Source organism: Papaver somniferum, chromosome 10, assembly GCF_003573695.1.
Source record: "Papaver somniferum cultivar HN1 chromosome 10, ASM357369v1, whole genome shotgun sequence".
In the NCBI taxonomy this organism is placed as follows: Eukaryota; Viridiplantae; Streptophyta; class Magnoliopsida; order Ranunculales; family Papaveraceae; genus Papaver; species Papaver somniferum.
The window spans coordinates 30,872,718-30,944,806 of record NC_039367.1 but is presented as its reverse complement, the minus strand read 5'-3'; the positions used below and the strand labels follow the sequence as shown (position 1 = coordinate 30,944,806).

General features: G+C 35.3%; 1 long non-coding RNA gene across 1 annotated transcript; it reads left to right on the top strand.

Annotated features, from left to right (window-relative positions):
- The first annotated feature begins 43,550 nt into the window (after window positions 1–43,550).
- Window positions 43,551–45,754, top strand: LOC113316889. The gene is made up of 2 exons (XR_003343059.1): window positions 43,551–43,798; window positions 45,556–45,754. It is a non-coding gene; the product is annotated as an uncharacterized LOC113316889 (long non-coding RNA).
- The last annotated feature ends 26,335 nt before the right edge of the window (window positions 45,755–72,089 follow it).

Genomic DNA, 72,089 nt, shown 5'->3' with positions numbered 1-72,089 from the left:
GATCCTTATGGTCGAGGTAATCCTCCTGCAAGACATCCAATTTGGCAAAATAGAGAGATTATAATTTAGGGTTTTCAACTTTAGCAGATGAAATTGGTTTGTATGATGATTTATAATTGTGTCTCTGTCTCTCTTTCTCTGAATTTTGTCTATCTCTTTTGCTTTATAACCATGCCATGGCTAAGAATTGAATGAATCTACTAAGTGACCTTTGATTTTAGTGTGTTGATTAATTTTGATTACTGCATGATAACCTGTATCTTATATGTTTCAAATTGTATCCACACTTTTCAAATGACCTTTGGATTTAGTGTTTTAGTAACTTGAAGTGCCCTGACTTGAATGTGCACCAGTAGAATTAAGGGATAATTTGTGTTTTTGTATATAATTGAGTGTTTATAGTACAATTCTATTCAGTTGGTCATACTTTGCTGCAATTAAATTAGTAAGCAATTGAATTAGGGTCTCATATAAACAAATTATGTTCAATTTAGCATTTTTACTGGCGGGGTTAATGGTCTTGATATTTGAAAAGTAAGCATTTTAATTTATGTAACCCCTGTAATAAATTGGGACACTCTTTGAATACTCTGAAGATTTTGATAATATATGTATTTGGAGTCATATCTTACTGAAATTATAAAAAGTTCTAGACACAAAATGAATGGCACATAAAGGTATTGAATGCATATATATCCAGTCAGCTCAGTCAGTTGAACATATGAAAATCACAGTCTGTATTATTTTCGTTTATGATATGCCATCATGGGGAGTTGTTTCACATATGTGTCTAGTGCTCGCTGTAGCAGTGTGAAGCTTAAAAAATGAAAACGGTTCTGAAAATCTATGATCTTTTTTTTTCAAGTAATCATTCTTTATTTCTCGACTGTTCTAATGTAAAATCATATAGTGGTTAAGTGTGAGCAATTACCCTTGTAATCTCACCCTATAAGCTTGCTGCAATAGAATGAACTCTGTGTAGGGCTTGTTAAATGTTTCATTGATTTGTTTTATTTTTATTTAATGTTTCAGGATGGATAGTGAAGATAGGGATTTCTGGATAACTGATATAGGTGGCAGATTCAAGGACTTGTTATGATTGTAAAGCTGGTACAAGTGGAGAGGAATTTATGGCTATGCTAAAGAGAAGATTGGTAAGGAAACAAGGTATGGATCCAAAACTTGGATTGTATTTATTTAATGATGCGGATGGGGATGCTGATGATAAGTGTGAATCAGAAGAGGAAGGCCTTGTCTGCACCAACATCTGCATCAAAGAAATCTGCTGATACACCACTATTGACTATTGTCAAACGGAAAAGCAGCTGCTACTACATCATCTTCTTCTTCAGATGGTTCCCTGAAAAAGGGTAAGACAACTACACCATCCTCCTCTACTGCAGCTGATGTTGGTGCTAAAAAGAAGGTGACACATCCATCTACTTGTTATGCGCCTTCTACTGCTTGTTTTAACCGGACATACAATAGCACAATGAATATCTCTATCCAAACCATCAATATTACTGAACCATCATCTAAAAGGGTTAGAAAGCTAATTCAAAATATCAGTAGGTTTAAATGCTTTCACTTAACGACAGTTAACAATGGGTTCTTCTTTTTTATGCTTTTGTTTGTAATGGCGGACACACTATATGTTTGCAGTACTAATGGTGTTTTTAACTATCATTGTTTATGTAAGTGCAAACAGTTTAGCAATTTAAATTATGCAGTGTTGTTTTTTTGTTTTTTTGGGTAAGAATGCAGTGGTTTGTTATCTCGTTCTAATTTCATTTAAAATTTCTAAATTGCTAGCATTATGTCCATTGAAAAATGGAATGTAAATGGCTTGGATATGTGGCCGTCCATTTTTAATCACATGACACGCGTCTCAATCTAACCATTTAGGACACGGTGGGCATTTACGAAAAAGACTGCTCGAGTCAATAAAATACACTCTCACGTGAGAGTCATTTGACTCAAATATCATTGGATAACCGTTGGATCAAAATGCCACGTGGCGTGCACTGGTTAAACCCAATTCTAAAGGTTAGAAATGTAAATCTTACACACGTGAGAGTTACATGTATGGCGAATTTGACCATTTAACTCTCTTTAACGGCTAAACTAACAGATTTGGGAATTTTGATAACATTTTGGGGCATTTTCATCTTTTGCCTAACGTCCAGGGCATTTTCACAACCTTGGGGTCTATTTTGGGGCATTTTGCCACTTAACCCTTGTAGTTATTAGTTACATCCTCCAAATATTTACTGTGAAGATAGATGAAGTTTGTGCGTATCTGTGGGGCCGGGTCCAACATTCCAAATTTCGCAAATCCGAACTTTGGTTTCCTTCTTTCATGCAGAAAGAGACCAAATTTCGGAAATCAATTCATCATTATGCTTTTTTATTTTATTTTGCACAGAGTTTATTTTGCTTGTAAGTGTTTGTAGAAATGCCTAAGTGAGAATAATTTATGGAGTAGAGAATACATTAACAAAAGCAAATTTTAATCTTGAACTAAAAATAAACTAGACTAGAGGCAGCAGCAGCAAAGATGCTTGTGACTGCTTCACTCTCCTCTTCTTCTCTACCTCCCTGATTCATTGCTCCTCGCATTCCTCCAATGTGTCACTTTCATCACCTTCATTGCATGATCCGTATGCGTCTTCACCTTCATCATCATCCCATTCATATTCCTCGACTTCTGCTTTCTCGTAGTTCTCATACAACTTTACAGTTTCACTGTCCTCAAGACGATAATATGACCATCCACCATTGGAGATGAACTCCCTCGGAAAATCTGCTATCTTTTTCACCATGGAATCCCAGTCTAAATCTTGATAAATCTCATAATACTTCACCAGGGTCGGCTTATGATGGAGGCATTATAGGCGGGTGCCTAGAGCCCCAAATTATTGGGGGCCCAAATTTTTTTTTCTCTTATAATGGTCAATTCGTAACACATATAAGTTTTTTTGATAAAACACAAGCTTATAATTCAAGATATAACCAAAAATCATTAAAAAATATTAGGCGGCCTCCGGACGCACAACCGTGTTTCAAGTTACTTAGATATACTAATTTATCTCTTCCTAAAAGAAATTCTAGCTTTATCCCTATATTGGTGATTTTTAAAGAAAAAGCCCCATATTTTTAGTTTTGGTGATTTAAAAAAAAAAAAGCCCGATACTTTTTGTTCGTCTAGGGTACCCCAATTCTATAAGACGGCCCTGTACTTCATCGTCGCAAAGTTTAAGCAGTCTTTTATGAGACCCCGCGCAGCTACGAAATTGAGTTGATGTCCCGAAAAACAAAAGTGAAAACTACAGGGAAACCCATTCTCCCAGATCTTTCCATTGTGAAACCCACGCTCCCAAAACTAAAGGCGCGCATCCATTTTCTGGAAGAAAATTATTCTCAGACCCATAATTTATTAAATTCGGTTGTCGTTCTTTTTCCTTCTTCATCATCTTCAATTCTTTTTAACTCATATAAGGAAATCGAAGAATTTAGACAACGAAGATTCGAGGGAGAGTTTGCTACTATGATTTTGGTTGAATCAAAGAAGAAACTGAGATTGAGGTTTTTTCAATCAGATGGAAGGTTGTGTTCAAGAAGAGGAAAGGGGATCTGTGAGATTTTGAAATCAAAGAAGATGAGAAGAAATTGCTGATTTTGAATTGCGAAAAAATGGGTTGTAGTCTGTGTGTTGATTGGAAAGGAAGAGAAATTTGAAGGTGGGTCTGTGATGTTGAGAAGATTTAAGAACTTGGGTTTGTCTTTGATTCCAAGATGGCAGCAGATGGTCTCGAAATTGTGATGTGAGTTCAACACAGGAAGATGCAGAAATTGGTTGGTCGATTCAGAAGAGATGGAAGTTTTGGCCGATGGAGATAAGGAAGAAAACGAGTTGGTGCCATCGATTTGGGTGAGTAATGGAGGAGGTTAAGACAAGGAATGTGAAGCGGAGAAGAAAATTAAGATGTGTTTTTATCGAATTTGGCTTCACAACAAGGATTGATAGTGAACAGTTTCATAAGTTATATCAGCCAGGGAAGAGAGGCAAGTTGTTGTTGTTGTTAACTTCAGTGAATAAAGTGCATTTTGATGAATGTCCGAGGTTTATGTGAATGTTTAGGACAGTGGGTTTGTCTCTAATCCACATTTTCTAGTAAGAAATTGATTATGGTAGTTTCCAAGATGCATCCATTACCGGCTAAATGCCTGAATGACCGGCCAGTTCTTGTTGCCACCTTTTAACGATAGAGTGGTGAGTCTTTGCACAGGTTTTGGAGAGGATTTAAAGTGGTGTCTGAGTCCGTTTAGAAGATCACCAGTTGATCTGGATTCAAGAACAAGTTGCTTATGAATATATGAGTATTTGGCTCTGGTATTTTACGAGAAAATAAGGAAGACAGGTGGGTCAGTTTGCCATATTTTCTTGACCCTGTAACAAAGGTTTGTTGCCGGTTTCAATGGGTTCATTGGTTGTTTTTCAAGGGGCGGTGGAAAATAGTTGTTGTGGATGCTTTTGTTTTGTTGCTTTTTTCAGAATTGTTATGGTACTTTATAGTTTTAGTCGTTTTTAAGAGGTGTTGGTGTTGTTGGTTGGGAAGCCACATATGTATTTTGTCATATTGGTGTTGATGTTTGGTCATAATGGTTGAATAATTTGTTATGCAGCTACGAAAATGGTTGCATAACCTGTTATGCATCTACAAAAGTTGTTGCATAATGTGTTATGCAACCGTTTTTTGGACTGCATAACAAGTTATGCAGCTAATTTTTTCTTAGTATTGAAACCAACAAAAAATAAGGTTGCATAACTTGTCATGCACCTACAATAATATCTACATAACATGTTTGCTTTCGTGAAAATAGATGCATAACATGTTATGCATCCGAAAATATGACTGCATAATGCATTATGCATCGATAAAATTGTTGCACGATCTTTTATGCATCGAGAAAATAAATGCATAATCTTATATGCATCCGTAAATATGGATGCATATTGCATTATGCATCAATTTGTTTATGTACGCACTAAAATCAACCAAAACAATGCATAACTTTGTTATCCAAATGCATAATTTGTTATGCAGTGGAGAAAATGGTTGCATAATTCGTTATACATCTGCAGAATGTGTTATGCATCTTTTTTGGTGGCTGCATAATGGTTATGTATCAAGTTTTCGAAAATTTTGCCTAAAATGATTATCACCTCTGATTTTTTCGTGAATTTTGTTTTTTGATATTCTTGTTTGTACTCGTTGCATAGCTCTCTTAAAAATATTTCCAACGATATAAAATTTGTAAAATTCCAAGGCGCAGATTTTTAGATATGTTATATCCAAATTGCGTTGCCAATTATACCCCGATGCATAACCTGTCATGCGGATGCATAATCCCTGATGCGTACATTTTTAACAATTTCTTATAATTATGGGTGTCACGGAAATAATTATGGGTGTCACAATATCTAAAATTAATTACGAGATTGACAATAAGAATATTATTTTTTTGGGTCTCCCCCTAATTTTCCCAAAACAAAAGTCATATCTATCACCGCATGTTTAAGCCTCACACTAACAATCTCGATCTTGTTTAGGTACACCACGACGAAAGGTTCATCTACAAGCCCAACCAGGGCATAATAAGTTGGTGCCTTGAAGGGGAGATTTCCTTGAAATTCATTCCTCTTAAGAACCTCAGCAACACCAAATGTATGCCTTCTCCATTATATTTTCCTTTAACTTTGTCGACGAAGTTCTTTAAGTCTTCCCCGTCCCTGGTTTGCTTCTCCGAATCATTATAAGATGTCCTCTGCACCAAGTGGAATTGGATATGCTGCCTCATTTCTGCGCCCACCTTGACGGGGCCATGCAAATGGAAGTGCAGGAGAGGCGGCATCTTCTCGTCTCCAACTCGAAAGAATGTTCTCTGTATGTCTGTGCGCAAGAAATGAAAATGGAAACTGGGAATGGAAGTTGCATAGCTGAACCCGTTTGCATGGACGTCAAGGTTGCCAACAATGGTCTCTCCACCTACCTTGGGAAAGCCCAGTTAAAGTAATAACATTGGCCTTCTTATCCATCTGCAGAGTCGTGTTTTCTGATACCATGTGTCTTGTAGTCTCATAATCATCCAGTCCCCCCGACAATATCCATAATCTCCGGTCATTTCTTCGTTGCAACTGGACACCAAGTCTTGCCTGAATAAGCATGCGGTTTACTTCCTGTTCACGCGTGCGTATCTTCTCCTGCAGTTTCTCCTCGGTACATGGCGTAGACTCTTCTTTGACTTTTTCTCTGGCCATGGTAAGCAAATTAGTTTGAATTGGGCATCTTGGGTATTCCATTGAACAACTATCTGCGTCTGAAACAGAAGAGAAAGACAAGACTTGATAGTAAGACCGCAGGAACTTGGATTAATTTACGATAATAATAACACTCATGATATGACTATTATAAATCTCTCTCTTTTTTTCGGACAGCTGGGGAGGATTAGAAATCCAAGGGGGCTGAAAAAGCCGTGTAGAGTTGAAATTATTTTCCTAGGGTCTTAGGGAGCTACTTATTTTTGTTTTAAGCAAATTGAAAACTTTCATAAACTCGAGGGGTGGTTCTCGCTGCTTGTGATCATCAAATTCTTTATGGATGAGGAAAAAAAACAAAGAACAAGATGGACACCTTTTTGTGCGGAGAATTGGATTTGATCTATACTAGAGCGGCAACAAATATTAGAATTGATCTCCTCCTCCTAGTGTACGGTTAAGTGCAAACTACAAGAAAAGAAAATAAAAGGAAGCCTGTTGTACTAGTAATACTGGTGTTTGGGTGTGACATATTTATGGTAATTCCAGGGTCGGAAATAGGAAATATTAAAATACAGTATAAGCCCGGTCCAATACTGTTACAGATTCCTTCATTACCGGAGGGCAAGGACTTGTTCACCTATGCGCTGCCACGGTGAATCCAGCAGTGGAGAAGATTCCTAGTTTTTTTCTCTTTTTTTTTTCTTTTTTTCTTCTTCTTCTATCGGTAAAGAATTTTGGTGTTGGCGAGTTTCGAAGTCAGGTCGTGGATCAATCCTGAGAATTTTGATATTTTTCGATGTGCGTTCGAGCAATATTTTGGATTTTCAGAAGGGTTTGGTCTTGACTGAAACTCTCAATTTGCTTGAATGAGCAAGTAGGACTTTGCTCATGCGACCAATATTTTAAGAATATTAAAATAATAATATTTTAATATTTGTCGTGAGAAGCCCGGACGGTCGTGGGACCATTTGACTTTTTAGCTTTTTGGAGATTTAAGTAATATTGGATAAATATGGAAACCAAGAATGTGCTCAAACGAGGGACTTACATGAGATGAGAAAAGAAATAATAATAAAATAAGGAATTAAATAGGCGTGTGACTGGCTACGGCATGGCTGGCCGGTCGGTGGACCCGGTCTCGTGACGCTCTTCCCTATTTTTCTTACTATTTTCCATCTTATGTGAAGAAATATAGAGAAACTAGGAGTTTTTATCAAACGAGGAAGTTTGCTCAAACAAAGGAGTTTTCAAAAGATGAGGAAAATAATAAAATAGATTAAAAAAAACGGAGAGGCGTGGGACCGCCCACAGTGACATGGCCGGCCGACCGGAGGGGCCGGTCCCATGCGCCTCTTAATTTTTTTCTTTTTTTACTTTCCTTTCCCATTTGCATAAATCTCAATGCTTCCACGTTCACCCATATTTTTGAGTGCTCGTTTATGCATTTGGCTGCTCGTTCGTGCATTATTGCTAAGTACACTCGTATTATTTTCCGGAGCTTACTCGGTGGTGGACCAAATGCCCGTACGTTGAATATTTATTATTAACCCATGGAATTTTGCTGGGAAAATCCATGAATTGAGGTAATGAAATATTATGATGAAAGTAGAATATTTTTTAGGAATTCAATTGATGAATTTTGTGACTAGAATTAATTAATTGATGGCATTATACTAACATGCAATTTGTCTAGGAGCATTATATTTATTCGAGAGTCGAGGTATGAGCTAGTGGAAGCGTCATACTCATTCTGAATATTTATTTTGTATAGTCAGGGAACATTGCGATATCCTGAAGAAGTTACTGCTCTGTACTAGTGGTTAATCCATTTAGGAGTCGTCCAATCATTCTCGATTCTATATAGAAGTGAATACTTAAGTTTCTCAGTATTGATGAAATATGTGAAATATTGAAAGCACGGCCGAGAGGCTTTGATGATTGTATATTTATAGAGGCAGTACACTCAGTCAGAGATTATCGTGGCATGAGCTTTCATGCTTAAATTCTAAAATATGAACTTCACATACTCGTCTGATTGTTGGATCAGAAATATGCAAAACTATGATTTTACGATTTTAGCCTTCGTCAAAAATCCACCATCAACAACATGATGTCGACATAGTGATTTGAACAAGTGCTAAACTTATATATCTTAATGTTCAAGTATATTACTTTAATAATCAAGGAAGGATCCTGAAATCGAACTTCAAATATATTTTAGATATTCGAAAATATATGCTTACCATATCCCAGAGGTTTGTGTATCTCTAGTTATTATATTAGTAAAGTACATGTATGTATACTAGATAATATTAGTTTTCAATTCGATTTATGAGTTGGAATACAATTTGAAAATGCGGGGGTAACAAAATACTCCACCAACTATTTCTTACGCAACTTGTATGGACTAAACTCAATTACAATTCTGAGATTTACAACTTAATGATTCTCAATTAGGAATTATAAGGAGAGTTTATATCTCTTTCTCTTACAATCAATATGTATTCGGAAAAAAGTTCGTCAACCTTATTATATCGTGATAGTTCTTGGACTATTCGATCAATATCCAAGATCAATCAAGTCGTATCCAAAAATTACGAAAGACGTATCTACGTTGATTGATTTACGTACAACCTGTGATATTTCAATTATAAAGATAAACAATATAATTCGGGGAAAAAAAAACACAAAAACCAGAAATTTTGTTAATGAGGAAACCGCAAATGTAGAAAAATCCCGGGACCTTGTCCAGATTTGAAAACCAAAATGTACTAAGCCGCTACAGAAACTAGCCTACTATCAAAACTTCGGACTTGGAGGTAGTTGAGACTGAATCTACAGTCACAATGATTCAGTTACAGTCGCGCTCCTTATGCATTTTGAATCTTGCAAGACTCTGCGCAATTGATTCCCTTAGATGACGTCCTTTACGGCCTAAGAGTTGCTTCAACTCAATTGAAGACTTTAAACCAATCTGCCTCCCACAAATAAGCCTATATGTGATTTCTGTTTTGATCAAAGATTAAGGTGATATAGGAAATCGATTGCAATAGACAAAGTCTAGCAGACCTCAAAATCTAGTATCTATGACTCCCGAAGAGCAGCCTAGATTATTACTCACCTCACAAATAATTCCTACTCCGAATTCAACAAAGAATCTTTATAAAGGAATATACATGTGAAATCACAAAGTCTGAGTCGAAGAAACATTGATATTTATATCTATCTCGCATGTTGGATCTAAAGGCTCAACAATCAGTAGCAAGATCAGGATACACGAACTATCAGGATAAAGATAGTTGGACCTGGCTTCACGAACCCCTAGGTGAAGTATCTTTAGTCGCTAAACCTAAAAAAATTTAAAGGAGAATACGACTTTAGTTTACATCTAGGACACACAATAATAGTGTCAGGGATTCAAAGATCCCAGTTGCTTGAGGTTCTCCTTATACAGACTTTCAAAACAAAGGTTGCTCTAGATTTAAGCTAAGGTAGCTTTGGAATCAAGCAATCAATATCTACCGTTAAATGAATCATTGTTTTGAGATTGACACAACAAGATATACACTCTGGTTAGGATAGACCATAACTGAACCGTGTACAATGACTTGTTCCTGAAAAGTTAACCGAAACTAGCCAAACTAATAAGCTTAATCATTTTCATATAACACTTTAAGACTATAATCTTGAGTCACAATCATAAGTTAATGTAATCAAATATGTCTAGATGTTTTTTTACAGAGTGTTGTTCAAATGCCGATTATCTCATAGATATAATTCTGATGCATCTGAAAATATTCGACAGGGTAAGTACGTGTACTAACTTATGGTTCGTGACTTATTTTTTCATGGTACGTGTAACGGGTTTGGATAGCCTTAAGACAAAAAAAGAGTACAAGAGTTCACAGAATATTTTCGGTTTGCATACTGGGTATGTGATACAGGTGTATCCGTACTCCTTTAGGAAACTTAGTAAACCTCAAGCTAAGTTGAGGAAAGAATCATATTCTAGGTACGAATCCTTATTTAGGAAGAATTCTTAATTAGGAAATAATATTGTTTTAAGCAATACTCTTAGTTTAGGAAAAAGATTCTTAATAGAAGTCCTTGATCAGCTGAGTACGATGAAAGGCTCTAAATAAGAAGCTTTGGCTTAAGGCTAAAGACGGAGGAAAACCTAGAGAAAGCTTGTAGAACAAATACTTGTGCAAGCTTAGCGAACAGTTTAAGGTTGATGCACTGTTTAAAGAGATTGTGAGCGTAACAAAGAGAGAATTATAATCGTTTTCTTATTCATAATTTAGAGAAGATATATTTCTTCAAATTACTTTCTTATGTCTTTTGTTTTCTAAGTTTCCTTCTATTATTATTATGAATTCCACCTGTATAACAATAACTACCAAGGTATAAAGATCACACGTATCAGTATGTGTAACAACCTGATGTCACGATTCACGGAACTTTTTGGGTTTGTATACCTGGTATGGGTATATGTACCTGAAAAAGCGGGGGTCTAACAACCACACCCAATATTTCATTTAGGAAATCTGTATGGACTAACTCCAATATATTTCCAAGAAAATCAACTAGACAGTCAGGCTCAATCAAGGAAAATACATCCAAGAGTTATGCCTCGATTTCTCAAATCAATCTGCAAACAAACACATAGAAATCTGTGAGCCGGATTAATATGAGAAATAACTTGGATGATACCAAAGACCAATATGCAAGCGTCAATCAATTTATATCAACAACCAAATGTTGGATTATCTGATTGGTTGAACTACACACAACCTGTGAAATTTCAATTATATAAAAATAGAATGCGGAAAAGAAATAACACAGACACCAGAAATTTTGTTAACGAGGAAACCGCAAATGCATAAAAACCCCGGGACCTAGTCCAGATTTGAATACTGTTAGAGCACTGCTCGGTCGAACTCGCAAGCGTTGCTATCTCAAGCTTGTTTGTCAATGTTACTGATCAAAACTATAAGTCTTGATTTCTAGTCTACTTATAGTGATGTCTCGGACTAGGATAGATTGTGTATTTGAGAATTAGACTTCACGGCGTTCATCAATTGAAGACGAAGAACTACTAAGGAGAGCTTGTGGAACTTCATCAACAAAAGGTATGTGGAGAATAAAACTCATCTATCACTTGGAAAGTCTATTTCTACTCTATATCCTATATTCAGACATAATTCGTATTACTATATAGTTTTTGATTATGCACATTTAAGATTTCGAACTGAGTTTAACTCACTTACATATTTCTCGAAATATGTGTTGGTAAGCTTTTGCTTCAACCAAGTTCATCTGAAATTCTTGACGAAAGGCAAAAGATGATCATGTGAAAATCGTCGAGTAACATCTTACATGGTTTATGTGATACAATAATTTGGTGTAGACTTGAAATGTTTCGTTATGATTATTTCAATAACTTGAAAATTGCTTTGATGTTAATAATGTGTGAAAACGGATATTGTCATCCTCTAAGAAAGGTTCAATGATTGAAATAATAGTTTTCGATTATGCACATTTCAGATTTCGAGCTGAGTTTAAATCGCTTACATATTTCTCGAAATATGTATTGGTAAGCTTTCGCTTCAACCAAGTTCATCTGAAATTCCTGACGAAAGTCAAAAGATGATCATGTGAAAATCGCCGAGTAACATCTTACATGGTTTATGTGATACAATCATTTGGTGTAGACTTGGAATGTTTCGTTATGATTATTTCAATAACTTGAAAAATTGCTTTGATGCTAAATTAGTGTGTGAAAACGGCTACTGTCATCCTCTAAGAAAGGTTCAATGATTGAAATAAGAGTTTAGAACACTTGACTAACATTGGATTATAAATATGTTATGCACTCTTGCATATATCTGATCCATGGCCGGGAACCATAGTATGCGTACCTGTTGGTTTGAGAAGTCTGGGAACCTAAGTACACGTACCCGTACACATACTGGCGTAAGGTTCATGTCCGGAAAATTATGCTGGGTTTGGAAGTATGCGTACCCGTTTGCATACTGGCGAAAACAAAACTTGGTCCGGCTACTTAAGTATGCGTACCCGTTTGCATACTTGAGTGGTTAAAGTTCTAAAATCGGTTGTGACATGAACAAATATATTTATATAATAAGGAATGCATTCTTTACAGACCGTGGCTATAATTTTCATGAATTGAATCGAGTGAATCAAACCGGTTTTGCTTCAATCGTGTTCTTGTATACTTCTATGAGAATATAGAAATTGAACAACTCTTTGACTAGTTTCATTTGAGTCATTTGAACTAGTTATGGTTAAGATGAATAAGGTTGATATGAGAGTGTACATATAGCTAACCTCGGTTAACTACTGTTGAGACAACCTAGTGTACACGTTTAGGTACGGTTACTTAAACCTAAATTAAGGTACATTTCATTTGTGTATAACAAGATAAGTTTGAACTAACAGTTGAAAGATATTAGCTTGAATCTAATCATGTTTTCATCTAACGGTGAATATCGAATGCTTTGTTACCAAGGTAACATTGATTGCAAAACCTGATTTGAAAATTATATAAAGGATAACTCTAGCAACTGGGAAACCTAATCCCCACACCTCATGTGTTATACTAGTTGCGACTAGAGTCGATTCTCCTTTAACTTTAGGTTTTTCAAGAAACCCTGTAGGTTAACGACTTGAAGACTTCATTGGGATTGTGAAGATAGACCCAACTATTTTCTTTGTAGTTGTGTGTTCTGATCTTACTTCTACTATCTTGATTGAGTATTATCTTTGCTAATATTTGCTTGAGATTTATCTCCGATAGGTAAGATTAAAAGTAGTCACAGACATCTTCGTCTCATCGTTTGTGATTCCACAATATCTTGTTTGGCTACCAAACAATTAAAATTATTTTGAGGTGATTGATAATACTAGGTTGTTCTTCGGGAATATAAGTCTAGTTTATCAATTGGTTCTTGTGCACCTGGATCTATTAAAAGACAGAACAAAACTCGTAGGTATTTCTACGGGAGATAGATTTATCTATTCCAATAGACTGTTCTGTGTGATATTGATTAGTTGTGGGTGAGATCAGCTAAGGGAATCAAGTGTGTAGAATCCTGGTGGGGTTCAAAGACGTAAGGAGTGCAACTGTACCTTGATCAGTGTGAGATTGATTAGTCCGAAGTTCATTGGTAGTAAGCTAGTTTCTGTAATGTCTTAATAAAGTGTGGTGTTCAAACCTGTACTAGGTCCCGGGGTTTTTCTGCATTTGCGGTTTTCCTCGTTAACAAAAATCTGGTGTCTGTGTTATTTCTTTTCCGCATTATATTTTGTTATATAATTGAAATATCACAGGTTGTTAGATCATTGCTCGGTCGAACTCGCATGCGTTGCTATCTCAAGCATGTTTGTCAATATTAGTGATCAAAACTATATGTCTTGATTTCTAGTTTACTTATGACTAAGTCTCGGTCTAGGATAGCTAAGTGTAGTTGAGCTCCAGACTCCATGGCGATCATCTTATGAAGATGAAGAACTACTCGAGGAACAAGTGGAACTTCATCCGACTAAAAGGTATGTGGAGACTTGAACTTATCTATCACTCAAAAGTCTATTCTATCTCCTACTCTTAAGACAAAATTCGTATAAGTATGATAGTTTTCATACATACACATTTGCTATTTCGAGCCGAGTTTACTCGCCTATATTTTTCTCAAAATATGTGTTGGTAAGATTTTGCTTTAACCATTTTCATCTTTACCCGTGACGAAAGTCATGATGATGTTTCAATCTTGAAAATAGATTTGATGACGATAGTCATGAATAATAATTGTTATAACATTATAGAAGAATGTTTCAATGATTGAAATGTAGGGTTGAGGTTACCATCTATGGATATAAGCATATATATAGTGTGTTCGCACATTAGTGTATAAATCTATGTGCCGGAAACCAAGTGTGTGCATATGTGTGCATGCGGCACTGGTGAAGGAGACAGGTTGAGTACGCGTACCAGCGGAAGTTTTCCAACCGAAAACTTTTGCTGAGTTTGTAGTTTGCAAACTAGTAAACCAGTCACCTAAGGTATGCATACCCGTACGTGTACCCACGGAATTTTTCATACCCGAAAGTTTCTGCTGATTTTGGAAACCAAAACCAACTCAAATTCGGTAGCTAGGGTACGCATACCCGTACGCGCACCCAAGCTGGTTATTTCTCAAATCGGTAGTTCATGAATTTAAAAAAATAATTATAAGGAATGCAATCTTTGCAAACCTTGGGTATATTGTTCATGAATTGATTCAAGTGGATCAATCCGATTTTGTTTCAATTGTGTCTATGAATAAAGACCTAAGCAATTGAACAACTCTTCAACTAGTTCTTATGAGTCATTTGAACTAGTTATGAGAAAGATGAATACGGTTAATATGAAAGATCTCATATGGCTAACCATTGGTTAATTATTTGTGAACCAACTAAGTGTACACGTTTAGGTACGTTTATTCAAACCTAAACGAATACATTTTATTTGTGTGTGACAATCGAAGTTTCAATCTAACGGTTGAAAGATATTAGCTTGGTTGAATCAGGTTTTTCATCTAACGGTGAATATTGAATGCTTTGTTACCAAGGTAACTTAAATTGCAAACCCTGATTTGAAAACTATATAAAGGAGACATCTAGCAACTGGAAAAAATCCCCACACTAGTTGGTTTGCTAGAGTCGGCTCTCCTTTAACCTTAGGTTTCTTCTCGAGACCCTGTAGGTTAACGACTGAAAAACTTCATTGGGATTGTGAAGCCAGACGAAACTACTTCTCTTGTAGTTGAGCGATCTGATCTTGCCAGTTTTTATCGTACGAGTTCAATTGAATAATTCACTTGAGATTATATCTCCGATAGGGCAAGATAAAAAGAAATCATAAACAACTTTGTCTCATCTTTTGTGATTCTGTAATATCTAGTATCGCTACCATACGATTTAGATTATTGTGAGGTGATTGATAATTCTAGGATGTTCTTCGGAAGTATAAGTCAGGGTTATCAATTAGTTCATGTTCACCTTGATTTATCAAAAGACGGAACAAAAACTCATAGGTTTATCTATGGGAGACAGATTTATCTATCATCATAGACTTTTCTGTGTGATACAGATTTTTTTATTAAAGTCTTTGACTTTGGGTCTTAGCAACTCTTAGTTGTGGTTGAGATCAACTAAGAGAATCAAGTGCGTAGTATCCTGCTGGGATCAGATATGTAAGGAGCGCAACTATACCTTGAATGAGTGTGAGATTTATTGGGGTTCAATTACAGTCCAGACCGAAGTTAGTTTGTAGTAGGTTAGTGTCTGTATCGGCTTAATACAGTGTGGTGTTCAATCTGGACTAGGTCCCAGGGTTTTTCTGCATTTGCAGTGTCCTCGTTAACAAAACTTCTGGTGTATGTGTTATTTGTTTTCCTATTATATTTGTTTATATAATTGAAATATCACAGGTTGTGCGCTAAATCAATCAATTGGGAAATCCAACCTTTGTTTGTTGATTGAAATTGATTGATACTTGAACATTGGTCTTTGGTACCGTTCAAGTGATTTCTCTTGTATTCAATTAGACTCGCAGATTTCTATTTGCTTGAGTAAGTATTGAATCGAGAAAGAGAGATATAACTCTTTGATATACTTTTATTAAGATTGAGTCTGACTGTTTAGTTGATTCTCTTAAAAGTTTATTGGAGTTAGTACATACAGATTGCTAAGCGAAATATTGGGTGTGGTTGTTAGACCCCCGCATTTTTAATTGGTATCAGAGCAGGCAAACACATTAAAGACCTGATAAGTCTGTGTTTGTAGTAATCTTACTATATGGACAAGTCTATCTCTGATAACGTACTAGTTCAGAAATTACCAGATGATTTGAAAAACTTGGATTCTCCTGAGAGAACTATCTCATCTAAGTTAATATCTAAACATGTGGAAACTGTTGATAACTGGAAAACACTCCTAGAAGAACTGTTGGATGAACTTTCTGATGAAGGTGATTCAGATATTGATAGAGAGGTTGATGAGGAAGTCTCAGAGTATGTTAAGGTTTTGAATTCATTGGAAAAGAATAAGATGAAAACTTCTCATGTCACACCTCTTCTGACTCCCTCTGTCGAAAAAACAAGCAGTTGAGAAGATGTTATGCAGGTGTTTATGTTTCGAATCGATCCTCAAGGATTCTGAGGAAAACCTACGCATGAAGTCACTTGAATGTGATAATATTTATCAAAAGATTAACTCTCAACAAGTTAGTTTTGATGAAAGATAAAGCGCTTTTCTCGCTCGAGAAAAACGTCTTGAGGCTGATTTAGTTGTTGCTCTTGATAAAATCAAGATATTGGAAGATGACTTGAAAAAGCTCAATACTATTTCAATCAAGTTAACCACTATACTAGGAGAAAGTAAAAATCATCGTGATACACGAGGATTGGTCTATAAGGAAATAGATGCTCCAAGTATTAGCAAAGAGGTAAAATTTGTCAAGGCTAGTGATTCTTCTCAACAAAAGGTTTCTACTGATGGAAAAAGTGAAATACCTTCAGCGGCAGTTAAGGTTCAAAAGAACAAAGTATATCAACCTCCAAAGTCAGCACACATGGATCGAGGTAAGAACATTCCTTGTATTTGCCACTATTGCGGAAATAAAGGTCACCTGGAAAGGAGGTGTAGTTTCCGTATAAGGAATGAGAAACTTCATAATGTTCTCGTTTGGACATCACAAGAAGTTGTGAAACCAAGATCATATGTTAAGACTAATCCCCTTAACGCTACAGGTTGTAATTGTCCAACCTTTAGGAAAAGGAATCAGTGTTATGATAAATTTAGATTTTCCTATAAACGTCATACAAATTCTTTTCACAATCGTAATGGTTATCAAAAGGATAACTTCGTAAAGACTAAGACAAGATCTAATGCTCCCAATTGGATAAAAACTAACTTGCAAAAGAATAGTCAATCCAATTCTCTTGCGAGAAATCTTGACGAGAGTAATAGGAAGAAGGTTCTGGTTGTTCCTAAACACACTCATAAGTGGGTTCCAAAGAAAGTCAATGATGCTTTGAGTGTGAAAAGGAATGATCTCCCAGAAAATTCCATGACTATGGAGAAGGCAGTATCCATGATGTTGGAACTTAAAGAGTTCTTTGGAAAGATGGATTTAGATGTGAAAGGTTCTAAAAGAGATCTCTTTCATGATAATCCAAAAGTCACTTGTGGTGAGCAAGACATTGCTCACTTCAACACAACTTGAGTGTGTTGTTAGTGCATCCTCACCAAGGAATGCCCTGCTATGAATATGGTGAGGGAAGCACGATTATTGGGGAATAGAAATTATGTTTGGTGAGGCTGTAGAATTCGATTGGATTTTTCTAAAGAGGTATGTCTATAAACTTGAGAAATATAGTGTTTTTATTTGCTTAGAGTACTTAGAGTGATCCATGTACCGTGCTTATCGTTCATTTCTACCTAACTTGATCTGTGTTTAAGGTTCTTAAATGTTTAGGTTGAAAATAGTAGTTCGGGATGTTTGGACTTCATGGTACACATAAAAAGTATGCATAACATCATTTAAAATCAAAAAAAAAGGGGTTTAAGTACGCATACCCATTTGCATACTGCTCCAGGATACGAATACTCTTTTGCAAACCCGTATGCATACTTGACGTCGATATTCGGTAAATTTGTTTTGGCCATAACTTCTTCGTCCGAACTCGGAATGACCTCATTATTTTTGCATTCTCTTCCTCTTTGAATTATATTCAAAATGGTGATGAGAAATCCTAAATTCGGATGAGTGATTTTCGTGTTGAGACGAAGTATTGACTAAGGGGGAGTGATACATATCACCATAGTATTGTTGTCGAAGTTATGATATGAGAACTTTGATAAAAATGACACTATATAAAAATGATCGAGAGCATTTGTTTTCTCATTTTTATGGCTACGGAACTTCAACAACTATGATGCTGAATTGAAAATCTATGGAATCATGGGAGTACTTGGAAAAGACGAAGTTTTCGAGTAATGTTGAAGCACTAAGGAGATCAAGCATGTGGACGAGAAGCTACAAAGGTTTATCTATTTTGTAATCCATACGTATTGATAGTTTTGTCACTAAAATTGACAAAGGGGAAGATTGTTAGAGCATTGCTCGGTCGAACTCGCATGCGTTGCTATCTCAAGCATGTTTGTCAATATTAGTGATCAAAACTATATGTCTTGGTTTCTAGTTTACTTATGACTAAGTCTCGGTCTAGGATAGTTAAGTGTAGTTGAGCTCCAGACTCCATGACAATCATCTTATGAAGACGAAGAACTACTCGAGGAACAAGTGGAACTTCATCCGAATAAAAGGTATGTGGAGACTTGAACTTATTTATCACTCAAAAGTCCATTCTATCTCCTACTCTTGAGACAAAAGTCGTATAAGTATGATAGTTTTCATACATACACATTTGCTATTTTGAGCCGAGTTTACTCGCCTATCTTTTTCTCGAAATATGTGTTGGTAAGCTTTTGCTTTAACCATTTTCATTTTACCCGTGACGAAAGTCATGATGACATTTCAATCTTGAAAATAGCTTTGATGACGATAGTCGTGAATAACGATTGTTATAACATTATAGAAGAATATTTCAATGATTGAAATGTAGAGTTGAGATTACCATCTATGGATATAAGCATATATAGTGTGTTCGCACATTAGTGTATAAATCCATGTGCCGGAAACCAAGTGTGTGCATATGTATGCATGCGGTATTTGTGAAGGATACAAGTTGAGTACGCGTACCCGTACGTGTACCAGCGGAAGTTTTCCAACCGAAAATTTCTGCTGAGTTTGTAGTTTGCAAACTAGTAAACCAGTCACCTTAGGTACGCGTACCCACGGAAGTTTTCATACCCGAAAATTTCTGCTGAGTTTAGAAACCAAAACCAACTCAAATCCGGTAGTTAAGGTACCATACCCGTCGGCGTACCTAAGCTGGTTATTTCTCAAATCAGTAGTTCATGAACTTAAAACAATAAATTATAAGGAATGTAATCTTTACAAGTGGACATATTGTTCATGAATTGATTCAAGTGGATCAATCCTATTTTGTTTCAATTATGTCTATGAATAAAGACCTAAGCAATTGAACAACTCTTCTACTAGTTCTTATGAGTCATTTGAACTACTTATGATAAAGATGAATACGGTTAATATGAAAGAGCTCATATGGCTAACCATTAGCTAACTATTTGTGAACCAACTAAGTGTACACGTTTAGGTACGGTTACTCAAACCTAAATGAATACATTTCATTTGTGTGTGACAAGCTAAGTTTCGATCTAACGGTTGAAAGATATTAGCTTGGTTGAATCAGGTTTTTCATCTAACGGTGAATATTGAATGCTTTGTTACCAAGGTAACTTAAATTGCAAACCCCGATTTGAAAACTATATAAAGGAGACATATACCAACTGGAAAAACCAATCCCCACACCTCCTGTGTGATACTAGTTGGTTTACTAGAGTCGGTTCTCCTTTAACCTTAGGTTTCTTCTCGAGACCCGATAGGTTAACGACTGAAAGACTTCACTGGGATTATGAAGCCAAACGAAACTACTTCTCTTGTAGTTGAGCGATCTGATCTTGCCATTTTCTATCGTACGAGTTCAATTGAATAATTGACTTGAGATTATATCTCTGATAGGGAAAGATAAAAAAAAATCACAAACATCTTCGTCTCATTGTTCGTGATTCTGCAATATCTAGTTTCGCTACCATACGATTTAGATTATTGTGAGGTGATTGATAATTCTAGGTTGTTCTTCGGGAATATAAGTCCGGGTTATTAATTAGTCCCCGTTCACCTTGATTTATAAAAAGACGGGAAAAAAACTCATAGGTTTATCTGTGGGAGACATATTTATCTATCATCATAGACTTTTCTGTGTGATGCAGATATTTTATTAAAGTCTCCAACTTTGGGACGTAGCAACTCTTAGTTGTGGGTGAGATCAGCTAAGGGAATCAAGTGCGTAGTATCCTGCTGGGATCAGAGATGTAAGGAGCGCAATTGTACCTTTAATCAGTGTGAGATTGATTGGGTTCAACTATAGTCCAGACCGAAGTTAGTTTGTAGTAGGCTAGTGTCTGTAGCGGCTTAATACAGTATGGTGTTCAATCTGGACTAGGTCTCGGGGTTTTTCTGCATTTGCGATTTCCTCGTTAACAAAACTTCTGGTGTCTGTGTTATTTCTTTTCCGCATTATATTTGTTTATATAATTGAAATATCACAGGTTGTGCGTCAAATCAATCAATTGGGAAATCCAACCTTTGGTTGTTGATTGAAATTGATTGATACTTGAACATTGGTCTTTGGTACCGTTCAAGTGATTTCTCTTGTATTCAATTAGACTCGCAGATTTCTATTTGCTTAAGTATTGGATCGAGAAAGAGAGATATAACTATTTGATATACTTTTATTAAGATTGAGTCTGACTGTCTAGTTGATTCTCTTAAAAGTATATTGGAGTTATTCCATACATATTGCTAAGCGAAATATTGGGTATGGTTGTTAGAACTCGCATTTTCACAGGTTGTGCATTGAATCAATCAATTGGTAAATCCAACCTTTGGTTGTTAATTGAAATTTCTTGATCCTTGAACATTGGTCTTTGGTACCATTCAAGTTATTTCTCTTATATTCAATCGGGCTCCAAATTCCTATTTGCTGATTGCGGATTGAATTGAGAAATTGAGATATAAACTCTTTGATATACTTTTCTCTAGATTTAGTTTGACTGTCTAGTTGATTCTCTTGAAAGTATATTGGAGTTTGTATATTTAGATTGCCGAACAAAATATTGGGTGTGGTTGTTAGACCCCCGCTTTTTCAATTGGTATCAGAGAAGGAAAACACGTTTAAGACCTCATAAGTCTGTGTTTGTAGTGATCTGAATATGGATAGAAGTGTTATCTCTATAAACGTACCACCAGTCTTCGGTGGCTCAAATTACTTATGGTGGAAAATTGCTATGCGTGCCTTTCTTCAAGCGCGTGATTTTCAATCATGGGTTTATGTGGTTAATGGCTATGATCCTCCGGAAGTTACAGAAGGCGATGTAACAGTTCTAAAGAATATTGGTAAATATGATGTTGCCAGGATTCTTGATGCAAAACAAAATTATGACGGATTAAATGCTATCATCCATGCCATTAACCCAGAGCTCCAGCATCATGTGACTACTTGCACAAAGATTGGGATATATTGGAAACCGTATTTGAGGGAAATACCTGAGAAAAGGAAGCTAGGCTTCAAAACCTAAATTCTGATTGGGAAAACCTTCGTATGGCAGATGAAAATTCATTTAATGAGTTTAATGACAAAGTGTCTGAAATTGTTAATGCATCTTTTGCATTGGGTAAGACTATTCCTGAAAAGGACACTGTGATGAAAATTCTCAGATCGTTGCCATCCAGATACGATTCTAAGAAGCATGCCATCGTTGAAGGAAATAACCTTGATACTCTTTCCAGAAATTATATTGCTGGAAAGTTAAAAGTACTTTATCATAATCAGAATATAGTCAAAACATTTGCGTTCAATGTTGTGACTATTACAAGTGAAGCTTCTAACTATCATGGGCTGATGAATGTTATTCTAATCAATCTGATCCTACAGATCACAGATTACACGAAAGATCAAGAATATTATGAACAAAATCAAGGGATCCGAGAGACTTCCTTCTCTCTCTAATGCTTTTGATGATTCGGTACAAGAAGAAGTATCTCAGAGTGTCAATGACATACATTTGGTAGAAGTTCCATCTCTCTCGTCAGGAGTTTCCATTAACTCAAATTCTAATTCAAGATGCGAGTCTGACACTGAGATTTTAGAATTCTTGGATAAAGGTGAAGAAATTCACGAAGAAAATCTTCAACTGGAGATTTTATTGGAGAAACTTGAATCATCACTTCAGGTGAAAACTCTTGAGATCGGTTGTCTTAATGATGAATTCACCAGAACCCTATCTCTGAACTAAAAAGAGATTAATTCTCTCAAGTGTGACCTGCAAAGGTTGTCAGGAAGCTCCGACAAGATTTCAGCGATGTTATTTGGTCAAAAGGCTTTTGGGAACACAAAAGGTTTAGGGTTCAAAAATAAGATTGTGAGCACAATCAACTCATTTGTTCCGGCCAGTTCTGGAACATCTTAAAAGTTATGATAAACAGGAGTCAGCTATACAAAGCAAACACTCTTCTCTGTTCTGCTCGTTTTGTGGAAGTGCAAGTCATGTTCAAAGTTAGTGTTGGAAATTCAAGAAGAATAACAAAAGAATTTTCAACCTTCAAAGTGACATGCAAAGAATGAATCTGACTCCGGAAAACAGCAAACGCCTGAGTACAAGAAGAAGGTGTATAAAAGAATCAGAGTCAGACGAGGTAAGTCTGTTTATTCAACAAACCTTGACATGTCACCTTGTAACACAAGAAGTGAATAATTTGTTCACTCCATTACTATCTAAACTAATGTAATGGATCCTTATTTTTGACTTGAGAATGAGGATCACATCAAGGTTGCTCAAGTCCTGTAAAATATGATGGTTATTTCTCATTATTCTATTTATAACTAAAAGTTATTTTGAGCAAGTGAATATTTTATTGTTAAGATAGATAATGGATCGTGAACTGTGAATACTTTTTCAAAGTTTCTTTAGGGTTAGTTATCCTATAAGTCTATTTATGTTCATTTGTGATCAAAATTGTACTTCACTTTTTCTCTTTGCAAGATACAGTCTCATGGCACCTATAACTAGAGGTATCACAAAAAGGAATGCAGTAGAAGCTGTCAATGTGTATCTATGTGAAGGAATCCAGTCCTCGAGAAAGAAAATAGTGAGGGTTACGATTAATGATTCAGGTTCTTCCTCTAAATGCCTATTGTTTTTTTGTCATTGTGATAATAACTTCAGGGCTATGGTGAAATATTTCATCAGAAAAATAAATGATTTAAAATCCCAAATCGTTTCATCTTTAGAAGAAATATCTCACTATGAAAAAATGTTGTCTCTAACAAAGAACACTTTGCGTGGACTGAAAAGAGAACTTAGTGAGTTAACTGATATTTTTGAAGATTTGGAGGAATTGAATGATCCCGTTATCAATGGGTTTTTCAATAATGAGAAGGAATTCTCAGTATGCTCTGACAAAGCTCTACAATGTCTAGGAAACTTCTTATGAGAATTTATTCTTATGTTTTTAAGAAGGATAACTAGGGTTTGGAATAGCTATTATTGTGAGTACACATATCTATTGTCAACGTTTTCATTTTGCAATGTTTTTAGATTTATTTTTTTAAATTCTCAAGTTTATTTGGAAGATGATTTTTGAAGTATTAATCTTTATGGTTTTTATATATTAAAAAAGCGGGGGTCTAACAACCACACCTAATATTTCGATTAGAAGTATGTATGGACTAACTCCAATATACTTTTAAGAGAATCAACTAGACAATCAGACTCAATATTAATAAAAGTATATCAAAGATTTATATCTCACTTTCTCGATTCAATACTTACTCAAGAAAATAGAAACTGCGAATCTAATTAAATACAAGAGAAACCACTTGAAGGATACCAAAGACCAATTTTCAAGAATCAATCAATTTCAATCAACAACCAAAGGTTGGATTTCCCAATTGATTGATTCAACGCACAACCCGTGATATTTAAATTATATAACAAATATAATGCGGAAAATAAATAACACAGACACTAGAAGTTTTGTTAACGAGGAAACCTCAAATGCAGAAAAACTCCGGGACCTAGTCCAGATTGAACACACACTGTATTAAGCCGCTACAGACACTAGACTACTACAAACTAACTTCGGTCTGGATTGTAGTTGAACCCCAATCAATCTCACATTGATCCAAGGTACAGTTGCGTTCCGTACGTCTCTGATCCCAGAAGGATACTACGCACTTGACTCCCTAAGATGATCTCACCCACAACTAAGAGTTGCTACGACCCAAAGTCGAATACTTTAATAAACAAATCTGTATCACACAGAAAAGTCTACGGTAATAGATAAATCTTTCTTCCACAGAAATACCTACGAGTTTTTGTTCCGTATTTTGCTAAATCAAGGTGAATAGGAACCAATTGATAAACCAGACTTGTATTCCCGAAGAACAGCTCAATATTATCAATTACCTTACAATAATCTAAATCGTATGATGATGAAACTAGATATTGTGGAATCACAAACGATGAGACGAAGATGTTTGTGACTTCTTTTATATCTTGCCTATTGGAGAAATCAATCTCAAGTCAATCTTACGATTGTACTTAGTACGATAGAAACAGCAAGATCAGATCACACAATTACAAGAAAAGTAGTATCGGTCTGGCTTCACGATCCCAATGAAGTTTTCAAGTCGTTAACCTACAGGGTCTCGGCAGAAACCTAAGGTTAGAGGAGTATCGACTCTAGCTAATACAACTAGTATCACATAGGAGGTGTGGGGATTAGGTTTCTCATATGCTAGAGTTCTCCCTTATATAGTCTTTCAAATCAGGTTTGTAATCAATGTTAGCTTAGTAACAAAGCATTCAATATTCACCGTTAGATGAAACCCTGATTAGATTCAAGCTAATATCTTTCAACCGTTAGATCGAAACTTAGCTTGTTACACACAAAATGAAATGCACGTTTATTTAGGTTTGTGTAACCGTACCCAAACATGTACATCAAGTTGGTTCAACAGTATTTAACCAAATGGTTAACCATATGAGCACCTTCATATCAACCATATTCTTCTTTACTATATCTAGTTCAAATGACTCAAATGAACTAGTTAGAGTGTTATTCAATTGCTTAGATCTTATAGAAGTATACAAGAAATAATCGAAGAAAAAACAATTTGATTCACTCGAATCCATTCATGAACTTTATAGCCACGGTTTGCAAACTTGCATTCCTTAGTTTATATAAGTTTAAGTTCACGAATAATCATTTTAGAAAATAACCAACTTAAGTACGTGGACTTAAGTAACCGGAATAAGTTTGTTTTAAATTCACAAACTCCAACAGAAATTCTCGGGAAGAGAACTTCCGACAGTACGCGTATTGGGTACGCGGACTTGGTACACGAAATCTAGTTCCGGTTTTCCAGAGCATCAAAGTACGCACACTTTGGTTCAAGGAATAAGGACTTATACATGTATGAGTTACGATACAATGTTTATATTCAACCATGGTTATATAATCTAAACTCTCATTTCAATCATTGAAACATTCTTAGAGGACGTTATATAGTTGTTGTTCACACACTATTTTTCGTCAAAGCAATTTTCAAGTAATTGAAACTTAATAAGACTTTCGTCACTAGTAAAGATGAACTAGGTCAAAGAGAAAGATTACCAACACATATTTCGAGAAATAGATAAGCGAGATAAACTCGGCTCGAAATAGAAAATGTGTATGATCAAAGTCTATATAGCAAAACGACTTTTGTCTCAAGATAGGAGATAGAGTAGATAGACTTTTGAGTGATAGATAAGTTCAAGTCTCCACATACTTTTTAGTAGATGAAGTTCCACTAGTTCCTTGAGTAGTTCTTCGTCTTTGTATGATGATCGCCATGGAGTCTTGAGCTCAACTACACTTTCTATCCTAGTCCGAGACTTAGCTATAAGTAGACTAGAAATCAAGACTTATAGTTTTGATCACTGACATTGACAAACATGCTTGAGATAGCAATGCATGCGAGTTCGACCGAGCATTGCTCTAACAATATCCCCCTTTGTCAATTTTAGTGACAAAACTATCAATACATATGGAATACAAAATTAGATAAATAAAATTTTGTAGCTTCTCTTCCACATGCCTGATCTTCTTGGTTCTCCAAAATTACTCGAAATCTTCGTCATTTCCAAGTACTCCGATGATCCCAAAGGTTGTCAGTTTAGTATCACCGCTGTTGAAAATCCGTAGTCATAACAATGAGAAAACAAGAATTCTCAATCATTGTTATACAGTGTCATAGTATTATTACACAACATCAAAGTTTAATTGTATCACAACTTTGACAACAATATTATGGTGATATGTATCACTCCCCCTTAGTCAATACTCCATCTCACATGGAAACCACTCCCCCTTACATAATGATCCGAAAACCATATGTATTTGTAGTGTGAACTACACATTAATTCTCCTCCTTTTTGTCAATAAAATTGGAAAAGGTACGAAAACTAGTGGGATCCCAATGAAATTTTCATAGAGACATTTCATGACCAAAAGAAAGCATATATCAACTTTTTAGATTCCATCATATAGCCGAAGCTAAATGCATTCATCAAGGAGTTTATAAAGATACAAGATAACCCCTATAATATTCCACAGCCGCACTCCCCACAAAAATTTGGCGATTAAGCACAAGTTCAATTAAGAATCTCCCCCATAAAATGTCATTCCCGAAAGAACAACAAGAGCGACCTTACTTTCACAAGAAAAGAAGAATTCTTTGGACATAACAAATCACATAAGAATATGAATTTGAATCCAAAAATACTCAATTAAATTAACCACAAGAAGACCCGTGATCAATTTAATCGGAAGTGCTCAACATAAGAGAACTTACGGAGCCTCACAGTATATACATAAAATATGGATCAGGGAAGATCAATACTGTGGAATAAACAAGGATTCATTCTATTCTCCATCACTATTTGCACAATGATATATAATAGACATAATCCTCGCAAACAAAACTTCATCCTATCTTCCATTAATATTCGCATAATGACATATAATAGGCTTAGAACTTTTGTAACGTCAAAAGTCCATTCATTCTTTTATCAATACATGCATATCGACAAACGAAAGACTTCACTTTTTACAAGGTATGGGACAATCATAGTTCACGGACGCAAACACACATATCCCATAACAAATTGCAATGTATAAAACCATAAAGATTAATACTGCAAAAATCATCTTCCAAGCAACTTTTCAGAATTTAAACAAATAAATCTAAAAAACAATAAAGATAAAAAAGTTGGACATAGCTATGTGTAATCACAATAATGGCTATTCCAAACTCTAGTTAATCTTCCTAAAAACACAAGAATAAAATTCTCATAAGAAGATTTACTAGACATTGAGACCTTTGAAGAATTCTTTATCGTCCCCGAACTCCTTGTCGTCAACAAACATTAGGACATAAGGTTCATGAATATAGGAGTTAATATCAATAAACCTTCTTGACTGATGTCGAACCAGGGCCTTCTGAATCTCAAGAGTCTTGATCAAAACATCCTTAATATGTTGAATCTCCTTTTGTGTCTCCTTCAATACTTCAAGAACATCATAAAACTTATGAGAATTTGAAGGAACAACTCTTGGCTTCCTCATATTCCTTCTTTTCCTTTTCAAAGTTGGAGGCAACGAAGATTTCTCTTTTTCCTTCATGATTGATGGCTTGACAATCATATTAACATCTTTTTCATCAGAAGACACAATACTTGGAGTATCCATAAGCGTATGGGTTTGTGAGAGGAAATCACAATTAAACTCAACAAGTAGTCTTAAGATAAAAGAAGTTTCAGGGAAGGAAAAAGGAATGTAGGGTTACACAACCTTTAATAGGTTCGTGCACGCACAATTCTGAACCCTAGAGAGAGTAGAATTGTCGAGAATAACCCTCCTTTATTGATAGACAGGAAATTCCAATTTTGCATCAAAACAAAACTAAGAAAAGAAAAAAAAAAAAGAAAAAAAAACTTTTGCTAAAGCCTGAGAGATGCACAACCTTGTCTCTTTTGATCAAGCACATGAGACAAGATCTAAAAAACAACACAATCAAGTTGTGTTGTGGTGAACAATAATATGTCCACCATGTTCCTCTTGAGAGGAATCTATTGACCTCTGACTATCAAAACGATTGGACCATACCTTCTTCTCTAATGGTCTTGTTTTATCCTTGGAAACTAACATCTTAGACGAAGATAAAATCTTACATACCTCAGCGGTCTTCTGAGCAAGTTTAAGCTTGCTTGCTAATGGATTTGCTCTTCGTTGAAGTTTGTTGACATGTCTCAACTTGTGTTTGTACTTGTAACACTTGACAGTTCATGACCTTTGAGTGAAAAATATGAGCACGTCAACCTTGAATATAACTCAGGCATCTGAGATGTGCAAGCTTCTAGACACATAGTTGAACCTGAAACATTATTCACAGAGTTTCCAATAGAAAGGTCAGTTTCATCTTCCATATTGGTTGAGTTTTCTTCTGAAAGAATATCAAAAGATTGATGTATGTATTGCTACAATTATCAAAATCAATATTTTCACAAAGAAGTGCAACACTTGATTTTTCATCTTCACTAGAATCATAGTTGTCAGACATTTCATCAAGAGTTGCAGCAAGACCTTTGTTCCCAGTGTATTTCTTTCGATTTAGACACTCATTAGCAAAATGACCAAAGCCTTTACACTTAAAGCACTGAGGCATATCCTCGTCATCAGTTTCATCATTATCCCTATTTTTAGGAGGAACACGACTGTGTGGTTTATCTGATGACTTGGATTTATCTCTGGAGAACCGTTTACTTCTCTTCAAAAGAAGATCCCTAAATTGTCTCGTGATCAACGAGACTGACTTGTCAAGATCTTCATCTGATGAATCAGCCTCAAAAAGATCATCTTTAGAGATGCAAACACTTTTACTTTTGTCAAGTAATTTAGTGTTCTTTAGTGCTTTGAAAGCAACATCCTTACTGGACTTGGACGTGTACTCATGATCAAAGATCTTTAGCTTCCCAACCAGAGTATTTCTGGACAGCGTTGAGAGATTATTTCCTTCAATGATGGCATGCTTCTTAGAATCGTATCTAGATGGCAACGATATGAGAATTTTCATCGAAATGTCCTTTTCAGGAATGGTCTTACCCAATGCAAAAGATGCATTAACAATTTCAGACACTTTGTGATTAAACTCATCAAATGTTTCTTCATCTGCCATACAAAGGTTTTTCCAATTAGAATTTAGGTTTTGAAGCCTAGCTTCTTTCTCACTGGTATTTCTTTCAAATACGGTTTCTAAGATATCCCAGGCTTCTTTATACTTAGTGCACGTAGTCACATGGTGCTGAAGATCTGGGGTAATGGCATGTATGATAGCATTTAAGCCATCAGAATTTTGCTTTGCAACAAGGATTTATTCTGGACTATATCTACCAATATCCTTAGGTATAGATACATCGACTTCTGTATTAACCGGATGATCATAGCCATTAAAAACACGTACCCATGTTTGAAAATCACGAGCTTGAAGAAAAGAACGCATAGCAATTTTCCACCATAGGTAGTTTGAGCCATCGAAGACTGGTGGTACGTTTATGGATATAGAATTCATGTCTATAGAGTCAGATCGCTACAAACACAGACTTATAAGGTCTTTAAACGTGTTTGCCTGCTCTGATACCAATTGAAAAAGCGGGGGTCTAACAACCACACCCAATATTTTGATTAGCAATCTGTATGGACTAACTCCAATATACTTTTAAGAGAATCAACTAGACAGTCAGACTCAATCTTAATAAAAGTATATCAAAGAGTTATATCTCACTTTCTTGATTCAATACTTACTCAAGCAAATAGAAATCTGCGAGTCTAATCGAATACAAGAGAAATCACTTGAACGGTACCAAAGACCAATGTTCAAGGATTAATCAATTTCAATCAACAACCAAAGGTTGGATTTCCCAATTGATTGATTCAACTCACAACCTGTGATATTTTAATTATATAACAAAATATAATGCGGAAAAGAAATAACACAGACACCAGAAGTTTTGTTAACGAGGAAACCGCAAATGCAGAAAAACCCCGGGACCTAGTCCATATCGAACACACACTATATTTAGACGCTACAGACACTAGCCTACTACAAACTAACTTCGGTTTGGACTATAGTTGAACCCAAATCAATCTCACACTGAATCAAGGTACAGTTGCGCTCCTCACGTCTCTGATCCCAGCAGGATACTACACGCAAGATTTCCTTAGTTATCTCACCCACAACTAAGAGTTGCTACGACCCAAAGTCGAAGACTTTAATTAAAACAAATCTGTATCACACAGAAAAGTCTACGGTAATAGATAAATCTTTCTCCCACAGAAATGCCTACGAGTTTTTGTTCCGTCTTTTGATAAATCAAGGTGAACAGGAACCAATTGATAAACCAGACTTATATTCCCGAAGAACAACTCAGTTTTATCAATCACTTCACAATAATCTAAATCGTATGATGGCGAAACTAGATATCGTGGAATCACAAATGATGAGACGAAGATGTTTGTGACTTATTTTATATCTTTCCTATCAGAGAAATCAATATAAAGTCAATCTTATGATTGTACTTAATACGATAGAAACAGCAAGATCAGATCACACAACTACAAGAAAAGTAGTATCGGTCTGGCTTCACAATCCCAATGAATTCTTCAAGTCGTTAACCTACAGGGTCTCGGTAGAAACCTAAGGTTAAAGGTGAATCGACTCTATCTAATACAACTAGTATCACACAGGAGGTGTGGGGATTAGGTTTCCCAGTTGCTAGAGTTCTCCCTTATATAGTCTTTCAAATCAGGGTATGCAATCAATGTTAGATTAGTAACAAAGCATTCAATATTCACCGTTAGATGAAAACCTGATTAGATTCAAGCTAATATATTTCAACCGTTATAATCGAAACTTAGCTTGTTACATACAAAATGAAATGCACGTTTATTTAGGTTTGTATAACCGTACCCAAACATGTACATCTAGTTGGTTCAACAGTAGTGAACCAAATGGTTAGCCATATGAGCACCTTCATATCAACCATATTCTTCTTTACCATAGCTAGTTCAAATGACTCAAATGAACTAGTTAGAGAGTTGTTCAATTGATTATATCATATAGAAGTATACAAGACACAAACGAAGCAAAAACGATTTGATTCACTCGAATCGATTCATGAACTTTATAGCCACGGTTTGCAAACTTGCATTCCTTAGTTTATATAAGTTTAAATTCACTAATAATCGTTTTCAGAAAATAACCAACTTAAGTACGCGGACTTAAGTACCCGAAATAAGTTTGTTTTCAAATCACAAACTCCACCAGAAATTCTCGGGAAGAGAACCTCTGATAGTACGCGGACTGGGTATGTGAACTCTACTTCCGGTTTTCCTGAGCAGCAAAGTACGCATACTTTGGTTCAAGGAATAAGGACTTATACATGTATGAGTTTGTTAGAGCATTGCTCGGTTGAACCCACCAAGCGTTGGTATGTCAAGTTTGGTTGTCATATTTTAGGGAACTAAAACTCATTTAAAGTGTCGCTTGATTATTTACTAGAGTCAACTTCGTATAGGTTAGCTTGAAAGTATTTGGATTTGAGACTTACAAGTATTATAAGACTTGAAGATGGTGAAGACGTACGGAGCTACAACAACAATCATCCTTCCTCTTGAGGTTAGTAATATTTGACTTGAACTGTTTCATTCCCTAACGTATCTTTCAAGTCGTGCATATTGAAAACGAAACTGCGAAGCTGTGTATGAAACTCTAGATAGACATAGTATTAAGGAATACGATACGAGGTTTATTACTTAACCATTAAGCTTTGTATATGAGACATCGAAATAATCGTTTAAATGCTATTGTGATTATGTATGGGTGTGAGTGAAGATTTCATCCTAGGAAACAATGTTTACATTCGTTTAAAGGAAGTAAGTTCACAAACTTGTTTGTGGATCGAAAGAGAAATCGCTAGGCTTATTGGTAATGCTATTCATTTGCAAATCTATTTTGAACTACCAATATGCTTGATGTGTATAACTTATCATAAACTTGTTTATGTGGTTGGTAAAACAATTCACGGATGCCTGACTTAAGTTATTGGTATAAATTTGATTAGTAAAACCGATCCTAAGTAATCACTCAGGATGGTATGGTCGATGCCTTGCAAATAGTAACTTTTATTAGTGAAAAGGAAACCGATCCTAGTAAGAGGTGCAAGTAAATTTGCAAGAGGGAAATCGATCCTTATAAGAGGTGCCACACGTTATTAGTGTGAGATGAATCGATCCTATGAACATGTACAACAAGTTCTTAGTAGTGAGGGGAACCGATCCTATGCACATGTGCACCAAATTACATGTAGTTACCATAATATGTGGGGAACCGATCCTAGTACCTAGTCAACCGAATTTTGGTAACTAGTGTGACTATGCAAAGCACTCACAGGAGGTAGAACCGAAACTTGTTTTGGTAGAACCGTGATACCCATGATTGGTGATTTGATAGGATAATCAATCACATGGCTCTTGGAAGTCTTCCAAGATTGTAAGTATGAAAGAGGACTTACAAAGTAAGGATGTCTTTATTCTTTGAACACGGGTTGTAACTCTTATCATTAATTGTTCAAAGATATTCCTTGATAGCTAAGGAGAATCCCAAGATCGAAATCAATTGAGAATCTTTTTATTAAAGGTTTCTTGATTTTATATGGTATTTAATGTCCAGCAATTAAATAACATATCTTTGGAAAATAATAATTAGTAATGTGCATTTACTGATTATAGATTTTTCTAAGTGAATTTCGGTCAATATTTGGACAAAGCATTTCCAGGAATTATTAAAACCGATTCTGTATTTATTGCATATCTTTGAGAATATTCGGTTTTGGAAATTCCTTGGTGTCCAAACTTCCTTGTCTATAAATACTAAAGTTTGCTTCTCTTGCAAACTAATCCTTAGAGCCAACAAAACTACCTTAGTTGTGTTGTTACTGGTGGAGCCTCCTATTGGAGTGGAGAGTACCCTAATTAGGAGAAATCGCTTACGGCCGCTCGGTTTAAAGACTTCTTTGGGATTGAGAAGTTCTATTAGTACCGTTGGTGGGAAACTAGATAATTTTTGTTTATTATTAGTTTCGATTGATTTGATTGACTAATGGTGGTTGAACTTTGATTGCACCTAGTTTTTTTATTCTTGAGAATCTTCTCTTCTGATATAAGATTCACTCAAACTAGATCGATGTTTCGACGGGGATCTTTAGAACTGTTTATAGATCTAAAGAAGTCTCGTGATAATCCAACGTTAAAAGACTCCGTTCTATGTGTGATTGATCACAAGAGATTTAAGTTGATTGTGTGCAGGTGTTTATTGAAGATCAAAGAAGATTTTTGAAGACAAGAAGACTTTTTGGGTTCATAATCTTTGGTGTGCACAATACTTATTTTGGATGGAAAGGGATCCGATTATAATCCGATTTATCCTTGTGATAATCTATTGACTAGATAGTGGTGTAGATCGGCATCAACACACTTCTTTGTGATTAAAAGTGTTGATTGCTTAAGGCTTACAATTACTGTGGTGATTGGTAAGAAAGAGATCTAAGGACCCGACAAAGGTGTCTATGTGATAAACGAGAGAGCCTTTGTCAGACTCATATCACTTGGTTGAAAAGAGTTGTTACCGAACAGCTTTGTTGTTCCTTTAATGTTTGGAATACGAACCAAAGGAATTGTTCCGAGTGCGTGACTTATTGGAAGTTGGAGGCGCAGGGATACTGAGGAAACTAAGTGAACTATAGGGTTAGTTGCTTGATTTCAACTATACAAAGTTGGTTTAGATTTTTTATAGTGTCTTAATTCTGAGAGTATTCAATTTGGACTAGGTCCCGGGGTTTTTCTGCATTTGCGGTTTCCTCGTTAACAAAATCTTGTTGTGTCTTTTACTTTTCTATTTCCGCAATTATAATTGTTTATTATAATTAGAAGTAAAATACACAAACGTTAATTCCTATTTACTTGATAAGTTATCCCTTAGAGTTTGGTTAAGTCCGAATCTAATATCAAGTAAACACACTTTGTTGATTGTATTGTCTCGATCTCGTATCCATAGACGATCAATCGAAGTGTGATACCGATTAGTTATATTGTATCGACTCATCAATCCATAGACAATCACTTTCGGAAGAAAGGACTTATAGGTGGAAAAGTTTTAGATTGAGGTATATTTGGGTACCCTCGTCTTTTCAATTGGTATCAGAGAAGGAAAACATGAAAAGATCTAACAATCTGTGTTTGGTGCGATCCGACCTATAAGAATTGAATCCATGTCTGATTCAGTTAACGTTATGCAAGAGTATGAATACTCAAAAGTTGAAAATGTTCCTATTATGTTGAATCATGATCCAGGGGATTCAACAAGTATGAGAACATCTGAATTCATCTCTGATGAAAAAGAAGATGCTGAAAAAGAGTTGATAAAACTCCTAAAGCATATTAAATCTCTGTATGCCAAAGTTACAATACTAAAGACAGAGTCAGATCTTCTAAAAAATGAGATCAGAGATAAAGATACTCAACTTCATCTCTTAGCCAAAGAGAATATGGATCTCACTTTCAAATTGGAAGCGTTGGGAAAATCTCTTACTGCAGATAAAGAGACTCATTCTATGATCCTGACTAATGATGCTGTTATAATTTCTTCTGATAATGAGGAAACAAAAAATCCTAGCTCGACTTTTATAGATTGTGATAATCTTGTCACAACTGAAACATATCATGATGATGGTAGTCTACCCAACTACATCAAGTCATAAGAGGATGAGAAACCCACTTCTAAACCTACTGATGATCGAACGAAATCTTGTCCAAAGGAAACTTTGAACCGATTCTGTAGAAGTGATCCAAAGGAATATAATTTCAGTCACTTGACAGGAAACTCACCCTTTTTCTAAAGATGGTTGCGAAAGTCTTAAAAGAAGTTTCTTGTCTTAAAAAACTGAAAGATCACTCCTCAGCAGAAAGACAGATTGTATTTAACGCCGAAAAAATCAACTCAAAGGAAAGTTCAAGAGTTGATAATAGTTTCTGGAAAAAGGTTCCTCCTCATCCATATCGAAACAGTTGTTTTGACGAAGAACGATTCCAGAAAAAGGGGGAAGAGAAATTCTCTGCCAAAGTAAACAATCAGGATTTTCCGATAATTGTTTCAAATGATCATGCTGATATGCATATTAAGGAAATCCTTAAAATTAGAAAATCTTATGAAAATCGCATTGGTAGAATTAAGAGATATTTGTGTATCTCTAATGATTCTCATATCAGTACGACTTCTCCGATTGATCATGATTTTATATCAAGAAAGGATCACCTTCTGAGAAGAAAATATATTGGGCAGAAATTCCCAAAAAGAATCATGAACTATGTTCTTGATGATCGATGTAAGCCAGAAAAGTCTTACTCCAATACAACCTAGTTATTTGGAGATTGTGCAATCCCATCCTCCTCTTGTGCACATGATGGGAAAAAGACACATAAAAACAGAGCACGGTATCTGTCTAAGGTGTACCAGAAATATATGTTCACGAGGATTTCAAAAATAGATCTTTTTGGATATTTTCGAATTTCTTTAAAAAACTTCCAGATTGGGAAGATTCGGACAATGGAAACAAAATATTCTCTGGTTATTTTTTGTTTGGTCCGGTCCAAAATCGTGTTTCTTTATAAAGAAATAATTCGTTTATGTATTCTGAAACCATGAGTAAATCCCCTTTAAATAACCGAACATGCCTCCGATAACTCGCAGCATTACAAAAGCTAATAAGGAGGAAGCTCAAAAGATTAAGGATTGTCAAGGAATCAATACAGAAAGAATAAAGAAAATCATACCAATAATCATGTATGATTATGATTCTGATAGCTCTATCGGATCTCAAGATGAGTCTTATATGTTGGCTTACAACCTTCAAAATCCATCAGAAACCAAGTGGATTCGTTCTGATAGCATGATTCAATATATTGAAGATTTTGAAGAACTGAGAACCAATCTCATTATGACTTTCATCACCAAGATTGGCTCAATAATAGAATTGTTGAAACAAGAGGTGTTCTTGATGAACTTAATGCTCTTGTTCAAGATCTTGAGAAGAAGGAAGTGGTTAAAGACAAGTCTCTTGAGACAAGCTTCAAGAGTTTGAGTACTGATGAAACTTCAGTCAATAATAAGAGCTCCACTAAACATCAAGTTGTATGCTGAGACTTAATCCGAAAAGAATAGACTTCATCTTTTGATTGCTTTCAATAATTATAAATTCTATTATGAATAAAATTATAAGTTTATAATTTTTCTTGTGATAGTTTTTGGTTTACATAGCATGTGCTTAAATGCTTGTTATTATTGCTATGTATGATTATGAGATGTTTGATTTCGTTTTATTACCTTGATATTCGATCTCATATTATGTTAACCCTTGTGGTTTGCATGACTTTTTGATTTAGCGGGATTGAGTTCTAGCCCTTGTTGGTAGGCTTTATCAAAGTATCATGAGAGGTTCTGGGAAACAATATGTGAAAAGTCACAATATGTTGAATTTCGGTTTAGCATAAAAGCATATGTGTTTTCAAGGTTCTAACTTTTGCATCGCAAAGTTAAAACCTGTTTTCAACCTTTCTATGGTAAAGGTTGGTCTTTGTTGTTGTTATTTTGTCTTGCGGGAGGATAACAACATCTAACGGGGGAGAGTTCTTTGTGAACTTGCGCTTAATGACATATCTTGAGGGGAGATGAGGATGCGGAACTTGAGGTAACAATCTTGTTAGTTAATTGTTTTTCTGTTTAAGAAAAGCCATGTTTTTATTTCATATCTCTATTGCTTTTGCTTAACAAAAATTTTCGGTACAATTGATGTTTATTCCATTATGTGTGTATGGATGTGTGATTCAATTGGTTCCGGTTAAGAAAAACATTTGTTATCTTTTGATTTCAATTATTTAGGCTTACAATTGATGTGTGTGATTCAATTGTTTTCCTGTTAAGAAAAACCATTGGTGTCTTTGTGATATCAATAGTTTAGGCTTACAAAACGTCGGTGCAATTGCAATGCTTTAATGTCTATGTTGATTCAATTGCTTCCAGTTAAGATACACAATTATGCAAGTTAATTTATGGTTTGTTTGAATTGTTTAAGGCTAACGAAATATGATTTCGGGATCATTTGTTTAGTATAGGTGATGTCCGGATAAGAGAAACTAAGATCTTCGGATCCAAGTTAGACTTATAAAATGAGATAGGATTTGGTTATTCAAGTCTAGTTGAATGCCTTAACGAGAATTACTAGTTAACTAACCTAGTATTTGTCTTGTTAAAAGGGAAGGTCTAAGTTTTTCTTTGTGAAAAATTAAAACCTGATGAGAAAAATAAAGTGAAGTCTTTTTACTTTGGTCTTATCGAACAAGCGATTGTATTTGTACAATCGGTTTAGCAAAGAACTAAGTAATTAGTCGATTTTTGGTTTGCTAAAATATCCAAAATTTCTTTATGCAATTGTGTTCTAGATGACGTATTAAAATCAAAATTACTTGTAGTTTCGGTTTTAATATTGGTTATCTAAAGATGGTGTGTAAAACCCTCGTGCTTAACTCTTATAGGTTTACATCTACTCTTTGTGAGATTTGTAAGATCCTTTCGGTTTGTCCTTTATTTTTGAAAAGGCGAGGGTATCCAAATATACCTCAAGCTAAAAAATTTCCTTCCTATAAGTCCTTTATCCGAAAGTGATTGTCTATGGACTGAGTAGAGACAATACAACAAATCGGTTCACACTTTGTGTGATCGTCTATGGATACGAGATCGAGACAATACAACAAACAAAGTGTGTTTACTTGATACAAAGGTTCGGACTTAACCAAACACAATAGGATTGCTTATCAAGTAAATAGGAATTAAAGTTTGTGTAATTTATTTTAATTATAATAAAATAATAATAATGCGGAAATATAAAGTAAATGACACAACAAGATTTTGTTAACGAGGAAACCGCAAATGCAGAGAAACCTCGGGACCTTGTCCAGAATTGAATACTCTCAGGATTAAGACGCTATACAAAATAAACCAACTTCGTATATTTGAGACCAAGCAACTAAACCTATAGTTCACCTAGTTCCGTCTGTATTCCTACACCTCTGACCTGTAAACAAGTCACGTACTTGGACCAATTCCTTTGGTTCGTATTCCAAACAGTAAAGGAACAACAAATATGTTTGGTTTCAACTTTCTTCAACCAAGTGATATGAGTTGGACAAAGTCTCTTTTGTTTATCTTAACATAAACTCCTTTGCCAGGTTCCAAGATCTATCTTATGATCAATCAACCAAAGGAAATCGTTAAGATTTTGCAATCAATACCTTTAATTCCAAGGAAACGTATAGATGCTGATCGACACAACTATTTTATCAAAGTACCACAAGGATAAATCGATTATAGTTGGATCTTCTATTACCGAAATAAGTATTGTGCACACCAAAGATTTATATAACCAAGTCAGAAATCTTCCATCTCTGCTTTGTCTCCAAATCTTCTTAGATCTTCAATAAACACCTGCACGCAACTACTTGAATCTGAGTATGTTAACAATGGATTATCACAAGATCGTCTTTAGAACTAACAAAGTCTAAAGATCCCTGTCGAAACCTTGAACTAGTTTGAGTGAATCTTATATCAGAAGAGAAGATTCGCAAGCATAAACAAACTAGGTGCAATCAAAGTTCAACCACCGTTAGTCAATCAAATCAATATGAAAACTAAAGATAAACCGCAATTATCTAGTTTCCCACCAACGGGACACACTAGAGCTTCTCAATCCCAAAGAAGACTTTAAACTGAGCGTCCGTAAGAGATTTCGCCTAATTAGGTTACTCTCCTCTCCGAATAGGCGGCTTCACCAGTAACAGTACAGTAGAGGAAGTTTACTGTCACGAAGGATTAATTTGCCCGAAATGCAAACTCAAAGTATTTATAGACAAGAAAGTTTGGACACCAAAGAATTTCCAAAACCAAAAATATTCTCAAGATATTTTATAATAATTTCCATAATCGATTTCATAATTCCTGAGAATGCACTGTTCAAAAAATTTGATCGAAAATCTCCTTGGAAAATATATAACTAGAAAATGCACATTACAAATTCTTATTTTCCATATATAATTAAGAACCTTAATTAAAAGATTCTTAACTTATTTAATTTCGATCCTGGGATTTACTTCCTTCTTAGCTGTTAAGGAATATCTTTGAACAATAAAAAAATATACGCATTACTGCACGTGTTCAAAGTGTGTCGACATCCTTTCTATGTAAGTCCTCTTTCATACTTACTCACTTGAAACCGATTTACCACACTTCCAAACAAGTTTAAAATTGGTTCATATGACTTTCAAGTACTATGTGATTGATCAAGTAACACTCAATCACAAATCATGGGTTTAACGGTTCTACCAAAACAAGTTTCGGTACTACCTCCATGTGAGTACTGTGCATAGTCACACTAGATTACCAAAATTCGGTTGACTAGGTACTAGGATCGGTTGCCCACATATATATGGTATCTAACTCATATGTGTTGCACATGTCCATAGGATCGGTTCCCCTTTGCCTAAAAACGTGTTGCACATGTCCATAGGATTGGTTCCCCTTTCTGCTATAAACCTTGTTGCACCCCATACAAGGATCGATTCCCTTTTGTATGTGTTGCACCTCTTACTAGGATCGGTTCCCTTTTACCCAGTGTTAGGCCTTACACACAAAAACTCGATCATACCATCAGGTAATTACTTAAGATCGGTTTCACTAATAAAAGTCATACCAATACATAAGTCAGGCCTCATGTGAATAGTTTTACCAAGAACACAAACAAGTCATGAGAGGTTATACTAATCACACATATTGGTCGTTCATAAGATATGCAATGAAGAACATCCCCAATAATGCCTGGCGATTTCCTTTTCGGTTCACAACACAAGATTATGAACTTACTTCCTTAAAACACATGTAAGAACATTGTTTCCTAGGATGAAATCCTCACCTCATACCCATACATAATCACAATAGCATTCATACGATCATGTTGATGTCTTATCTACAAAGTTTAATGGTTAAGCAATAAGCCTAGTATTGTATTCCTTAATACTATGTCTATCTAGAGTGTCCATGCTTCGCAGTTTTGTGTTTTCAGTATGCACGACTTGAAAGATACATTAGGGAATGAAACAGTTCAAGTCAAATATCACTAACCTCAAATGGAAGGATGATGTTGTGGTTGTAGCTCCGTACTTCTTCACTTCTTCAAGTCTTCGCAATAGTTGTAATGTCTCATATCCTAATACTTTCAAGCTAACCTATACGAAGTCGACTCTAGTACATTTAATCAGGCGACTCTTAAATGAGTTTTGGTTCACTAAAATATGACAACCAAACTTGACATACCAACGCTTGGTGGGTTCATTCGAGCTATGCTCTAACAATTTTTTCGTTTCTTTGTCATTTTTGTAACAAAAAAAGGGAGAAATATATACAGTAAACAAGTGGTATTGGCTTGTATGAGTTAGTATCACTAAGGTAAAGGACATTTGTGATAAAATGTTTATTCTAACAAATAGAGTGAAAGCATAGACTAAGGGGGAGTTGCATACCATGTGATATGTAGTTATGAGGTACTACATTGAAATAACAAAGTTGTGCGGATTGAAAATCTACCTAGCTTACCTTTAGTGGGAGTATTATCTTTGTTATTATGGAGTCAGCAGCGGCATTTGAAGATTGAATTTAATGCAGGTTATATGTTGTTGAACTTGGAATCAAGCGTATGTGTATAATAAATTTTTGTAATTTGTTTATCCATATGATGTAAGAGTTTTGTGACTAAAATTGAAAAGGAGGGAGATTGTTAGAGCATTGCTCGGTTGAACCCACCAAGCATCGGTATGTCAAGTTTGGTTGTCATATTTTAGGGAACCAAAATTCATTTAAAGAGTCGCTTGATTATTTACTAGAGTCAACTTCGAATAAGTTAGCTTGAAAGTATTAGGATTTGAGACTTACAAGTATTACAAGACTTGAAGATGGTGAAGACGTATGGAGCTACAACAACAATCATCCTTCCTCTTGAGTTTAGTAATATTTGACTTGAACTGTTTCATTCCCTAACGTATCTTTCAAGTCGTGCATATTGAAAACGAAACTGCGAAACTGTGTATGAAACTCTAGATAGACATAATATTAAGGAATACGATACGAGGTTTATTACTTAACCATTAAGCTTTGTATATGAGACATCGACATAATCGTTTAAATGCTATTGTGATTATGTATGGGTGTGAGTGAAGATTTCATCCTAGGAAACAATGTTTACATTCGTTTAAAGGAAGTAAGTTCACAAACTTGTTTGTGGATCGAAAGGGAAATCGCTAGGCTTATTGGTAATGCTATTCATTTGCAAATCTATTTTGAACTACCAATATGCGTGATGTGTATAACTTATCATAAACTTGTTTATGTGGTTGGTAAAACTATTCATGGATGCCTGACTTAAGTTATTGGTATAAATTTGATTAGTAAAATCGATCCTAAGTAATCACTCAAGATGGTATGGTCGATGCCTTGCAAATAGTAACTTTTATTAGTGAAAGGGAAATCGATCCTAGTAAGAGGTGCAAGTAAATTTGCAAGAGGGGAATCGATCCTTGTAAGAGGTGCCACACGTTATTAGTGTGAGATGGATCGATCCTATGAACATGTACAACAAGTTCTTAGTAGTGAGGGGAACCGATCCTATGCACATGTGCACCAAATTACATGTAGTTACCATAATATGTGGGGAACCAATCCTAGTACCTAGTCAACCGAATTTTGGTAACTAGTGTGACTATGCAAAGCACTCACAGGAGGTAGAACCGAAACTTGTTTTGGTAGAACCGTGATACCCATGATTGGTGATTTGATAGGATAATCAATCACATGGTTCTTGGAAGTCTTCCAAGATTGTAAGTATGAAAGAGGACTTACAAAGTAAGGATGTCGTCATTATTTGAATAGGGGTTGTAAATCTTATCATTAATTGTTCAAAGATATTCCTTGATAGCTAAGGAGAATCCCAAGATCGAAATTAATTGAGAATCTTTTTATTAAAGGTTTCTTGATTTTATATGATATTTAATATCCAGCAATTAAATAACATATCTTTGGAAAATAATAATTAGTAATGTGCATTTACTGATTATAGATTTTTCTAAGTGAATTTCGGTCAATATTTGGACAAAGCATTTCCAGGAATTATGAAAACCGATTTTTTGTTTATTGCATATCTTTGAAAATATTCGGTTTTGGAAATTCCTTGGTGTCCAAACTTCATTTTCTATAAATACTGAAGTTTGCTTCTCTTGCAAACTAATCCTTAGAGCCAACAAAACTACCTCAGTTGTGTTGTTACTGGTGGAGCCTCCTATTGGAGTGGAGAGTACCCTAATTAGGAGAAATCGCTTACGACCGCTCGGTTTAAAGACTTCTTTGGGATTGAGAAGCTCTATTAGTACCGTTGGTGGGAAACTAGATAATTGCGGTTTATTATTACTTTTCGATTGATTTGATTGACTAACGGTGGTTGAACTTTGATTGCACCTAGTTTGTTTATTCTTGAGAATCTTCTCTTCTGATATAAGATTCACTCAAACTAGATCGATGTTTCGACGGGGATCTTTAGAACTGTTTGTAGATCTAAAGACGTCTCGTGATAATCCAACGTTAACAGACTCCATTCTGTGTGTGATTGATCACAAGAGATTCAAGTTGATTGTGTGCAGGTGTTTATTGAAGATCAAAGAAGATTTGAAGACAAGAAGACTTTTTGGGTTCATAATCTTTGGTGTGCACAATACTTATTTCGGCTAGAAAGGGATCCGACTATAATCCGATTTATCCTTGTGATAATCGACTGATTAGATAGTTGTGTAGATCGGCATCAACACACTTCTTTGAGATCAAAAGTGTTGATTGCTTATGCACTACACCATATCCTGCATTTTCCAACATAATCAGTTTCGGAGGTGTGCAACAGATATTGGCATTGCACAAGTGCGCAACGTCAATATACGTTGCACACCCAAAAATACGTTGGTCAAAATAAATAATATTGGTTTATTAAATAAAATTAATCGAGCAACATTTTTAAACGTATAAAAACGTTGGGCATCGACGGTAATTTTGTAATTGTAACATCGGCCATTTCCATGGGCTTTTAGTAGTCTTTTCTCATTTAATCTCAATTTTTTTTTATTTAATCCCAGTTTCTTTTTTTTATTACTCTCATTCTCTCTCTCGTTTTTTATATCTTTCAGAGAACGGGAACCCTCACCAAAACCCTCGAGACGAAAATCTCGTTTTCTCTCAGATTCACAATCAAATCCAAAATCTCTTGAGCTTTACTAACAAATCAAAACCTGCGTTTACATAATCAAAATCTGGAATCGATATATTCTCTAGAACCCTAAAAAATTCCTAAACCTAGAATCGTTCATGAAATCCGAAATCAATTCATCTGATAGTGGATTATCATCGGGTATAAACCATTATTTACTAGTACTGTTGTTTAATTTTGATTTTGTTGGTTGTTTTCTGATCTATTTCTTGACCTAACTCTGTGAAGTTGAGTCCTATTGCATGTACAGATTTACATGTAATTTTAAAGTACGGGTGTATTCAGATTTCAGTTTAATGTGTTTATTGAAGTTGTTTTGGTGTTTTGAAGTTAGGGGTTTTAGTTTCATTCAAAAAATGAAGTACGAGACTCTTGACATTATCCTTGGTGGAGAGCCTATCTAAATTACTTCTGCATTTTGTTTGTGTTCTATTTTTCCATTAATTATGCGACTTAATTTGCAGTGATAAGATTACCACTCAATGGGATTTAGGCTATGCTTTCTCGGAACTTTCGGTCGGTGTACATTATAGTTTCTAGGATGGTGTAAATTCCTGTGTAGTCATTTTTATGTATGCTTAGCTACCGGGCATATTTTAACTGTATGGGATTAGTTTGGAGACTTATTTCGTCGCCTAAATGCCACTGTATATAGATGCACATGGATCTATTTAGACTTTTACTTATATTATGGTTTTGTAGCCTTGAATAGAATTGTGCTGAATTAAACTCCACACAGTAGTTGGAGGCTTAAGCCTTGAATCTTGTTACACATTAAGCTTAATTAACATATCTTCGAATACGCAAATGTATAGTTCTAGCCTTTGTGGGTCTGCCATTAATATCACTGCCACATATTCCCTAAGCTATCCTCTTAATTTGATAGAATTGCGTAATGGGATGTTGCAATCTTTTGTTAAATGCTAGTTGATTTATTTTATCTCATAGTTTTATGGTTCAGAGATCCAAGATGTGAAGGCTTTCATGTATGAATTTGTCAATCCAAAAAGCCTCAAATCCATGTTCTGAATGAACTGTTCCAGGTCATTTTTTGATGCTTCATTAGTACAATTTAACTGAATTTGGTTGATGAATTTATGGGTTAGTACACCATGATCTGATAATGCCATCCTTGATGCATCTGGTTCAACTCTAAGGACTCTTTTTGTAAAGCTTGCATCTCATGTGGAGTATATTGAAGTTTTGCTTTGAACCTTCCCTTGACCTCTGCTTTCTGAATCGTATAGCAGGAGGTAAAATGAACATTTTGCTTTGTTATGCAGTAATCCATAGTGGATAGATGGGAAATTATTACGTTTGAACTTTTGTCTTAGGTCATATGCATTATGTGTTCTGCATGTAGGAATTATTTTGGGATGGCATCTCTAGTTTGTTGGTCTTGTTACTTGTTCATAGGAATTATTATCGATTATTCTCTAAATTGTAATTTCGACAAATTTTATGTGAACCACATCACCATATTCTTGGTGTATGTCCTCAAATGGGAGGGATTTGAAGAGTCCTATCATGTGCATCACATGTTATCGTTACTATTCAGTATTCACTAAGCAGTTGAAGTAAGATTGTGCACATTTTTGACAACAATTCCCTGGATTGTTTGTTTTCCTTGTTGGTATGTGAACATTGCTGTATTAAACAAGAGGTTTCCTCTTAGTCGCCATATTTCATAATGCCTCTTAGGGTATGGGATCACATTTAACAATCCCATATGAATATATACGTCGCTTTTATACCATTCATACTTTGCTTTCCTTAAAATATTTTGAGGTGATATCTAATTTACCATTTTCTTATTTTAGCTATAATTTGTAACTGATAACGTTGATATGTAAATTCCCGCTGGGTTGTACTCATGTCGATGTCCTTTTTGGTGCCAGGTGAATCTACTACAGTTGAGAATGGAACAGAGGAAAGCGAGTATTACGTCTGGCACGAGTGAGTAATTTCAAGTTGGTTCCTTTGAGTATCTTAGAAGTGGTCTTAAACATGTTTTGTGTGTACATTTTTTTCCTTAAAATGTGATATCTAATTTTCCATTTTATTAATGGAGTTTATATATATTTTGTTTCTTGTTCATTTTAATGTCAAACCTTTTTAACTCCGCCAATGCGAATGCGTTGCCGGTCCCAAGCCCGGATAAAGGAAGAGGGAGAAGGTTGGTATACTCCTGTCATATAATATGGAGTTGCTCTTTTCTTTTCTTTGCCAGGTAACAGGTTTCCTTGCACCATTTTGGTACCAGTTCTTGACATAGATCTTCTATCATTCTTACTGGTAAGGGTTCTCTACAAAAAACTGTTTTTCTATATATCGGGATGATGTTTCAAGTCTGATGTGGTGATTGCAGTTCAATTACTTGTGGAGTATTGAAGAGTTGTTGTTCAATTCCATGCTAACCAGCCGGTGTTCCTATCTTTATTTGTTTTTGAAAGGTATGCATTTGAATCTATAGCATCAATGAGCTAACTCAGTACGAAGGAGAGGAAAGCTTTTTTAAGGCATCTGATAGTTTGGGCGATGTCATTGACAGCCCTGCCCAAACCCGTGGAAATAAGAGTCGCAAACCTCTTCTTAAACCTCCCAGCTTTTGTCGTGTTTCTGGCTTGCTTCCTGATTATGAGCGTCAGGAAGAAACAGCAGACTCCATAACTGAAGCTTTGGATAATTTTTTCAAAGCTCAGATAGTTATCTGTGATTTGAACTCTTCACTCTATAATAATATTGACAAGCGGGTGACCACTCCATCTTTTTGTTTGAACTTCTGCCACCACTTAAATATGCTTGTAACTGACTAGCATACCTCTTCTGTGTAGGTGGAGGTGACCCTGGGTACCTTGTCATTTTTTTGTAATAGACCAACAGTTCTTGCGATTATTGATTTTGTGGCTGCTGTTAACATTTCTGGTAATTGTTCTGATGATTTTAATGAGAAGTCTGCAGTTCTACCCCAGGAGAGTTCTAGGGAGGATTTATCCCAGATTTGTCATGAAAGGACTGCTCGGGAAAGGAAAATCTAGAGTTATCTTTTATTTGACATTGAATATGGCACGTGCAGAAATTTTATTGATGAATGAAAATGGAACTCGGCTTGCTACGTTATCACAAAAAGTATGCAGGTGTTCAGAAATTTCACTTGAGTTATCATCTATTCTTGAGTCCAGATCCTTAACTTTGTGCTTTTTTTAGTTTTACATATTTAATTTTGTGTTCCGCAGGTGTTCCCGTCTTCCTTCAGCATAAAGTCTGCTTTAGGAAACCTGAAAATTAGTGATGATAGCCTCCCCAGTAGCCATTCGTATTTTTGGATGTGTGATATAAAAAATCCTGAAGGAAGTTCATTTATCGAGGTATTTATGTTTCTTGTTTCTTTTTAAATCCAAGTTTTCAGTATGCTATTAATTTATTAAAACCGTATGATCAGACTGATTGAATGTGCAGTAACCAGACTTCTATATTTATTTACCTAAGTTTTAACATTGTCATTAGTTGAATTCAACCAGTTTTTCCGTTCTTTAACTCGTATCAAAAGCATCTAACTATCTAGAATTTTTTTCAGTGAATGTGTGGAAGTGCAAGAAATCAAAATTAAACATGTACAGTTGCAGAGTTTCTTATATTAATGTCTCTCGTCTCACCATTTCACATAAACTTGATGCTTTAGCTAATGTGCGGAGAAGTCTAAAGTTCTATCTGATTTGCTTCGGATAGATTCAAATTGAATTGATCTAAGTTAATGTTTAGTAAATCAGGTCAAACATACATAAATAATGCCAATGAATAATAACATTTTAGTTACTAACATAGAGAACCACAAGTGCCGCACTTAGGATTATTCAGATTTTTTATTTCTGTTTTTTTCTTTCACTTTTATATACTTGACACTCTCAATCGCTCCTCGGCAGAATATTCACCTTGGAGGTCAGCCAAGGCCTGGTGACAAGCAGGATGATATCATAATGACTAGCACCTGACCAGCATTTTGAATATCATGTCCATAAAGTGGGAAGCTTATTACTGAAGTACAGGATCCTGTGCAGAGGTATCATTTTGAATATCATACTCCCAATCAAACTCATTATCAAAGTGGCAGTTCCTAGATAGATATATTTATACAATTGCAAGTGCATTTTAAACAGTATGCTCAGTGGCTGCTATTTGATCTCCAGATGTTGTGTGCTTTCAACAATAATAACTCTTTCCCCAGTAATATAACAAAGTTGCATGTGTATACTGTGTTATCTCTCATTACGACACTGAATTTACCATTAAATTTAACTTCCATATAATTCTGTCTTCTACTCTGCAGGATATTAATTTTAATGCTCTTCCACCATTGGTACTTCTGACACAACGTATATGTAAACAACTGAAGGTATTCTTATGAAATAATAATATCTTGATGGATTGTGATGACCAACCATATGTTCATATAAAAAATTGGGTCTTTTAGTTGATCTACAATGGTATATGAAGGTGCTGAATATATATTCAGGTGCAGAAATCTGCCGGAATTGTCGTCGGTATTTATTTATTTTACCTGGAATTATCGTCAGAATTTTTTTCACCTATAAACGGGTTTGGAACGTATATCAGTGTTGCTCAAATTGTAATAATACGTTGCCTAAATTATTGTAAGCGTTGCACAAAATTAAAGAATCCGTCACTCATCAACGTTGGTAAACCGATTGACCAACGTTTATATTCGTTGCACAAAATAATTGTCCCTGAGGACCGTTGCAAAACATTTGCAACGCATATTCCCAACGGATATACGCGTTGGTGAAATACATTGCAACGCATATACCCGTCCCAAATCGGATGTTTTGGTGTAGTGAAGGCATACAATCACTATGGTGATTGGTAAGAAAGAAATCAAGGACCCGACAAAGGTGTTTATGTGATAAACGAGAGAGCCTTTGTCAGACTCATATCACTTGGTTGAAAAGAGTTGTTAACGAACATATTTGTTGTTCCTTTACTGTTTGGAATACGAACCAAAGGAATTGTTCAAAGTGTGTGACTTATTGGAAGTTGGAGGCGCAGGGATACTGAGGAAACTAAGTGAACTAGAGGGTTAGTTGCTTGCTCTCAACTATACGAAGTTGGTTTAGATTTTGTATAGCGGCTTAATTCTGAGATTATTCAATCTGGACTAGGTCCCGGGGTTTTTCTACATTTGCGATTTCCTCGTTAACAAAATCTTGTTGTGTCTTTTACTTTTATATTTCCGCAATTATAATTTTTTTATTATAATTAGAAGTAAAATACACAAACGTTAATTCCTATTTACTTGACAAGTTATCTCTTAGAGTTTGGTTAAGTCCGAATATAATATTAAGTAAACACACTTCGTTGATTGTATTGTCTCGATCTCGTATCTATAGATGATCACTCGAAGTTTGATACCAATTAGTTATATTGTCTCGACTCAGTCCATAGACAATCACTTTCGGAAGAAAGGACTTATAGGTGGAAAAGTTTTAGATTGAGGTAAATTTGGGTACCCTCTTCTTTTCAGAGTTACCACACAGTGCTTATCCAACCATGGTTATATAATTTAAACTCTCATTTCAATCATTGAAACATTCTTAGAGGATGTTATATAGTTGTTGTTCACACACTATTTTTCGTCAAAGCAATTTTCAAGTAATTGAAACTTAATATGACTTTCGTCACTAATAAAGATGAACTTGGCCAAAGCGAAAGCTTACCGACACATATTTCGAGAAATGGATAAGCAAGATAAAATTGGCTCGAAATAAAAAATGTGTATAGTCAAAGTCTATATAGAAAAACAACTTTTTTCTCAAGATAGGAGATAGTGTAGATAGACTTTTGAGTGATAGATAAGTTCAAGTCTCCACATACCTTTTAGTCGACGAAGTTCCACCAGTTCCTTGAGTAGTTCTTCGTCTTTGTATGATGATCGCCATGGAGTCTTGAGCTCAACTGCACTTTCTATCCTAGTCCAAGACTTAGCTATAAGTAGACTAGAAATCAAGACTTATAGTTTTGATCACTAACATTGACAAACATGCTTGAGATGTCAACGCACGCTAGTTCGACCGCGCAATGCTCTAACATATATTGAAAATTATTATGGGATATGTTGTTTACATCTATGAACCTTGACTGTCCCATATTTTTTAAAAGGTAACTCTATTATATGTCGGTATGAAAGTATTGATAAAAAATAGAATGGACTTTTGACTACAAAAGTTAAGCCTATTATATCATTATGCAAATATTGATGGAAGATAGGATGAACTTTTGTTTTCAAAGATTATATCTATTAGATGTTATTGTGCAAATAGTGATGAAAAATAGAATGAATCTTTGATTATTCCGCAGTATTGGTGTTTCCCTGATCCACATATTTGTGTATGTACTGTGTTGCTCCATAAGTTATCTTATGTTGAGCATGACCAACTGAATTGATCGTTTTCCTTGTGCTTAATTCAATTTAAATTTTTTGGATACAAATTCATGTTTCATGTGATTTGTTAATGTCCAAATAAATCCTTCTTTTCTTGTAAAAGTAAGGACTCTCTTGTTGTTCTTTCAGGAATGACAATTTATGGGGGAGAGTTCTTATTTGAACTTGTATTTAATTGCCAAATATTTGTGGGGAGTGCGAAATTATCGAAACAAGTTGGTATGTTGTTCTCTTTTGGTCATGAAGTATCTCTATGAAAATTTCATGAGGATCCCAATAGTTTTCGTACCTTTTCCAATTTATTTTGACAAAAAGGGGGAGAATTAATGTGTAGTTCACACTACAAATACATATGGTTTACGAATCATTATGTAAGAGGGGTAGTTTTCATTTTGAGATGAAGTATTGACTAAGGCGGAGTGATACATATCACCATAGTATTGTTGTCAAAGTTGTGATACAATTGAACTTTGATGTTGTGTAATGATACTATGACATTGTATAACAATGATTGGGAGCAACTGTTTTCTCAGTGTTATAGCTACGGATCTTCAACAACTATGATTCTAAGTTAAACGTGAAAAAGCGGGGGTCTAACAACCACACCCAAAATTTCTCTTAGCAATCTGTATGGACAAACTCCAATATACTTTTAAGAGAATCAACTAGACAGTCAGACTCAATCTTAATAAAAAGTATATCAAAGAGTTATATCTCAATTTCTCGATTCAATACTTACTCAAGCAAATAGAAATCTGCGAGTGTAACTGAATACAAGAGAAATCACTTGAACGGTACCAAAGACCAATATTCAAGGATCAATCAATTTCAATCAACAACCAAAGGTTGGATTTCCCAATTGATCGGTTCAACTCACAACCTGTGATATTTTAATTATATAACAAAATATAATGCGAAAAAGAAATAACACAGACACCAGAAGTTTTGTTAACGAGGAAACTGCAAATGCAGAAAAACCCCGGAACCTAGTCCAGATTTGAACACCACATTGTGCTAAGACGTTACAGACACTAGCCTACTCCAAGTTAACTTCGGACTGGAATTTAGTTGAGCCCTTACCAATCTCACATTAATCAAGGTACAGTTGCACTCCTTACGTCTCTGAAGCCCACAAGGATTCTACGCACTTGATTCCCTTAGCTGATCTCACCCACAACTAAGAGTTGCTACGACCCAAAGTCGGAGACTTGATAAACCAATTTGTCCCACACATAAAAGTCTATTGAATAGATAAATCTGTCTCCCACAGATAAACCTATGAATTTTGTTCCGTATTTTGATAAATCAAGATGAACAAGAACCAATTGATATACCGGACTTATATTCCCGAAGAACAGCTTAGAAATATTAATCACCTCACAATAATATTAATCGTATGGTAGCGAAACAAGATATTGTGGAATCACAAACGATGAGACGAAGATGTTTGTGACTACTTTTCTATTTCCCTATCAAAGAAATTAATATCAAGCCAATCCTTACGAGTATACTCAAATACGATAGAAACGGCAAGATCAGATCACGCAACTATATAAAAGATAGTTAGGTCTGGCTTGACAATCCCAATGAAGTCTTCAAGTCTTTAACCTACATGGTCTATATAGAAACCTAAGGTTAAGGGAGAATCGACTCTAGCTTACAACTAGTATCACACAGGAGGTGTGGGGATTAGGTTTCCCAGTTGTTAGAGTTCTCTTTTATATAGTCTTCAAATCAGGGTTTGCAATCTAAGTTACCTTGGTAACAAAGCATTCAATATTCACTGTTAGATGAAAACCTGATTAGGTTGAAGCTAATATCTTTCAATCGTTAGATCAAACTTAGCTTATACACACATGAAACGTAACTTCATTTAGGTTTGAGTAACCGTACCTAAACGTGTACAAACCGTCGGTTCAATGGTAATTAACCATTGGTTATCCATATGAGCACTTTCATATCAACCTTATTCTTCTTTACCATAACTAGTTCAAATGACTCAAATGAACTAGTTATAGAGTTGTTCAATTACTTAGATCTCATTGAAATATACAAGACACAATATAAACAAAAACAATTTTAATTCACTCGAATCAATTCATGAACATTATAGCCACGGTTTGCAAAGATTGCATTCCTTAATATATAAATGTATTAGTTCACGAATTAAACCGTTTTTTAGAAAATAATCCACTTAATTACGCATACTGGTACGTAGACTTAAGTACCCGGATTAAGTTTTTTTCAGTTCACAAATTCCAGCAGAAATTCACGGGACGTGAACTTCCCGGCAGTGCGCGTACTGGTAGGCGGACTTTAGTTCCGGTTATCCTGAGCAACAAAGTACGCATACTTTGGTTCAAGGATATTGGACTTACACACTTATGAGTTGTCTCACAATGTTTATATCCAACCATGGTTATGTATTCTAAACTCTCAGCTCGAAGTAGGACATGTGTATAATCATAGTCTATATAGCAATACGACTTTTGTCTCAAGATAGGAGAAAAAGTATACTTTTGAGTGATAGATAAGTTCAATTCTCCACATACCTTTTTGTCGATGAAGTTCCACCAGTTCCTTGAGTAGTTCTTCGTCTTTGCATGATGAATACCGTGGAGTCTAGAGCTCAACTACACTTTCTATCCTAGTCTGAGACTTAGCTATTAGTAGACTAGAAATCAATACTTATAGTTTTGGCAACTAAACTTGACAAACAAGCTTGATATAGCAACTCTTGCGAGTTTGACCGAGCAGTGCTCTAACGGAACGCATTTGGAATCATTGGAGTACTTGGAAGTGACGAACATTTCGAGTAATGTTGAAGAACCAAGGAGATCATACATTTGGATGAGAAGCTACAAAGACTATTTATTTTGTAATCCATATGCATTGATAGTTTTGTCACTAAAATTGACAAAGGGGGAGATTATTATAGCACTGCCCGGTCGAACTCGCAAGCGTTGCTATCTCAAGCTTGTTTATCAATGTTAGTGATCAAAACTATAAGTCTTGATTTCTAGTCTACTTATAGTGATGTCTCGGATTAGGATAGATTGTGTAGTTGAGCATTAAACTTCACGACGTTCATCAATTGAAGACAAAGAACTACTAAGGAAATCTTGTGGAACTTCATCAACAAAAGGTATGTAGAGACTAAAACTCATCTATCACTTGGAAAGTCTATTTCTACTCTAACTCCTTTATTGAGACATAAGTCGTATTACGATATATTTTTTTGATTATGCATATTTGATATTTCCAGCTGAGTTTAACTCGCTTACATATTTCTAGAAATATGTGTTGGTAAGCTTTCGATTCAACCAAGATCATCTTAAATTCTTGACGAAATTCAAAAGATGATCATGTGAAAATCGCCGAGTAACATCTTACATGGTTTGCGTGATACAATGATTTGGCGTAGAGTTGGAATGTTTCGTTATGATTATTTCAATAACTTGAAAATTGCTTTGATGCTAATAGTGTGTGAAAACGGCTATTGTAATCCTCTAAGAAAGGTTAAATGATTGAAATAAGAGTTTAGAACACTTAACCAACATTGGATTACAAACATGTTATGTACTCTTGCATATATGTGATCCATGTCCCGGAACCATAGTATGCATACCCGTGTGCGTACCTGTTGGTTTGAGAAGTCCGAGAACCTACTATCGTGATTGAGTACTATCTTCTCTAAGATTTGCTCGAGATTTAATCTCCGATAGGCAAGATAAAAAGAAGTCACAAACATCTTTGTCTCATCGTTTGTGATTCCACAATATCTTGTTTTGCTACCATGCGATTAAGATTATTGTGAGGTGATTGATAATTCTAGGCTGTTCTTCGGGAATATAAGTCCGGTATATCAATTGGTTCCTGTTCACCTTGATTTATCAAAATACAGAACAAAACTCATAGGTTTATCTGTGGGAGACAAATTTATCTATTCAATAAAATTTTGTGTGTGAGACAGATTGGTTTATCAAGTCTTCGACTTTGGTTCGTTGCAACTCTTAGTTGTGGGTGAGATCAGCTAGGGGAATCAAGTGCGTAGAATCATGCTGGTGTTCAGAGATATAAGGAGAGCAAATTTACCTTTATTAGTGTGAGATTGGTTATGGCTTAACTACATTCCAGTCCGAAGTTAACTTGGAGTAGGCTAGTGTCTGTAGCGGCTTAATACAGTACGGTGTTCAAATCTAGACTAGGTCCCGAGGTTTTTATGAATTTGCGGTTTTCTCGTTACCAAAAGTTCTGGTGTCTGTGTTATTTCTTCTCCGCATTATATTTTTCTTATATAATTGAAATGTCACAGGTTATACGTAAGTTCAGTCAATTGTGAATCCAACCTTTGAATGTTGATTAAATTGATTCACACTTGGATACTGTTTTTTGATATCGTCCAAGTTATTTCTTATATTCAATCGGGCTCGCAAATTCCTATTTGTTTGATTGCCGATTGAATTGAGAAATTGAAATATAACTCTTTGATATACTTTTCTTAAGATTGAGTCTGACTGTGTAGTTGATTCTCTTGAAAGTATACTGAAGTTAGTCCATACAGATTGCTAACCGAAATATTGGGTGTGGTTGTTAGACCCCCGCTTTTTCAATTGGTATCAAAGTAGGCAAACACGTTTAAGACCTTATAATTCTGTGTTTCTCTGATTTGTGTGGATAGTTGTGTATCTCAAACTCGCACGCATTGTAATAAGTCCTAAAAGTTTTAACTATGTCAGATGTGTTGGGCTTACCTCAAAGGATAACTCCTTTGCTGATTCTTCTGAATCCCGAGGTAGGAATTTTTTGCTATCAGATTCTACATTTCCTCTGATAAGACATTTAGCTCCATGTATAAAACTGAAATGGAACTTACCAGAAATCAAAAAATTACAGCTGATTCTATTATTTTTCAAGATGCTAAGATAAAATCTCTTGAAGAAAAACATGATCAGCTTATTGATGAACTTGAGAAGTCTCTTGGTCGAGAACGGGAACTCTATAGCATCATTGAGTCCTTCTCTAACAATGAAAAACTTGTTCAAGAAACTACTCTACAGCGTGAAAAGATTAGTACTCTTGAGGATATTGTTAAAGAAGATTCAATTAGAGAAAAACGTGTGATCAAGAATCATTCATCAGATCTGGACAACCTTCGTGTTGAAAAAGAGAAATTGGTTACTTCCCTTCTTCTATCCCAAAAATAGTGTAAATCCTTGAAAAAGGAAAACACTTTTTTAATGAGAAACTCTTTTGGGTCTATCACTAATTCTCAGACAAAATTACAATATATGAAGAAAAGTTCTCCAAAGGAAGTTCCTGCTAGGAAGTGTTTACATAACTTGCAGTATTCTAATAGGGATATGAATTTAGAACAGGTTCAGTCCAATGTTTCTCTTCCACGAAACTGTTCTTTCTGTGGGAAAAAGAATCACTATGTTCAACATTGTTTTGATAGAAAGAAACAGATTTCTGATCTTCAAAATATACTTATTTTTACAGTCGACGGAGTAAATTGTCTGACGACCTCTACAATGGATTTCATTCCTACAGAAACCCAGAACTCTCATAAAATGGATTTCAATGGTTACTCATCTTGAAATCTCTATAGTGATCGTGTTTCTCCTCATGGTGCAAATTCTTACACCACTAAAATACACATTCCCAGTATTTATGAGAACAAGTCTGTAGATCTAAGTCTAGAAGGTGGAGACCTCTCTCTTATAATCCTATGGAACCAATTTCTAGAGGTCCTAGACTTAATCCTCAGAAAAATCCCTCTGATGGATTTTTTAAAAAGGTTATGTCAAATTCTTCTGGAATAAGAAATAACCGAAGGAAGGTAAGAAATACTAGGTTCAAATTCTCAGATGGTATTCACAACTCATCTCTCAATACTCATTGGTGGGATTACATTTCACTTTGCTACCTGTCTCTAGGTATTTTCACCCTTGTATCTAACTTGAGAGTTGCAAGGATTACATTTGCGAGATGCTCAAGTCTACTGTTGATTACCATTTTTCTTGTGTTTGATTTTGTTGTTTTCCTGTTATGTGAAGGTTGAGTCATTTCTTAACTTCTTGTAATTAGTATATCTTTTCTTTATGATCTGATTAAATATTCTATTTATTGAGCTATTATGGTGAGAAATATTTGAAAACAGAGAGTATTTCCTTTTTCTTGGATCTTTTCTGATCCACTTACCTTTCTCATCTAGTCCATGAACGTCCGTGTCTTTCTTGGGAGTTTTAGGGTTTCCACAACAATGGTATCCTTCTCTTGTTTGTAAACATATTTATATATTTTTTTGCTTCCCTAAAAATTAAAAAAAAAGGGAATGGAGAACTCCTCAAGACATCAAGAAGTGGTGAATCTTGAGATGGAAGAAGACTTTAAAGGACGCGATTCTGTTCAAGAACTTGTCCTGAAAAAGATGATTAAAAGGAAAGAGTATAACTCCTGGATTGGAGAATCTGTCAAGGATTTAATTCTTTTTCAGAATGACTCTAACATCGAATTTGCAAATCTTCAAATGAAAATAAATCAGCTTATTAATGGTCATACCAAAATCCTTGATAATCAAAAGATCTTGATCAGGAATCAGAAGAAACTCATCATGGACTGTGTCAAAGCTAGGAATCTTGTCTGTATTGTTGACTGGAAAGTTAATGTTCTAACTCATGAACATGGAGTCTCTACGGTCAAAGAATCAAGGATATCAGTGATACCTTTATGACAGACCCTTTCAGAGGTACGATGTTATCAAAGAAACTTGATTTTTTTTAATGTCTAGGAAACTTCTTATGAGAATTTATTCTTGTGTTTTAAGAAGGATAACTAGGGTTTGGAATAACAATTATTGTGAGTACACATAGCTATTTCCAACGATTTTCATCTTGCAATGTTTTTAGATTTATTTATTTAAATTCTAAAGTTTATTTGGAAGATGATTTTCCAGTATTAATCTTTATGGTTTTATATATTTCAACTTGTTACGGGATATGTGTGTTTGCGTCCATGAACTATGATTGTCCCATAATTGCTCTAAAGTTAAGACTACCATATGTCTTTATGCAAATACTTATAAAAGATAGAATGAACTTTTGACAACAAAAGTTAAGCCTCTTATGCCACTATGAAAATATTGATGGAAGATATGATGAACTTTTGTTTACAAAGATTAAGTCTATTACATGTCTCTATGCAAATATTAACGAAAAATAGAATGAATCTTTGAATATTCCGCAGTATTGGTCTTTCCCTGATCCACATATTTGTGTAAATACTGTGCGGCTCCCTAAGTCCTCTTATGTGAGCATTTCCGATTAAATTAATCATGGGTTCTGTTGTGATTAATTTAATTGAGTATTTTGGATACAAATTCATATTTCATGTGGTTTGTTAATATCCAAAGAAATCCTTCTTTTCTTGTGAAAGTAAGATCACTCTTGTTGTTCTTTCGGGAATGATATTTTATTGGGGAGATTTCTTAATTGAACTTGTGCTTAACTTCCAAATCTTTGTGGGGAGTGCGGCTGTGGAATATTGTAGGAGTTTTCTTGTATCCTTATAAACTCCTTGATGAATACACTAGTTTCGGCTATGTGAAATCATCGAAACAAAGTTGATATGTTCTATTTTGGTCATGAAGTATCTCTATGGAAATTTCATTAGGATCCCACTAGTTTTTGTACCTTTGCAAATTTATATTGACAAAAAGAGGGAGAATTAATGTGCAGTTCACACTACAAATACATATGGTTTACGGATCATTATGTAAGGGGGAGTGGTTTTCATGAGTGATGAAGTATTGACTAAGGGGGAGTGATACATATCATCATAATATTGTTGTCAAAGTTGTGATACAATTGGACTTTGATGTTGTGTAATAATACTATGACACTGTATAACAATGATTAAGAGCAATTGTTTTATCATTGTTATAGCTATGGATCTTCAGCAACAATGATGCTGAGTTGAACACGTTCAGAATCACTGAAGTACTTGCAAGTGACGAAGATTTCGTGTAATGTTGAAGAATCAAGGAAGTCAAGCATTTGGATGAGAAGCTACAAAGTTTGTTTATTTTATAATCCATATGTATTGATATTTTTGTCACTAAAATTGACAAAGAGGGAGATTGTTAGTGCACTTCTCGGTCAAACTCGCAAGCGTTAGTATCTCAAGCTTGTTTTTCAAGTTTAGTTGCCAAAACTATAAGTCTTGATTTCTAGTCTACTTATAGCTAAGTCTCGGATTAGGATAAGAAGTGTAGTTGAGCATTAGACTTCACGGTGTTCATCGATTGAAGACGATGAACTACTAAGGGGAGCTTCTGGAACTTCATCAACAAAAGGTATGTGGAGACTTGAACTCATCCATCACTCAAAAGTCTATCTACTCTATCTCCTATTTGAGACGAAACTCGTATATGTATATAGACTTCAATTATGTACATTTGATAATATGTGTTGGTAAGCTTTCGCTTTAACCAATTTCATCTTATATTCTTGACGAAAGTCAAAAGACGATCATGAGAAAATCTCCCGGTAACATCTTACATGATTTGTGTGAGACAACTATTGTCGTCTTCTGAGAATGTTTCGTATTGATCATTCAATCACTTTCAAATTGCTTTGAATCTAATATTTTGTGTGAGACAACTATTGTCGTCTTCCGAGAATGTTTCAATGGTTGAGATGAGAGTTTAGAAAAATTGGATATAAGTACACTATGTGTACTCGCATATGTGTGATCCAAGTCTGGGAACCATGGTATGCATACCCGTATGCGTACTGGTTGGTTTAGTGAAAGTCCAGGAACCTTGTACGCATACCGGTATACGTACTGGCGTGAGGTTCAGTTCCGAGAATTTGTACTGAGTTTGGTGGTATGCGTACCCATTCGCATACTGGCGAACCCAAACTTAGTCCGACCACTAAGGTATGCGTACCCGTTTGCATACTTGAGTGGATTATGTTCTAAAATTGATTTTTTCATGAACTAATACATTTATATAATAAGGAATGCAATCTTTTGCAAACCGTGGCTATGATGTTCATGACTTGATTCGAGTGAATCAAAATCGATTTTTCTTCAATTGTGTCTTGTATACTTCTATGAGAATATAAACAATTGAAGAACTCTATATCTAGTTTCATTTGATAATTTGAACTAGTTATGGTTAAGATGAATGAGGTTGATATGAATGTACTCGTATGGCTAACTTCGGTTAACTATTATTGAGCTAACAAACGTGTACACATTTAGGTACGGTTACTCATATCTAAATGAAGTCACTTTTCATTTATGTGTAACAAGCTAAGTTCGATCTAACAGTTGAAAGATATTAGCTTGAGTCTAATAGGTTTTCACCTAACGGTGAATATTAAATGCTTTGTTACCAAGGTAGCATTGATTGCAAACCCTGATTTGAAGACTATATAAGGGAGAACTCTAGCAATTGGGAAACCTAATCCCCACACCTCCTGTGTGATACTAGTTGCGACTAGAATCGATTCTCCTTTAACCTTAGGTTTTTACAAAACCCTGTAGGTTAACGACTTGAAGACTTTATTGGGATTGTGAAGCCAGACCCAACTATTTTCTCTGTAGTTGCAAGTTCTGATCTTGCTGTTTTCTATCGTGATTGAGTACTATCTTCTCTAAGATTTGCTCAAGATTTAATCTCCTATAGGAAAGATAAAAAGTAGTCACAAACATTTTCGTCTCATCGTTTGTGATTCCAGAATATCTTGTTTCACTGCCATACGATTAAGATTATTATGATGTGATTGATATTTCAAGGCTGTTCTTCGGGAATATAAGTCTGGTATATCAATTGGTTCTTGTTCATATTGATTTATCAAAAGACGGAACAAAATTCATAAGTTTATTTGTGGGAGACAGATTTATCTATTCAATAGACTTTTCTGTGTGAGACATATTGGTTTATCAAGTCATCGACTTTGGGTCGTAGCAACTCTTAGTTGTTGGTGAGATCATCTAAGGGAATCAAGTGTGTAGAGTCCTGCTGGAATTCAAAGACGTAAGGAGCGCAACTGTACCTTGATCAGTGTGATATTGGTTAGGGTTCAACTACATTCCAGTCCGAAGTTAACTTGGAGTAGGCTAGTGTTTGTAGCGGCTTAATATGGTGTGGTGTTCAAATCTGGACTAGGTCCCGGGGGTTTTCTGCATTTGCGGTTTCCTCGTTAACAAAACTTCTGTTGTCTTTGTTATTTCTTTTCCGCATTATTTTTGTTGTTTATATAATTGAAATATCACAGGTTGTGTGTAAGTTCAATCAATTATGAATACAACCTTTGATTATTGATTAAATTGATTGACACTTGGATATTGGTTTTTTATATCGTCCAAGTTATTTCTTATATTCAATCGGGCTCGCAAATTCCTATTTGTTTGATTGCATATTGAATTGAGAAATTGAGATATAACTCTTTGATACACTTTTCTTAAGATTGAGTCTGACTGTTTAGTTGATTCTCTTGAAAGTGTATTGAAGTTAGTCCATACAGATTGCTAACCAAAATATTGAGTGTGGTTGTTAGACCCCCGCTTTTTCAACATTAAAAACATTTATTTCAATGGTCATATTACCAAAATATATGTTCATAACTCTGGTGCTCCAGTTAATGACAACATTACACGAGGCTGAAAATGGGCGACCTAAAATAACTGGTATTTGAGCGCCAGGGTCCTGAACAGGATAAGTATCCAGAACCACAAAATTCACTGGATAAATAAACCTATCAACCTTAATCAGAACATCCTCTATGATACCATGGGGGAATTTGACAAACCTATCATCTAATTGCAATATCATTGTAATTGGTTTCAACTTACCAAGACCTAGTTGGTTGTAAGCATGATACAAAAGTAAGTAAACACTAGCTCCTAAGGCAAGAAATTCCCTATCAACCAAGTAATTACCAATCACACAAGATATAGTGGGGCATCCAGGGTGTTTATACTTAGTAGTGTTTGGTTTAAAAGGGTTGAACTTACTTGACCAGCTAAAAAGGCTTTCTTATGGACATTAATCTTACACTTTCATGTACAAAGATCTTTCGCATAAGCATACATTTGCGTAATTGCTTCTAATAATGGGATGTTAATGTTCACATTCTTAAATGTTTACATTATTTCGTTGAAAATCTACTCCTTCTTTGTTAGAGATAACAACAGTGGGTACGAGGCTCTAGGCGTAAAATCTGACATATCATAAGCCGTATTAGCATCACTAGACACTTTGTCAGTCCCTTCAACTAGTGGATCCTCTTGGAAACTGGAAGTTGGATCTACAGTGTATCCACTATTAGGCATGGCCACCTTATTGTCTACCGTTTTACCTCTCCTAAGGGTCTTTATCGAATTTACAAGGTTTGATGTTTTATCGAAAGATATATCATGAACTCCTCTAGGATTGGGTATTGGTTGACTAGGTAATTTACCTTTTTCTCTAAAAGACCCGTTTATAAGACTAACCTGGATTTTTAACTCGGAAATAGCCTGAGAATTAGCCTGGACCATCTTTTTATTATCTTCTAAACTTTATGCAACCGACTGATGAAATATTGTAGTTTGATGGGTTAACAAGGAGAGAGATTCCTCTAAAATGATGATCTTCTTATCTGAAGGGTTCTAAAAATGTGCTTGACCTGAAGGATTCTTAGTATAGCCGAAACCCGGGGGAGCATTAAAAATTACTAAACTGACCTTGACTTTGTCCCTTAAACCATGAAAGGTTCGGATGGTCCAAACTTCTAAGAGTTATCGAATATAGTATTATTATAAGGAGCATGGGCTTGCTCTTCAATAGTCTCTCTTTCCCAAAAAAAGGTTATTTTCTAACACTAGTATGGCTCAGTTCTAAAGCTTCTAACATTTTTGCTATGACATCAATTTTGGCATTTGATTCAAAGTTTCCTTCTACCATATTAACATTTTCTCTTCCTAGAAGAATTGTTTTCTGGGGACCCCTACTATTTCCCAATTGCTGGGTCTTTTGGGAAATGTCATTCAAAAATATCATCGGCTGGTCAACAGTCTTATTTTTAATCCCACCTATACACAAAGACTTAACCATAGTTTTTGTTGGATGATATAAACCCTCATAAAGGATCTTAACCAGCCTTTCCTTTTTTTAGTCGTGATGAGGACATTGTGCTAATAAGTCAATGAACCTTTCCAAATACCTATATAAACATTCCCACTCTTGTTGAGAAAATGTGCAAATCTACTGCCTAATGGATGATGTTTTGTGCCTAAGGAAAAACTTATTGAAAAAGATAGATATAAGTTGTTTATATGTTGAAATTGACTCAGAAGTCAAACTATATATCCAAGGTTTGGCTTTGTTTCTCTGGGAACAAGGAAATAACCTAAGTTTCAATGCTTCGTCATCTAGGTTTTTAATCCTTAGAGTACACAAATTTCCTCCAAATCCCTAAATGGAAATATGGGTTTTCATATTATTTCCTACAAAATACCGGGAGTGTCTGTATGGTCCCAGGTTTCAGTTCATAGTTTGCATCTGTGTCAGCTAACCTGATAGTTGATGAACGACTAGTCCTAGAAGAATTCAATAAAGTTATTAAAGTTGCCATTTCTGGCACTATCTTAGGACTAGGGGTACTTTTCAAACGTTCAAGACTGAATTTTCCAAAAAATTGGCTCTATAGATTAAGGTATTTTAGATCCTTGCCTCACTAATAAACCGACCTAATTTATCTCTTTTACATCCTGGCATACAAGCTGAAAAAGCGGGGGTCTAACAATCACACCCGATATTTCGCTTAACAATCTGTATGGACCAACTCCAATATATTTTCAAGAAATCAACTAGACAATCAGACTCAATCTTAAGAAAAGTATATCAAATACTTATATCTCAATTTCTCAATTCAATCTGCAATCAAACAATTAGGAATTTGCGAGCCCGGTTGAATATAAGAAATAACTTGTACGGTATAAAAAACCAATATCCAAGTGTCAATCAATTTAATAAACAACCAAAGGTTGGATTCACAATTGATTGAACTTATGCACAACCTGTGATATTTCAATTACATAAACAAATATAATGCTGAAAATAAATAACACAGACACCAGAAGTTTTGTTAACGAGGAAACCGCAAATGCAGAAAAACCCCGGGACCTAGTACAGATTTGAACACCACACTGTGCTAAGCCGCTACATGCACTAGCCTACTCCAAGTTAACTTCGGACTAGAATTTAGTTGAGCCCTAACCAATCTTACACTGATCAAGGTACAGTTGCGCTCCTTACATCTTTGAACCCCACCAGGATTCTACACACTTGATTCCCTTAGCTGATCTCACCCACAACTAAGACTTTCTACGACCCAAAGTCGGAGACTTGATAAACCAATTTGTCTCACACAGAAAAGTCTATTGAATGGATAAATCTGTCTCCCACAGATAAACCTATGAATTTTGTTCCGTCTTTTGATAAATCAAGGTAAACAGGAACCAATTGATATACTAGACTTATATTCCCGAAGAAAAACTTAGAAATATTAATCACCTCACAATAATATTAATCGTATGGTAGCGAAACAAGATATTGTGGAATCACAAACGATGAGACGAAGATGTTTGTGACTACTTTTTATATTGCCTATCGGAGATTAAATCTCTAGCAAATCTTAGAGAAGATAGTACTTAATCACGATAAAAAATATCAACATCAGAACACGCAACTACAGAGAAAACAGTTGGGTCTGGCTTCACAATCTCAATGAAGTATTCAAGTTGTTAACCTACAGGGTTTTGAAAAACCTAGGGTTAAAGGAGAATCGACTCTAGTCGCAACTAGTACCACGCAGGAGGTGTGGGGATTAGGTTTCCCAGTTGCTATATTTCTCCTTTATATAGTCTTCAAATTAGGGTTTGCAATCAATGTTACCTTGGTAACAAAGTATTCAATATTCACCGTTAGATGAAAACCTGATTATGCTCAAGCTAATATCCTTCAACCGTTAGATCGAACTTAGCTTGTTACACACAAGTGAAAAGTGACTTCATTTAGATATGAGTAATAGTACCTAAAAGTGTACACCATTGTTAGATCAACAATAGTTAACCGAAGTTAGCCATATGAACACTTTCATATCAACCTCATTCATCTTAACCATAGTAAAATCCCCCGAAGTACTCTTTCTGTCTTTTACACATCCCGCCCAATCTGTATCTGAATAGGCAGTAAGATCAGTGTTAGTATCAAAAGTATAGGATAGACCGTACCCGCTAGTATGTTGGATATATCGCATAACCCTCTTCGCGGCATCAAGATGAGATTCCTTTGGATTATCCTGAAATCTAGCACAGCAACCAACACTAAAAGCAATATCAGGTCTAGTGGCTGTAAGATATAAGAGGCTTCCAATGATAGATCGATAAAGCTTTTGATCCATATTTACTCCTTTATCATCTCGATGTAGTTTACCAGTAGTGGGCACAGGTGTCAGTTTTGGAGTTGACTTATGAAGACCGAACATTGTCACAAGATCCTTAGCATATTTTTCTTGAGATAAGTAGATTCCATCCTTATGTTGTTGAATCTGTAATCTTAAAAAGAATTTTAATTCACCAACATTACTCATTTCAAACTCCTTTCCAAGAGAGATTTGAAAATCTTTTGCAAGTTTCTCAGAAGTCGATCCATAGATGATATCATCTACATAAACTTGAGAAATGACAACCTCTTTCCCACTCCACTTGGTAAACAAGTTTTTATTAGCTCCACCTCTCGAAAAACCTTTCCTGAGAAGGGAAGTAGTTAGTTTTTCGAACCATGCATGAGGTGCTTGTCTCAACCCATATAATGATTTTTTGAGTTTAAGGACCTGATTTGAGAAGTCGGTATTTTCAAATCCCTTTGGTTGAGCAACATAGACCTCTTCCTTTAAAAATCCGTTTGGGAATGCGGATTTTATGTCCATTTGAAATAGTTTAACCTTAAGAATGAGCTAATAGTAGCCGAATGGACTCATGGAGTGCCACAGGAGCAAAGGTTTCGTCAAAGCCGATACCTTCAATCTGTGAATATCCTTGAGCGACAAGTCTGGCTTTGTTTCTGACAATGGTGCCAAAATCTTTAGGATTGTTCTTGAATATCCATTTGGTACCAACAATGTTGATATTGGAAGGAAAAGGTACGAGCTCCCACACATCTTGTCTTTGAAATTGATTCAACTCTTCATGCATTGCATTCACCCAAAAGGGATCGCTAGGAGCTTTATTAATATTTCTAGGTTCTACCTGTGAAAGATAACAACCAAAATTGCAAATATTTTGAAGTTTCCCTCTTGTCTTATCCGTAAAATATTTTCCTCCAATAATACCGTTAGTATCATGATCCCTTTGAACCCAGAGGTGTCTTGGAGGAACACGTTCTTGTTCAACAAGAATAACCTGATTAATGCTCTTCTCCTCATCACTGGAAATATCAGGATCAACAACTGTTGGAACAACTTCAACTGATTCTGGGATTTCCTTGACATTCTCAATTGTCTCGGTGGGAGGCAATTCAGCGGGAGGACTATCATGACGAAAATTGCTCAGATCATCAATGATGACATTTGCATATTCCATCATAACTTGGGTTTCGAGATTAAATAATCGAAAACCACAACTATTAGAAGCATATCCAAGAAAATATCTTCATCGCTTTTAGAATCAAATTTTCTTTTCTGTTCTCGATCTTTCAGAATGTAGCACTTACTTCCAAAAACTCTGAGGTAATGTAAGTTGGGATTCATACCGCACCACAACTCATAAATAGTGTTTAAGGTTTTGGACCGTAGGTAAACATGGTTGATTAAATAACATGTCGTGAACATAGCTTCTCCCCAAAATCTTAACGGTAGGTTTTTTTTGTGGAGCATTATCCTGGCCATTTACTGAATGTTCTTATTCTTCCTTTCTACAACTCCATTAGCTTGAGGAATAATGAGTGGTGAGTATTTTTGAATAATCCCCAGTTTGTCACAAAATTCAAACACCTTAGTTTCCTTGAATTCAGTTCCTCGGTCGCTTCTAATTTTCATTAGCTTGCGACCTTGTTCATTCTGGATTCTATTAACAATAATCTTGAATTCACCAAGGGTTTCATTCTTATGAGCTAAAAATGCCACCCAAGTGAATATGATGTAATCATATACCATAACTAAAGCATACTTCTTCCCAGCAACCGTAGTTTGTTGAATAGTACCGAAGAGATCCATATGAATTAAATCAAGTGGAGCTTTAGTAAGAATGTCTCGAGATAGTTTATGTGGAACTTTCGTTTGTTTACCCTTTTGACAGGCACCACAGACACCATCAATCTTTGCATTGATTTTAGTTCTTTGTTAATGATGTTAGTTAGAAGGCGATAATTGATGTGACCAAAATGCTCATGCCAAAGATGTGTAGATTCCACCATAGTCAAATTGTAACAATTATTAAACTGAGTATCAAGAAGATAATAGTTATTTTACCACAAGTTCCCTAAAAAATCATTTTTCCAGATTTGTCTACAATGTCACATCCATTCGCATTGAAGACAACTTTATGGTCACAAATTTGACTAACAGAAAGAAGATTTGTAATCATACCTTTAACGTATATTACATCATGGATTTCAGGAACACCGGGAAGTTTGATCGTCCCCTTCTTGCTTATGTAGCAAAAAATACCATCTCCGAATGTTACAGGACCTCCTTCAAAATCGCTTGAATTCACAAAACACAAAAAGTCTCTGGTCATATGTCGGCTACATCCACAGTCAAGAAACCATTAAAAGGGTGATGTTGATTTAGAGTAAAATCTCCCATACTAACATTACTATCCCTCTTGGTATTTCTTGTTAGATTTGTACATATTTTTAGAGAAGTAAACAGTTGTTCACCTTTCTAGTGAGGATTGCTAGAAACCTTTAAACTTTTCCTAAAGGATGTACATGTATGTTGAAAATGATTGTGAGAATCACATAACATACATGGACCAACATCTTTAATATCATCCGAGTGATTCCGAGTCCTATCAGATTTTACAAATCCTAAACCTCGCTTATCTCCTGACTTGTGACAATCCTTCAAAGAAGAAGTAGAGGATTTATTCAAAACCATTGAAGGCTTTTACAGATTTCAAATTCTTATATCTTTCAATTTTAGCAATAAGATCCGGATTTGTTCATCTAACTTTTTCCGGAGAATAACCAGCTCTTCAGAACTTTCTCTGAGATCAGAGTTAAATTCTGGTGAAGCGTTTATTGAGACTTTACTATCCATAGAGTCGGATCGCTACAAACACAGACTTATAAGGTCTTAAACGTGTTTTTCTGCTCTGATACCGATTGAAAAAGCGGGGTCTAACAACCACACCCAATGTTTCGCTTAGCAATCTGTATGGACTAACTCCAATATAATTTCAAAAGAATCAACTAGACAGTCCAACTCAATCTTAAGAAAAGTATATCAAAGAGTTATATCTCAATTTATCAATTCAATCTACAATCAAACAAATAGGAATTTGCAAGCCCGATTGTATATAAGAAATAACTTAGACGGTATCAAAAACCAATATCCAAGTGTCAATCAATTTAATCAACAACCAAAGGTTGGATTCACAATTGGTTGAACTTACGCACAACCTGTGATATTTCAATTATATAAACAAATAGAATGCGAAAAAAAAAATAACACAGACACCAAAAGTTTTGTTAACGAGAAAACCGCAAATGGAGAAAAACCCCGGGGACCTAGTCCAGATTTGAACACCACACTGTATTAAGCCGCTACAGACACTAGCCTACTCCAAGTTAACTTCGGACTGGAATGTAGTTTAGCCCTAACCAATCTCACACTGATCAAGGTACAGTTGCGCTCCTTACGTATCTGAACCCCATCAGGATTCTACGCACTTAATTCCCTTAGATGATCTCACCCACAACTAAGAGTTGCTACGACCCAAAGTCGAAGACTTGATAAACCAATCCATCTCACATAAAAAAGTCTATTGAATAGATAAATCTGTCTCCCATAGATAAACCTATGAGTTTTATTCCATCTTTTGATAAATCAAGGTGAACAAGAACCAATTGATATATCGGACTTATATTCCCGAAGAACAACCTAGAAATATCAATCACCTCATAATAATCTTAATGGATTAAAGAAACAAGATATTGTGGAATCACAAACGATGAGACCAAGATAGTATATTCTCTTCCCACGGAATGTACTCAAATCAAATAGAGTATATTCTTTACCTAACTGGCCAAGTAACTTCCATAACCAGAAAATCAAATATCGGAAACATTCTCTTCCCACTGATTTTTCGAGATATATAAAGAAACTTCATCATGGGGTGCCCCTATCCAAAGTGATGTACCTTTAGTAATTTTTTGGGATGCCTTTAACAACTTTTCAAACCGATTTTTCCAAAAATATTTATTTCCCGAAAACACCTACACACACATAAACTAACTAAATAAGCATCAGACAGTACAAAATAGAGAATTGAGAACAACTAAGACACAAAAATGTGTCTATCAATGCTTACTTGAAACCTAATTAGAGTTTCATCTAAACAGAGAAAGTGCTTGCTTAAATCTCAAGTTATCTTAGCTTGAATTCTAAGCAACACTCAGACTTGAAAATCTATAAGTAAAGAGACTCATTCAATTTAGGAAAGGTTTTCCCTATTTCCTATCCCCACTTTTCCTATTTCTCATCCACCTTAATTCTCATCCCCAATAATCCTAAGTACCACGCATATATATTTTCTTAAATCCTAAATACTATTTATTTGACTTATTATTTACACCCAATAACAAGCTACCTAACACCTACCCAAAAAATAAAAGTAAAAGTACCACTTCTTTTTCTCCATCCCCACCATCAATCGCTACTTCATTTTCTCCATCTCCACAATCCACCGCCACCTACAATATCCTAATTTTTTCTTCTATTTTTCGGTTTTGCATCTAAAAGTAAATCCTAAGAAAGTAAATAATGTTAAAAAGGAATCAAATTCCAAAGCAATATAATTAAAAACTAAACCTAATCGTTTATTAGTTAAGAGAAACAATGATCGTCTATGCATACAAGTGATTAAAATATTTAATATTTTGATAAGAATTTATACCGATGGATTGACCGTCCCAAAACAGTAATAATCTTAGCTATAATAAGTATTTCCAACAGCAGATGGTTAATGAAAGGTATACTTTTATATCCAAACTAAATTTGCACAAAGTTATCCAAATTAAGATACCTATTCGCACTAGTTCTTCATAAATTAAAAGGAAAAAGGAGTTACTGATTGAATGTCGGTGATTAATTGGATTAGGTGTATTTTGGGTTTCTAACTTGATAGTTTTTTATTTTTTTAAATGAAAAGAAGAGATTGGTGAAGAAAAAGACAAATAAAGACGATAGTATTCATAGTTAGAGTCAATTTGAATTTTGTAGGTAGTACATAGGAAAAACTAGAAATGAAAAGCTAATTGACTTCAGAAATCGTGATATGGATGGGAAATAAGATAAACGGTGGTAGGAAATAGGGAAAACCTTGGGAAATTCAATCCTTAACACTTTGTGTTCCAGTTGATTGCTTGAATCGTCCTCTATTGACCTAGGTTTCCCCTAAGAAATAAAATTAGGCCCATAACTTAAAGACTTTACTTGGAGATTCGTGAAGCCAGTTCCGACTATCTTTAATTAGCTTCATATTTCGTGTATCCCAAAATTATCGAGGTTCTTGTAATTCTTTTCAGGCAAGATAAAAAGAAATCACAATGTTCTATTCATCTCTGATTTTGTGATTCTCCAAGATAGATATATGAAGATTATTATTAATTGATTAGTTCATGACTATTCTTGAGAGGTGTTTAAGATTCCGGGATTCTCAGCTAACTGAGTTTAAATGTTCCGAATTTATGATGTTTGTTAGCTTTGTCTATTAAAAACAGATCTCCAAGCCTTGATCTTTGATCTAAGGAGAAATCAAACAGGCTTATTTGTTAGAGGAAAATTGGTATCAAAAGTCTTCACTTAGGTTGAAGTAACTCTTAGGATGTAAAGGACGTCATCTAAAGGAATACTTGCGTGGTGCCTTGCGAGGTTCAAGAGACATAAGGAGGGTGACTATAACTGAATCACTTAGCGGGTGGATTTGGTCTCAACTGCATTCCAGTCCGAAGTATGAAAGTAGTGTTAGAGCACCGCTCGGTCGAACTCACAAGCATTGCTACCTCAACCTTGTTTGTCAAGTTTAGTTTCCAAAACTATATGTCTTCATTTCTAGTCTACTTATAGCTAAGTCTCGGATTAGGATAGTAAGTGTATCCGAGCTTTATACTTCACGGAATTCATCGAATAAAGACGAAGAACTACTCAATGGAACTTGTGGAACTTCATCAACAAAAGGTATATGGAGACTTGAACTCATCTATCACTCAAAAGTCCATCTACTCTATCTCCTATCTGAGACAAAAAGTTGTATAGCTATATAAACTTCAATAATGCACATTTGATATTTCGAGTTGAGCTTAACTCGCTGACATATTTCTCTAAATATGTGTTGGTAAGCTTTCGCTTTAACCAAGTTCATCTTTTAATCTTGACGAAAGTCAAAAGATGATCATTTGAAAATATCCTTGTAATATCTTACATGATTTGTGTGAGAGAGTCATTTGATGTAGACTCTGAATGCTTCGTATTGATCATTCGATCACTTGAAAATTGCTTTGAAGCTAATAGTTTGTGTGAGACAGTTATTGTCGTCTTCCAAGTTCGTATTGATCATTCGTATTGATCATTCGATCACTTGAAAATTGCTTTGAGGGTTTAGAACACATAACCATGATTAGATATGAACATAGTGTGTATATTCACATTTGTGTAAAGTCCAAAAGCCGTGAACCTTTGTATGCGTACCCGTATGCGCACTGGCTGGTTATGGAAGTTCGGGAACCAAGTATGTGTACCCGTACGCATACTGGCGGAAGTTCATGTTCCGTGAATATTTGCTGGAGTTTGGAAAAGTAAATGGTGTGCGTACCCGTACGCGTACTGGCGTAACCAAATTCAGTCTGCCTACTTAGGTATGTGTACCCGTTTGCATACTTAACGCATACTTAAGTAGGTTATGTTCTAAAATCGATTTGTTCATGAACTAATACACTTATATAATAAGGAATGCAATCTTTTGCAAACCGTGGCTATAATGTTCATGAAATGATTCGAGTGAATCAAAATCGATTTTGCTTCAACTGTATCTTGTATACTTCTATGAGAATATAAACAATTGAACAACTCTCTAACTAGTTTCATTTGAGTCATTTGAACTAGTTATGATAAATATGAATAAGGTTGATATGAAAGTGCTCATATGGCTAACCATTGGTTAAATATTATTGAACCAACTAAGTGTACACGTTTAGGTATGGTTACCTTTATCTAAATAACGGTACATTTTCATTTGTATATAACAAGCTAATTTCGATCTAACGGTTGAAAGATATTAGCTTGAATTTATTCAGGTTTTCATCTAATAGTGAATATTGAATGCTTTGTTACCAAGGTAACATTGATTGCAAACCCTGATTTAGAGACTATATAAAGGAGAACTCTAGCAACTGGGAAACCTAATCCCCACACCTCATGTGTGATACTAGTTTCTACTAGAGTCGATTCTCCTTTAACCTTAGGTTTTTCACGAAATCCTGTAGGTTAACGACTTGAAGACTTCATTGGGATTGTTAAGCCAGACCCAACTATTTTCTCTGTAGTTGCGTGTTCTGATCTTGCTGTTTTCTATCGTGATTGAGTACTATCTTCTTTAAGAGTTGCTCGAGATTTATTCTCCGATAGGTAAGATTGAAAAGTAGTCACAAACATCTTCGTCTCATCGTTTGTGATTCCAAAATTTCTTGTTTCTTTA